We start from the raw sequence: 69,910 nt of genomic DNA, 5'->3' as shown, positions 1-69,910 counted from the left end.
TGCAGGTGAGGGGAGAGGTGACAAGAAGGAATAAAAGGAAAATAAAAGAAAGAAAATGACTTTGTTGTAGGCTTATATTCTCCTCCCCCACCCTGCCTCACTTCCTCCTTTAATAATAAACTCACTCAGGAATAAAAACAACTAATTCTTGCCTATATCTGTCCCCACAGATATTTTGCTTACAGCTGTGGGGCACTAACACACTAACACACCACTCAGATAGCTCTTTCTGCTCTGCCTCTTGATTCAGTGATGTATGTGGTGGCGTGAATGAAAATGTCCCGTATACACGTGCACTTGAACACTTGGTCCCCGGTTGGTGACTGTCTGGGCGTGCTTAGGCAGTGTGGCTTCGCTGTAGGAAGCCTGCCACCCTGTGCAGGCTGTGAAAGCTTAAGGCCTTGCCTGCCCTAGATGCAGTTTGCCCCCTCTGCTCCACGCTCAAGATGTGGGCCCTCAACTTCTGCTCCAGCCTCCATGCCTGCTGCCACGCTGCCCTGGCATGAAGGACTCCTATCCACACGGAACCGTGGCCGGCGCCCCCCCACCCCACCCCATAAACCCTTTCTCCTGTAAGTTGCCTTGGTCATGGCGCTTTCCCGAGGCAACAGAAAGGTAAGGAACGCATTGTGTCTGGGGCTCTGGCCTTGGCCCTCAGCTCCCCTGCCGGTGCCCACAATTACTATGGCTTCCTGCACTTTTATTTTCAGCCCCCATCGTCTTCTAAACAGCAAGAGTCATCGTGTGAGCCACCCTAGGCGGCTCCACCTGCCGTCTCCTTCCTCCACTGGACTCATCCAGCCCACTCCTCCTCCGCTGCTGGCCTTACTCAGGAACACAGCCCAACCAAGGCCGCCCATCTAAGCCCTTGCCTCCTGCTCGCCCTCATCCTCTATGTCCAGCCAATCACCGTCTGTCTGCGCTCGGGGTTGGCTGAGCTCCTGGGAGGTGAGTTTCATTATGTGGGAAGCAAATCTGTAATGACTTCTCCCCAGTTGACTCTTCTCCTCCTCCTCTCGTTCTGGGACCCCAATAATACGCAGACTGTAAGCTTAGGGCGATCTTGTTGCTCCTGAGCTTTCAGTTCCTCTTCCTCCCCCTCCTGTTGCTCTTCCTGGATTATTTTTCCCTCTTGCTTCATTTTGCATAATTTTATAATGAAAAGCTTAAGTCCAGGTGAGACGGTACACGCCTTTAAGCTCCAGCAATGAAGGGAAAGTTAGTTTGCAGAAGGAAACACTCAGCCAGGTGTGGTGGTGCATGCTTTAATCCCAGCACGCAGGATGCAGAGGCAGGTGGATTGCTGTGAGCTGGAGGCCAGCCTGGTCTACAAAGCGAGTCTAGGACAGCCAAGGCTACACAGAGAAACCCTGTCTTGAAAACCGAAAAAGAAAAGAAAAGAAAAAAAAAAAAGAAAAGAAAAAAAAAGAAAGAAGGAAGCACCCATGTTTGAAAGTGATGTTTAACTGAGTGGTAGAAAAAGTGACGAACCAGAGAAAGATTTGACAGAATAGGATCCGCACAACCCGCAGGAGAAGAGAGAGGTAAGGGAAGCTACTTAAGGAGCAACGCAGAGAGAGAGAGGAGGCAGTTTTACCGGGAGAGTTTGCAGAGAGGGTGAATGCAAAGACAAGCTAGACACAGGTGAAGACACGGAGAATGCAAAGCAGCCAGAAGATTAGGGCAGACGGCTGAGTTAGTTTGAGGCCAAGTGGAGCGATTCAGAGGCCGAGAGAAAAGCCAGATTAAAAAAGTCAGCTGGGGGGGCTGGAGAGATGGCTCAGCGGTTAAGAGCACTGACTGCTCTTCCAGAGGTCCTGAGTTCAATTCCCAGCAACCACATACAACTGAGTTGAGCCATCCAGCCCAGAGTTAAGAAAGAACAAGTAGGGTCAGTTTATTAAGCAGTAGGTCTCGGAGGCTGAAAACATTCGAGGCCTAGGTTAGATGGCACAGAGGCAAGAAGCTTCCAGGATGAGGCCTAGGTTAGCAGACACAGGCAGTAAGCCTCCCAGACAACAACTGAAGCAGGCAAATAAAAGTCCCTTTTACACTTATATGTTATGCTATGTCGTTAATCATACCCCGTATACTTTTTAATCTCAGACACTAACAGCTCTAAAGCTTGAATTTAGGGCTTGAGTGAGATGGCAAAGTGGGTAAGGTGCTTCCTGCGAAGACTGACACCCGAAGTCGGCTTTTAGGGTCCACGTGACAGAAGGAAAGGACTGACTACTACAAGTTGTCCTTTTGTTTTGTTTTTCCAGACAGGGTCCCTCTGTGTAGCCTTGGCTGTCCTGGCCTCACTCTGTTAGACCAGGCTGGTCTCGAACTCACAGAGATCCACCTGCCTCTGCCTGTGCTGGGATTAAAGACATGTGCCACCACCACTGGAGTTGTCCCCTGGGGGGGGGGGCTGTCTTGAAGTACAATTCTCCTCTCACCTCTTATTCTTTTTTTTCCAGAACATTCCCCCTCCTGCACTGCATACTTGTTTATGCCCCAGCTGAGACTGAGCCTGTAACCCTGTGTTCCACTACTGAGCTACACTTTTGCCATTATTATTATTTTTTTAATCCTGTCATTTACCACAGGTTGGCCTCAAAGTCAGGCCCCTCCTGCCCCTCTCCTGAGTGCTGGGATTGTGGCTGGCTGTGTGCAAACATAGTTAGGACTGTTATTTAAAAAAAATTTTTTTATGAGATGTCAGAGACTGCAAATTTTGGCTATTTTTGTGTCTGTGTCAACCTTCAACATTGTTCTGGAAAGCAGTTCCTTGGGAACCAATCTGTCCTTTTGAGTCTTGCTTTGTGATTTCCTGGGCAGGACTGCGAGGGCGCTCAGTCAGGACTAGCTCCTGAGCATCTCGGAAGCCACCCCTGCCCAGGGTCTGAAGAGCAGTCCTGTGGGCTGGTTGGTGGGAAGGCGTTACTCCCAGGCCCCTGTGAGCACTGTGCTCCAGGCCTTCTTTTATATATATATATATATTTTTTTTTTTTTTTATTTAATTTTTAATTTATGTCCATTGGTGTGTGAGTGTCAGATCTTGGATCTGGGAATTGAACCTGGGTCCTTTGGAAGACCAGACAGTGCTCTTAACCACTGAGCCATCGCTCCAGGCTTTCTGATGGCTCTTACTTTGGACTTTTAAAAACAGCTGTATCAGCCGGGCGTGGTGGTGCACGCCTTTAATCCCAGCACTTGGGAAGCCGAGGCAGGCGGTCGCTGTGAGTTCAAGGCCAGCCTGGTCTACAAATCGAGTCTAGGCTAGCCAAGGCTACACAGAGAAATTCTGTCTCGAAAAACAAACAAACAAACAAACAAACAAGAAACCCCAGCTGTATCAAGCCCACAAGATGACTCAGCTGAGCCAGGCACAGTGGTGGTGCACGCCTTTAATCCCAGCACTCAGGAGGCAGAGGCAGGCAGATATCTGCAAGTTCGAGGCCAGCCTGGTCTACAGAGTGAGTCCAGGACAGCCAAGGCCACAGCAACATTAAAATCACTGCATGGGGGTTGTTTGGAGGGAAAGCCTGCCGGCAGAGACAGGGGGATCCCAGTAGCCAACCAGCATCAAGCTGGCTGAGGTCTGGTGAGCAAGCGGGTCATGAAGAGTGATTGAGGAAGTCATCTGACCTTGACCTCTGGCCTCTACAGGCACCTGCATGCTTGCATGAGTACCCATGTGAACGTGGGTATACACCAACACAAACCCAGGGCCCCACACCACAGGCTGCCTCACATAGACGCTATGTAAATACTTTAATTCAATTAATTAAGGAAACCAGCACAACACCACGCACAGTCTATTCCTTTGTACCGGAAGTGAGCCACGCATGGCCTTTTGAATCTAACCTCTCCCCGAGCTCTCAGACAGTCGGACCTCTTGCTGGGCGATACCCACGGGCAGCCAGGGCTCCAGCTCAGGTGTTCAGTCTTCCGACCCCACCATCCGCCTCCCAGCTCTCAGCCCCTCTGTTCCTCATCTCCTTTGGCTTGACTTCAGACTCTTGGCGGGCTGAGCCAGCTTGTCATTCTCTCAGGGGCTGCTTCTCCTCAGCAGTCTGTGTCCACACAGACGCTCCTGCCCGGAGCTCTGCTCTTTTGCTTCCTGTCCAGTCTCAGCAAGGAGGCTGAGGCCCGGTCCTGTACCCCACCCCCACCCCCACCCCCGCTGGAGAGGGCCCCCATTTCACTCCTGCTCTTCATGCTGGGCCTGCTTAGTGATTGGCTGAAAGGAGTGATGCGGAGGCCAGACTCACAGAGGGATGAGGCAGGAGAGGAAACAGACGAGGCGGGGACCACAGATCAGGATGCTTGCCCTCCTCCAGTACTGCCAGACAACCAGGTCACTACCCCAGCCCACTTTGTTTGTTTGTTTGTTTGTTTTTGAGACAAGGTTTCTCTTGTGATAGACTTGGCTGCCGTCCTGGGCTCACCTTGTAGACCAGGCTGGCCTGGAACTTAAAGAGATCCTCCTGTCTCTGCCTCTGGAGTGCTGGGATTAAAGGTGTGCGCCAACCACTGCCAGGCTCCAGCCCAGTTTTATAAGACAAAGTGGTAACAAAGTCATTTGTGGCTCCAACTGGCACCTGCTCACCCATGCATACCTCAGCATGAGATGGATCCTGACCGTCTTTCAAACGACCTGCCTATGAGCGTTAGGGAACTGAGGCCCGGTGGTGGGGTGGCTGGAGGCAGGGGTTCCTGGAGGCTCAGTGCCAGCTCCTAGCCCTGCTCCCCTGGCTCAGCAAGGACTCTGCCTCCGAGTGCCCTGCAGGCTGGCCTTATGACGGGGTCCAGGGCTTCTCTGTGTCTTACGCATCCCCAGAGCTCAGGAAGGCTCACCGTGAAATGGTGACATGCTTTATCAGGAGAGGAAGCGGCCGGGAAGCAGGGAACCCAAGGTCACTCTGAGGTCAGACCCTGTCCAGCCTAATTATTCATTAACCCAACACGTCAGGGCACCGAGTTAATGGTCTGTGGAAAGCTGGGGGGGTGGGGGGGTGGGGAGAATTCTTCCTGGGAAGGCAAAAATACCCACAAGAGAGGGAAGCCTACATGTGAAGGATTTACCCCCCCACACACACACATACACCACTCTTTCTAACAATGAGCAGAGTACTTGAGGTCTGGCTGGTGGAAAACCGACAAATAATTTAGGGACCATCTAGAGAGATCCATCTGTGGCAGAGGGCTGCATGGGTGGGTCTAGTTGGTGACTGGGACTGGAGAGGTTGCAGATCCCCCCTCCTACCCCCCTCACTCAGCCCAGCACCTATGGCATCGTCTGTCTTTCCCGGCTGGCAGCAACAAGCCAGCCTCCATCCACACCAGACATTTCTGTCCAGTGCCGTTGGTCTCCCTCAGCCTCCCACCGATGGCACATGACAGTCCTTCAGAAGGGGACAAAGATGGGCAAGCCATGTGGGAACCCCGGGAAGGAGTGAGAGAGCCAGCCGGGGGGCCTTGTCCTGACCCCTGCATTGCAGTGGGGGGGGGGGAGGAAGGAGGCTGCGCTGCTTGGGCTGGGGGGGGGGGGAGTCTTGTGTGCTGGGATGGGGAGGAGGATGAAGAGAGGGGGTTGAAATTAAGTGAGTTCTGGGGGAGCATGTAGGTAGAAGAAAACAGAGTGATAGACTGGGTTCAGAACACAAGGCCCCCCCCCCATGAGATTGGGACCCCCCCCCCAAGGTGGGTGTGGGAATGAGGAAAGGGCTCCTTGGAAAGCTGGTGTGGCGGGGGTGCACTTTTAGAGGACACTATAGGAGGCTCAATTTGCAGGCCTCATGTGTGCAGCTCTGTGACGCGGCGTTCAGGTCACTATGTATATTGCTGTGAAGGTGGTCATAGGAAACGGGGTGGGGGTGGGGGTGGGGGTGTGTGTGTGTCTCCACTCAGGGTCTCTGGGGAAAGCTCTTCGGCTGGAAGCCTGTCTGTAAGAAGCTGCTGCAGCAGAGAAGCCAGAGTCTGGGAGTTGCTTTCCAACCCCCCACCCCCACCCCCGTGGCAGGTGTGGGGGGGTGGCATCTTATGGGGGGTGGGGCACAGCCTCCTCCCTGGACCGACCTACTGCGAACTGCCGGACAGACAGCATTAGACAAAGAAGGCTTTTATTGAAATGCAAACTTTCACAGCTTGGTCCAGCTCCTGGGGTTTGAGAGTAGAGTTCTACAGTGGGCACTCCTTCCCGGCCTCAGGCTTGGCCTGGTGGAGTAGGCTTGGTTGGGGGGGGGGGGGTGATAGGGTACCTGCCACTTCTCCAGTCTGCCTCAGGCTTGAGCTGGCTCTGACCCTTACTGGCGGGCCAGCGGTAAGAGTCCCTCTCAAGTCAGAACTTTGAGAAGGTGAAGAGAAGAGACCTGGGTCTTTTGCTTCCCCCTCCCGGCGGTCCAGGGGCCACAGGGGTCGCAGGATAGAGCAGTGGGGTGGCAGCTGTAGCCCCCTCCCTTCTTACCCCTACCCCCCACCTTGAGGACAGGCGAAACTTCAGCGGCAGCCTAGGGTGGGGGGAGGGGCCTGTTTGTTCCACACTGAGGGGGCGGAGGTGAGATTTCAAAGCGTTCACCGTTTGTTAGCCTTCCCTGGGCCCCGGCTGCATTCCAGACCTGAGGGGTCCTGCCCTCCCCCCCCCCGCCCCCCGAGAAGCCCCGGAGAGTCGAGTTACAGCCCAGCTGTGCAGCCCTGCCCCGCGGACAGTCTGGTTGCTGCTTCTGGAAACCGTCCACCCACCCCCCACCCCCCCTTACCCAGCAACTAACTGCCGGTGCTTGGTTGCTTAGGCTCCGGACTCAGGATGGAAGAAAAGGAGACGTACTCGGCTTTCCAGAGAACACCACTGGGATTCCCCCGACCCCCCAGGGCCTGGAGCTGTTGCCGAGGATCTTTGACTAGCCAAAGTTGGTCAGGCATTTGGAGGAAGGGGCTGGGCTGGGCTGACTTCTTTCCTGCACAGCTCAAACCATGCTTAATTTTCTTTGTTAACGCATTTACCTCTTGAGATAGGATCTCATGTAGCCCAGGCTGGCCTCCAAATGGTGGTAGTGAGGATGATCTTGAACTTCTGATCGCCCTGCCTTCACACTTCCCACCCTTCACAGCAATGGTGGCAACTGACATGTGACGTCCTTTCCCTCTGCTTCACTGACTGACAAGTGGTCAAGCAAATATTTGGGGGTGCATCTATACTGGGGAACCCTGCTGGGTTAAGGAGTGCAGCCTCCCCTCCCTTCCCCACCCCCACCCCTGCACTCCTAGGGGGCTTCTTGCGTGGAGACGCTCCGCCTGGAGACCAGGCATGCGCAGTAGGCACCAAGTGCACTCAAAGGAGAAGGGAGCCTAGGAGATCCAGACTTTTCCTGTCTCCTGGCAATCGCTAGCTAGCAGTGTTGTGTTCTGTGTTGACGAGACAGGACTTCGGTGTTGTAGCGCTGTCTTTAGTAGACAAGAAAACTTTCATTCCGGGCTCAAATTCCCAACACCCATATGGTAGCTCACAACGACCCGTAATTCCAGTTCCGGGGGATCTGAGGTCCTCTTTTGACCTTCTCGGACACCAGCCACAGACATGGCACACAGACATGCATGTAGGCCAGCTACCCATACCTGGGGACAGAATTAGGGAATTCATGGCAAGCACCCGTCTAGGTCCCGTAGCGCCACTCCCCTCACCCCCCCACCCCCCCACCCCCCCCACCCCCGCCACGCTGTGTTCGCTCGCTCGATGCCACCCTGACTGGGCAGCAGAATTGGGGCACAGTGAGTCAGGAGCCATGCTTGGGTTCCTGCTGGGTTTGTCTGTGCCAGCCTGGAAGCTCTCGGGTGTGTCTGAGTCAGCCACATTTTTGGCACATTCAAGAGCTGTCTGTTAGGGACAGTGTGGTCATTCGGGGACTCTGGGTGGCTAGGGTAGGCTGTGTTTGGTAGCTCACAGCTTAGGAGGAGCTACTGGCCAGTGCTGCTGCAGAAACTACAGATACCGTGGAAGAGAGTGCTAAATGGCAGAAGCAAGGAGGGGCCACTGTTTCCCCATTTCTTGGTCTTTGATCACTTGCTAACATCAAGAACCTTAATCCATCTGCTAAGCTTTTTAAAAAAGATTTATTTGTTTATTACATATACAGTGTTCTGCCTGCAAGTATGCCTGTCATCAGAAGAGGGCACCAGATCTCATTATAAATGGTTGTGAGCCACCATGTGGCTGCTGGGAATTGAACTCAGGACCTCTGGAAGAGCAGCCAATGCTCTTAACTGCTGAGCCATCTCTCCAGCCTGATTTTTAAAGATTTTTTAGAATATATATTGAAGTGTGTGTGTGTGTGTGTGTGTGTGTGTGTGTACATGCATGCAGTACCTACAGAGAACAGAAGAGGGCACCAACCAGATCCCCAGAGCTGGAGTTGCAGGCAGCGGTGAAGCTGTTTCACCAAGGATCTGGGAATAGATTAGAATTCTCAGCCAGAACAGCTGGTCCTTAGCCACCAATCTTTCCAGTCCCTGCCAACAACCTCCTCCTCCTCCGCCGCCGCCTTCTTCTTCTGCCACAGAACACACACAGGTTCCAGGGAGCCTGAATATGAGGGTTTGTTATTGTTTTAAATTTTGTACTGTAAGTGTGCTGGGATTGAACACAGGGCTTTAAGCATGTGCTCTACCGTGGAGCTACAGGCACAGCCTTTGGTTTTGTGAGACACGGTTTTATTGTGTAACTCAAACTGGCTTCAAGTTCCCGGTCTTCCTGCCTCAGATTCCAAAGTGTTGGGATTGTAGGTGTCCATCATCTGACATCTGGTGGCCAATTTTCTTAAGACTTGCCTGTGTATGGGACATGGGGTTATGCCCAGGATGTTCCTTCAATTGGCCATAGTAGCCTGCCTATGATTTTGGTGACTTCAGAGGAGAAGGTAGGATTCTGAGTTTGGAGCCAGCCTGGACTCACTTTGTAGACCAGGCTGGCCTTGAATTCACAGAGATCCACCTGCCTGTGCCTTCCAGGTGCTGGGATTAAACGTATATGCCACAGCTGCCTGCTTCCAAACTGGAATTTTGGTTTTGCTTTGGTTTTTTGTTTTTTTTTGTTTTTTTGTTTCTCTGTGTAGCCTTGGCTGTCCTTGATTTGCTTTGTAGACCAGGCTGGCCTGGAACTCACAGTGATCCTCCTGCCTCTGCCTCCCAAGTGCTGGGATTAAAGGTATACACCACCACTCCTGGGCCTGATTTTTTTTTTAAGCAAAAGAAAGGTTAGATGTGGTGAAACATGCCTTTAAAATTCCCCTTGGGGAGCTGGAGAGATGGTTCAGTGGTTAAGAGCACCGCTTGCTCTTCCAAAGGTCCTGAGTTCAAGTCCCAGCAACCACATGGTGGTTCACAACCATCTATAATGTAATCTAATGCCCTCTTCTGACCTGCAAGTATACATAATAATACATAAATGTATACATAATAATAAATAAATATTAAAAAAAGCCCCTTGTACGTGGGCATTGGAGGCAGTGGCACACGCCTTTAATCTTGCACTCAGGGAGGCAGAGGCAAGTGGATCTCTGTGAGTTCGAGGCCAGCCTGGTCTACAGAATGAGTTCCAGGACAGCCAGGGCTACACAGAGAAACCCTGTCTCCAAAATACAAAACAAACAAAGATTCTGGCTTGGGAGGCAAAGAAGTCTGAGGCCAGCCGGGTCAGCATAGTGAGACCCTGTCTCAAGCAAACACATCAAAAGCCTGGGTATACGGCTCTGTGGGTAGAGTGTTTGCTGAAAAGGAAAGTCCTGAGTTCAACCCCCACCCCCATCAATGAGGTGCAGTGTCACACATCTGCAATAGAAAAATCTACAGAAGGTTGAGCAGTGAAGTTGTGGCCCCTGGAGGCAACAGGGAACAGGGGCAGAATGCGGGCTTACGGGGGGGGGGTTTCCAATTGCAGCCGCGGTGGACACTTGGGGCTGGCGAGTGGGTGGAGGCCATTCTGAGCATGAAAGCGGCTTTCAGGCAGAGCCCGGGAAAGGTTACAGCAGTGCAGAGTCCCCAGAGGCCCGGGGTAGGGAGGGCAGTGATGTCTGGGGAGTGGAAAAATTCCTCCAAGCCAAAGGATCCTGCTGCAGGAGCAAGCCTGCACACTGGCCCGGACTTCCCGGGTGATCGCTCACCAGAAGGCCTGAGCCTCCAGGCCGGTCCTATCCCCTGCGGTGGTGGCCCAGTGAGTGGGTGGATTCTGACTTGGGAAGCAGGCTGCCCTGTGCATCTGTGCCCTCAGTCCCTAAGGAGTTTCGGTGCAAGAAGCCCGTGGCTCCTGCGCCTCTTATTCTGGGCCCACTATTACCCATTTGTGAGTCCCAGAGTCCAGTCTCTGAGCTGTTCCTGAACGAACACACACACACACACACACACACACACACACACAGACGTAGCTCTGGGGCCTTCGCTCTTGGCCCTGGAAGGCGCCTGGTATGAGCCAGGCTATTTTCCTTGCCCTAGGTGGAGCCCAGACCCCAGCATGGTAGAGCTGCCTCTACAGGGAGCCGGTAGAAGCGCTAAATTCTCCATTGGATTGAACTCTGCTTTTCTACTTCTTGGCTTGAACTTTTAGGCTGGTGATACCCAGAACCTCAGTTTGCTCAGCTGTCACATGGGAAAGAGAATAGCAGTAAGGGGGGCGGGGTTGAGGCAGGAGGATCTCTGATTGGAGCCCCGGCCTGGTCTATATGGGAAGACCCTGTCTGTGGATGTTGGTAGAGTGTTTGCCGAGCGTGCACACAGGCCTACTAAATCCAGTCCCCAGCAGCACGGGTGATCCTGGCACTCAGGACGAGAAGCCAGAAGAATCAGGAGTTCGGTGGTCACTCTCAGCTACACAGGGAACTGGGAGTCAGCTTGACCTTCGACAACAACGAAACAACAGAGGGCTGGAGGGGTGGCTCACCACCTGCTATTCCAGAGGACCTTAGTTCAAATCCCAGCACCCACACTGCGTGGCTCCAATAGCCTGTAACTCCAGCCAGGGAAATGCAACACCTCTGGCCTCTGAGTTCAAGGCCAGCCTGGTCTATATACCAGCTCCAGGCCAGCCAAGGCTACACAGTAAGACTTTGTCTCAAAAAAAAAAAAAAAAGCCCAAACCAGTAATAGTGATAATAATAAAATAGGGTGTTTTTGTTGTTGTTTGTTTGTTTGTTTTTTTAAACGCACAAAACAAAAACCTAGGGAGGCTGGGAAGATGTAAGGAGGTAAGTCTGGGAGGGAATGGCACCTCCCCCATGTGCTTGGTGGGGGAAAAGGGTTGGCTGTGACTTCTGGCTCTGCACAGCAAGAACCTCAACCAGAAACCCAAGCCCCACGTTCTCGGGGACAGATAACCAGGCCGGCAGGGTTGGTCGGGGTGCCTGGACACTCCAAATTTGCTGCAGCCCACAGCCTGACTTCCGTAAGGACACAGGGATCCATCAACACAAGGCCAAGACCGCAGCTCTCTCCTTTAACGGGCTGGGAGGCATGGCTGTGGAATCCTGCGAGGCACCGCCCTCCAGGGCTGGCTGGGACTGAGTGTTCCCACCCAACAGAGCAGGAGGCATTTGCTGGAGAGCTGGCCTTGTTGAACCCCAGGAAAGGCAGCCTAGGGCGAGGAGGGCTGTCTTACAGAGATGAATCAGGCCCCCCTTGGGCTCTTGGGCCTCTCAGAAGGCCTAGCAGCGCTCTGGAGAAAGCAGAGCAAGGGGTAGGAAGAGGCTGTTTCGACTCTGTCCTTTCTGCGCTTGCTCCCTGGGGCTGGTCCTGAATGAAAGGGGCTCTCACTGCCTCACACAGTGGCTCCTTTCCAGACCTGTCCAATGTAACAGTGGCAAGGGGAGCCCTGAGCCTGTGATATTCCAACAACCCCAGCATACAGAGCACACTCTCCACCCCGACCCCACCCCTCCATTTCTTTGTTGTTGTTGTTGTTGTTGTTGTTTTCGAGACAGGGTTTCTGGATTCACTCTGTAGACCTGGCTGGCCTCGAACTCACAGAGATCCTCCTGCCTCTGAGTGCTGGGATTACAGGTTTGTGTGCCACCACACCCAGCTTCTTTCTTTCTTTCTTCTTTGTTTTGTTTGTTTGTTTGTTGTTGTGGAAGTGTCTCAGGTATCCCAAGATAGCCTGGGGTTTCCTATGTAGTCAAGGATGGCCTTGAACTCCTGATTCTCCTTTGCAGATGAAATCAGGGGAAGGGGGCGCAGAGTGCACAGTCAGCCACGGTGTGGATGCAGGCCTGTCCTTTAGATCAGGGCTCTATGCCACTCACCCTGGAGGAGGAGACCAGAGGGTGTGGTGGCAGCAGCGGGGTTGATTGGGAGACCTTTGTTTTGTTTTCCGAGACAGTGAAGGCCTGGCTGCCCTAGACCTCGCTCTGTAGACCAGACCGGCCTTGAACTCAGAGATCTGCCTGTCTCTGACTCCCGAGTGCTGCAATAAAAAGTGTACACCACCAGACACGTGGCTAATTATTTTTATTATATATAATTTACTGTGTGTGTGTGTGTGTGTGTGTGTGTGTGTGTGTGTGTGTAGGCCGCAGGATGATTTACAGGAGTTGGTTTTTCTTACGCCATGTGGGTCTCAGACGTCACACTCAGGTCTGCAGTGCCTGGACCCGCTGAGCCGACTCTCAGGCCTTCACTGACTCTCTGTCTTTAACGGGTGGGCTTTGAACCTAGAGACATCTTCATGTTACATAAACTCCCGGCCGCCACTGAGCTATACACCCATCTGTTATACTTTTTATTTTTGAGACAGCGTCTCCCAAAGTTGCTTGCTTTGATCTCTTTCTGGAGCCTAAACTGGCTTTCACCTTTTGATCCTCCTGCCTCAGCCTTGTAAATACCTGGGATTACAGGAGTGTTCCTTCAGCCCAAAGAACTGATGGTCCCCAAGACAGATCTTTCTGCCGGGTAACGGGAGACCCCACACCAGTCTTGAGGACACCAAGATCTGAGGTCTGGCCTGGGGAACTCAATAACCAATAAGGATGTGTTTGGGATGCACGGGGTGGGGGTGGGGGCCTCCAGCTGCCACACTGCCTCTGAGGAGCTGTTTGCTTCTGAGTTTCTAAGAATTTTGTTTTGTGGACCTGCCCAGATGGTGGAACGCTCAAGAGTGGAGACACCTTAGCTGATCAGAACTAGAGTGGTTCGCAAGCTTGTATAGTCTGACTTTTCAGATGAAAACGGAGGCCAGAGAAGGCCAGGGGCCTGTGGATACCCCTAGAAAGCAGGTCTGAACAGCCTTGGGTACCTGGACCTGCACCCTATGGAAGCAAAGACTCTTTATTTTATTATTTTTTAAAAAGATTTATTTATTTATTTATTGTGTATATGGCATTTTATCTGCAGAAGAGGGCATCAGATCACATTACAGATGGTTGTGAGCCACCATGTGGTTGCTGGGAATTGAACTCAGGACCTCTGGAAGAGCAGGCAGCGCTCTAAACCACTGAGCCATCTCTCCAGGCCCCCCCATCCCGCAAAGACTCTTTAGAGAGGGACTTCCGGTGAGCTTTTGGGAAACCCGGGAAAGGGTTGGAGTGACCACAGGCTTTAGCCCGGTCCAGGAGAGCACTCTCTCACCCTGGGGGTAAGCAAAGGGCGGCCTAAGTGGGCCAGGTCACAGTCCGTTTGCTTTCTTCTGGGTCTTCCAGGGCACCTGAGCTGTCATGCCCTGCCTGGACTTGGGCCAGGCAAAAAGTCGAAAATGGCATAGGTCGGGGTGGGAGTGTCGTGGGGGTGGGGATATGGGACCTTTCGGATAGGGGCTTCAGTCGCCCTCCCAGATCGTAGTGTGTGTGTGTGGGGGTCCATTGATAACTGGACAGAAGAGACTTTTCTGGGCCTTCTTGTCCCCATCTCCTATACAGTGAGAGCCTGGAGGTAGCCCCCTTCCTGTTCAGCTCTGTGACCTCCATGCCAGGCCGTGTGTATCCCCTGGGCTAGGAGCTTTGTCAGTGGAGGAGGGGGCTGCAAACCTGGTAACGCTGATTCCCCACTCTTCACACAGCCGTTCTTCTGAATGTGAGGCCCCTGGTTGTGCTGGACACCCTTGGCACTGGGGTGTAGCCAAAAAGGAGGACCACCCCCTCCCAACCACGTGAAGTTCTGAGCCCCAAGGTCATTTCCTATCTCAACCTTCACACGATAGTTAGCTTTTTGGGTTTTGTTTTTTTTTTTCAGGCAGGATTTCTCTGTGTAGCCCAGGCTGTCCTGGAACTAGCTGTGTAGCCCAGGCTGGCCTCAAACTGATGAGAGATCTGCCCGCCTCTGCCTCCCGAGCATTGGGAGTCGTGGTGTGAGCTACCATAACCGAGTCGACAAGAATCGTGCACTTTGTCAGAGTGACACAAGCTTAGACTGTTATGGGAAGAGAGTCTCAGTGACAGGTTGGCCTATGAGCACGTCTGCAGCTGGAGCTGGGGAATGACAGTAGTTTAAATTAACTGATTCGGACCTGCCCAGACTGCTGTGGGCGGCACCATTCTCTCTTCTTGAGTCCAGAACTGCATAAAGGAGAAACTGAGCTAAGTGCAAGGGAACATGGGAGCAGGTGTGCGTTCATTCTGCCACCCCCACCCCTCACCCCCCACCTAGATTTTTTTTTTTTTGAGACAGAGTTTTTCTGTGTAGCCTTGGCTGTCCTGGATTCACTTTGTAGACCAGGCTGGCCTCGAACTCACAGCGATCCGCCTGCCTCTGCCTCCCGAGGGCTGGGATTAAAGGTGTGCGCCACCACACCCGGCCCCCAAAAGCCCCCTTTTGTTGAAGTTCTATGCACAGCCACAGAAACGAAGCCAGGGCATTTCATGACTCTGTCGTTCACGGCTCCTTCAGGCACGTGCTTCTGGGAGGCAGGAGAGGGGGGAGATGGGAAGAGGAGAGAGGCAGGTCACCGGAAGACAGTACTGGTCACTCCCAACAGCTTAAGTTTGAGGTCCGTCACACTGCTCATTCCAGCTGAGTTTAAATACCACTGGGAACAGAGCAACAGCACAAGACCCATCAGGGCTCAGCGGAGCATCTCAACCGAGCTGGGAACATTTGCAAAGTAAACTCCCATAGATTGCTGGGCAGTGGTGGCACACGCCTTTAATCCCAGCACTCGGGAGGCAGAGGCAGGCAGATCTCTGAGTTCAAGGCCAGCCTGCTCTACAGAGTGAGTTCTAGGACAGACAGCGCTATACAGAGAAACTCTGTCTCAGGAAGAAAAAAAAAAGTTACTTTAGACTGAAATAGCGTTTCTGAAGCATGGCCAGTCAAGTGCCTACAGGCTGTAGCCTAGCACCCGTGGGCTTGCAGCCTAGACCCTGAATTTTAATACCTGAAGGATTCAGGAGACCGCTCTGGTGTCTTCTCCGGTGAGGCCTGTGGCGCTGCCCGGCTTCTGTCTGCTGGAGGACATGGGTTCTGATGAGTCCAGATGGGCTTGGGTTGGGCTGGCCTCTGGGACGCACAGTGAGCTGCACCATTCAGACTCTCCCAGGAGAAGGATGACTGTCTCCGGGAGTGCAGGGTGGGGGTGAGGGGGGTGGGGGTGGGGAGAGCTCAGTGGGGGGGAGGACAGTTGTCTGAGAGCTCTGCTTCTTGCTCTCTGCCTGTCCCTAGGAGAGTGTCTCCTCCAGGAAGCTCTGCTGGGTCCATCGGATGGGGTCGACCTGGGGTGCCATGGGCTGAGCGAGCTGTGCGAATGTCACCCTGGGCTGAATGTCTTCTACTTAGTTGCCCCGACAGGTCAATGAGGAGAGAAATAACCAGGCCAACCGCACCTCACCATGGGGGTCCTTCTGCAGGACACTTGGGCCTGGGGTTGATGATGGCCACAGAGGCCTCTGGTCCCCTGGCCATGCCTCAGCAAGGAAAAACAAAACAGCAACAACAACAACAAAACAAGTGAGTGCCATTGGAAGCCAGGAAGTCCTGGGAGCTTTTGTGAAGAGGAAGGGGCATTTGAGTCACTTAGCGGAGCTAGTAAGCAAGCAAACAAACAGAAACCTAGTGTGTGTGTGTGTGTGTGTGTGTGTGTGGTCCCTTCTCTCCTTTCACTAGATGAGTTCCGAGGGTAGGGCCTCAGGCCAGCACACTTGTCCACAAGCCCCCTTCCTCACTGTGCCATCTTGCTGGTCCCTCATCCACTCTTAGTTTTAAATATTTCTAGTTTTGTTAGTTGTTCCCTTGTTTGATAGGTTAGCTGAGGTTGTTTGTTTGTTTTTATTGTTTGTTACAAAGAACCCGCTTTTGGCTTTGTTGATTTCTTTTCCAGTTATCTTAACTGTTGAACTTTTTTTTTTCTTTTTCTGCCATTTTAAAGCTTTACTTGGTATGTTTAATGCCTATGAGCAAATGCACTTAGCACTACATATTGCTGTGTGAATATTGGTTTTGCACCATTTTACATGCCTTCTTTTATGTTTATTTTATTTTTCTATACCATCAAATATTCCGCAAATCCTGTTGGAGTGTTGTTGAACTGTTTTTTAATCAGTTACTTAGTTATTGAGTGTATGTGGGCCACCACAGGAGTGTGGGGGTCAGAGGGCGCCTCTGTGGAATGTTTGCTCTCTGGACCTCTGTGTTGGCTCTGGGGACTGCACGTAGGCTTCCAGGCTTTCTCAGCAGGAAAAGTTCCTGCTGAGTCATTTATTGATTTATTTATTTTGGTTTTGTTGTTGCTGTTGTTGCTGTTGTTTGAGACAGGGTTTCTCTGTGTAGTCCTGGCTGTCCTGGACTTGCTCTGTAGACCAGGCTGGCCTCAAATTCACAGTGATCCACCTGCCTCTGCCTCAGTGCTGGGATTAAAGGTGTGTGCCACCATGTCTGGCAGAGCCATTTATTTTTATTTTTACTGTTTGCTTGGTTTTGTTTGTTTGGTTGTTTTTTTTTTTTTTTTTTTGCTTTTTCAAGACAAAGTCTCACTCTGAAGCCCTGACTGTTCTGGACTCATTATGTAGATCAGGATGGCCTCAAAATCACAGAGATCCTCCTGCCTCTGCATCCTGAAGGCTGGGATTAAAGCCATGTACCACTACACCCCACACCCTCCTCATCACTATCAACCCACCACCACCACCACCACCACCATCATCACCATCACTCCTGAGACAGGGTCTCACTATGTAACTCTGACTGGCCTGTAACTTGCTTTGTAGACCAGGCTGTTCACAAACTCAAGAGACTTGCCTGCTTCTGCCTCCCCGAGTGCTGGGATTAAAGGCGCGCGCCGTTCATCGCAACGAGTCATCAGTCTGGTTCGAGGCCTCTGGCTTCTGCTGTGCTATCAATACTGGATCACCACCTGGACTCCTCTCAGACAGTCTACGGTTGCCCTCTGTGTCGTGGAGGCGCTGCAGCTTTGGACCTGCAGGACTGGCCCTTTTGTGCGCTTCAGCCGATCAGAGCTGGTGCAGTTGTGGGGGCGGGCCAACTCAGACCTGGATCTGGGCCCCGGGAGGTGGCCCAGGTTAATCAGTCTGCCAGCTCTCCTGTGCCCACATCACCAGGGTGAGCTCTCCAGTACTGCCCCACTTAGCTTTCCCAGTGCCACAGCCGGCAAGGGGCAGGGGCAGCTCAGCTGCATGCCCATCACTAGGGTCAGTTCTATTATACTGCGCAGGCGAGGTGCAGAGCCCGCTCTCCTGCCCCGGTGAGGGGCTGGCTTCTTTCTTTCTTTCTTTCTTTCTTTCTTTCTTTCTTTCTTTCTTTCTTCCTTCCTTCCTTCCTTCCTTCCTTTCTTTCTGTCTTTTTTGGTTTTCCGAGACAGGGTTTCTCTGTGTAGCCCTGGCTGTCCTGGGCTCGCTTTGTAGACCAGGCTGGCCTTGAACTCACAGAGATCCACCTGCCTCTGCCTCCCGAGTGCAGCCACCATGCCTGGCTGCTGGCTTGTTTCTTAATCTTGAGGATGTGCCTGCCAGCCTCCTCTTCTGCTACCCCCACACCCCACCCCTGTAATAGATCATATATATATGGAGATTTTCTAGTTACCTGTTCTATATCCCAAATAAATGACATAGAGACTTATTAAATTTACGAATAAGCTTCAAGCTTAATAACTGGCCAGATACGCATTTATATCAACCTTCTATGCAAGTCCTGCTATTTCCCAGTCGCCAGCCCCGAGTCACTTGCCATATTTTTCCTGTCTGGGCTGTCTCTGCTCCATCAAGCCATGTCCTTTCTCTACCTACATTTTTTTTCTTTCTTCTCTCCTCCCCTTTCCCTACTGGTCCCTACCTGAGACCCGAGAGCAGGAATGGAGGCCCCACCCACCTGTCTCCTCTCCCCAGAATTGGCTGTTCAGCCTCTTTATTAACCAATCAGAGATAACTGGGAGCAAAGTTTATGCAACATAGACCGGTATAAGTAAGAATGCCCTTGTCCGGACTGCAACCAGATCTGGGGGTGGGGGTGGGGGCCAGAATTCAGCGTTTGTATACATAGAACACCAGACCGAGCTCCAGCATACCCCGCCCCCAATGTCGCTGGAGGCTGTGGGTGGAGTGACCAGTGAGAGGGAAGGGAAGCCATGCCCACAAAGAGAAAGGGTGCATTACAGGGCTCACCCCATTTTCTCATGTTCAACAATCTAGAGGGGCTGAGAGGTGGAGAACAGCATCCAGTCCCTCCATGTGGAAGGAAATAGCCAAACAAGTAAAAAAAAAAAATTCATATTTCTCTGGCTCCATTAATTCAATCTTGTTTTCTTCCTTCTTTTCTTCCTTCCTTTCTTTTTAAATAATTTGATTATTTTTATTTTTATGTGCATTGGTATTTTGCCTCCATGTATGTCTGTGTGCGGGTGTCAGATCTTGGAGTTATAGACAGTTGTGAGCTGCCACGTGGCTGCTGAGAGTTGAACCCTGGGTCCTCTGGAAGAACAGTCAGTGCTCTTAACTGCTGAGCCATTCCTTCAGCCCCCGATCTTACTGTGCTGGAGCACATCTTTGATCCCAGCACTCAGGAGGCAGAGGCAGGCGGATCTCTGTGAGATGAGCCTGGTCTACAGAGCGAGCTTCAGGACAGCCAGGGTTATATAGTGAGACCCTGCCTCAAAGCACAAAACAAATAAGCTACAACAAAAGAGTTGGGAGACTGGGAAGTTGGCTCAGGTTTAGGCCACTGTCTGTTCTCTCAGAGGACCTGGCACCTACATGGTGGCTCACAGCCACCTGTAACTCCAGTTCTAGGGGATCTGACACCCTCCTCTGGGCTCTAAGTGCTCCCACATGTGTGTACACATACATTCCTTCAGGCACGCACATGAATACCACCGTTAATCCCGGCACTCAGGAGGCAGAGGGAGGCACATCCCTATGAATTCAAGGCCAGCCTGGTCTACACAGAGAGGTGTAGGCCATCCAGGGCTACACAGAGAAACTCTGTGTATATATATATATAATCGCCCTGCCCAGCCTTAATTCCAGCACTTGGGAGGCAGAAGCAGGCAGATCTCTGAGTTCAAGGCCAGCCTGGCCTACAGAGAAAATTTCAAGATAGCCAAGGCTACACAGAGAAACTAAAAAAGACACAACACACACATAATACATACATATATTTTTATTTTTATCATTTTAAGTTATGTTTGTGTGTTTGTGTGGGTATGTGCATGTGGGTTCATGTGCCTTTGGAGGTCAGAGATATCAGCTCCTTACAGCATTGTGTGTGTGTGTGTGTGTGTGTGTGTGTGTGTGTGTGTGTCTTGGGGTCTCATGTAGCCCAGGCTGACCTCTGGCTTGCTATGTAGCCAAAGATGAGCTTCCCTTCCAATCCTCCTGCCTCCACAACCAAAGTGCCGGGATTGTAGGCCTTTGTCACCACTCACAGTTTTATGCAGTGCTGGAGACAGAGTGCTTTGTAAATGCCAGGCAAACACTCTACCAACTGAGCTCCAGCCCCAGATGGATCCTACTTTTTTTTTTTTTTTTACTGTCAATTGGTTGTGGCTGAGTTGCTGCTGGGCCCCAGTATCCATGCTCCCTCTGGCAAAGTCATAAAAGGTTTCCCTGGGGCATAGTGATCTTGATTAGGACTGTTTCCCAGCCTCCCATGGTCTTTGAGAAGTAGAAATGGCCACAGGGATCGGGATGAAACAACACCAGGAGCTTGTGTCTATGTCCCTGACACCTCACAACTCCAGCCATTACTTAGGAAGAAATAACATCCCTTACCCTCATTTTGGGTTTCTGTCAGCAGCTAAACCTGTATCCTAATATCACACCTTTGCTGAGATTCTTTTCCTTTGCCTTTTATGGTTCATGTTTCTTCTGGGTTGAGCATCTCTTAGGGGCTTCAGGGTTGAGCATCTCTTAGGGGCTTCTGGCAAGAAGAGTTTGTGCATGGAAAATGCTTGGCTTTTGTGTGTCTGAAAGTTTTCCCTCCTGCACCAACCATTCCGTGGTAGTTTAGCTGGGTATATTACTGGACCATGATGCTTCAATTTTCTTAGCATGCTAAAGTAATTGTTTTCTTGTGTGTGTGTGTAGATAAACAAAATCCTGCCATGGAGTTATTCTTCATTTCTTTGTTAGTTTTTACTCCCTCATGGCTAATTATAAGATTTTATCTTTGCTGTTCTGAGTTATGGCATATCTCTTTCTTTCTTTCTTTCTTTCTTTCTTTCTTCTTCTTCTTCTTCTTCTTCTTCTTCTTCTTCTTCTTCTTCTTCTTCTTCTTCTTCTTCTTTTTCTTCTTCTTAATCTTCATTTGTTTCTCTATGTTATCTTGGCCATCCTGGACTCGTTTTGTAGACCATGCTGGCCTCGAACTCACAGTGATCCACCTGCCTCTGCCTCTCGAGTGCTAGGATTAAAGGCGTGCACCACCACACCTGGATCCAGAATTTCTTTTTCTTTAAGTAAAAACTATTATTTTATGTGTAGGGGTGTTTGGTTGCATTAATGCCCGTGTGCCACATTTGTACCTGGTGCCTGAGGTGACCAGAAGAAGGTGTTAGGTCTCTTGGAACTGTAGTTACAGATGGTTGTTTGTTACCATGTGGGTGTTCAGTACCAAGTTTGGGTCCTCCAGAAGAGCTGACTCTCTCCCCCCCCCCCACCCCACCCCCACCCCCGTGTGTGTGTGTGTGTGTGTGTGTGTGTGTGTGTGTGTGTGTGTGTGTCTTGAGAGTATATGCCATGTGTTGGGAAGTGATGGTAGAGGCCCAAAGAGGGGATCAGATCTGTACCCCAGCCCACAGTTACAGTTACAGGCAGCATGTGGTGCTGGGAGTCAAACTCAAGCCCTCTGGAAGAGCAGCAGGTGCTCTTTCTTTCTGTTTGTTTGTTTGTTTGCTTTGTTTTGTTTTTTCAAGACAGGGTTTCTCTGTGCAGCCTTGGCTGTCCAGGTCTCACCTTAACAACTGGGTCATCTCTCCATCTCTCCTTCCTCCAACTTCTCTTATTCATTGGGACTCCGCTGGGTGTTCTTGTGTGTTTTGTGTGTGTGTTTTGTTTTGCTTTGTTTTTGGTTTTTGTTTGTTTGTTTGTTTTCTCTGTGTGCCTTGGCCATCTTGGGCTCACTTTGATTTTGTTTTTGGTTGTTTTTTTTTTTTTTTTTTTTTTTTTTTTTTTTTTTAGTTTTTTGAGACAGGGTTTCTCTGTGTAGCCTTGGCTGTCCTGGATTCACTTTGTAGACCAGGCTGGCTTCCAACTCACAGAGATCCTCCTGTCTCTGCCTCCCGAGCGCTGGGATTAAAGGTGTGCGCCACCACAGCTACATGTTCTTATTCTGAAAACTCAAGTCATTACTTACTTCCTTATAACTCCCCGTTAATATTTCTTCGAATCAATTTCTTGTCATTTCTTCTGTGTCATACTTCTGGAAGCCCAATTGTCATTTGTGCATTTGACCTTTTACTATTGTCTCCTCTTGCTCTTAACTTCTATTTTAGAGTTCTTATAATCCCATTTTTTTCCTTTTTTACTGTGTGTGTGTGTGTGTGTGTGTGTGTGTGTGTGTGTGTGTGTGTTGAGTATGTCTATGTGTGGGTTCATATGAGAGGGAGTATGTATGTGGCATGTGGTCTGTGCCCATGTGTGTGTACAAGTACAGGACATCGAGTGCCCTGCTTTGTCTGTTACTCTTTGCTTCATTCCCTTGAGACAGGACCTAGGCTGGCTTACAGTAAGCCCCACTGAGGATCCTAGTTCAAGTCCCAGCGCTCACAACCATCTGCATCTCTGTCTCTAGAGCACCTGCCACACACATGCGTGCACATACGTGCACACACAAATGAATCTTCATACTAACAAAATATGTATTCTGGGGGCTGGGGAGATGACTTGGGGGTGAGGGCCTGTTGTTGTAGTTGTTTTATGTCTTTAGCTATTTTTTTTTTAAAGATTTATTTATTATGTGTACATTATGCATCAGATCACATTATAGATGGTTGTGAGCCACCCTCTCTATCTATGATCTGTCCGTCCGTCTGTCTGTCTGTCTGCCACGGGTCTAACTCTGAAGCTCTAGGGATCTGATCCAGTGCATCCCAGGCAAGCTCGCTACCACTGAGGTCGGCTCCCTACCTCACTCACACCTCTCCTCTGGTCTCCAGCCCTTGGTTGTGCCATCTGAGGTTCCTGGAGCGCCCAGTCTTTGGGTGGCTTTGCAGCTGGGTCTTAGTCATGGCCTTCTTCATCCTGCAATTTTTTTTTTCTTTGTGTGCTCACCTGCGGGCTCTCTGGAACCTTGGCTGAAGCCCAGGCTTTGGTCTTCAGAGTGCCTGCGTTGTTTCTGCTCAGTGTCTAAGGACCCTTCTGTGCGTTAATTTCTTGCCTTGGGCATCTCCAGGGCAGGAGGAAGAGTAGAGTCTAAATTTAAAATCCAAACCCCTTGAGAACCAAGACTCTAGAAATCTCCAGGCCCTGGCAGTGGCCCCCCAACCGAAGGCGTTCTTTTACCTTCTCAGGGACACTGTGGCTCTGCAGGTCTGGCTCTAAGTGGGGGCTCACTGGCCACGTTTCTTGTCCCCACAGGGACTGTAAACTCCAGTCCTCAAGCTAGCCTGGCCAACGGCTGGCCCAGGCCCTCCCCCGCTGCAACAATACTGGCTCGGCATTCCTGCCTGGTTTTCAGCTTCTTTGTTGAGATCCCTAGGGAACTCCGTCCTTTCTAGCAAGCTCAGCCATGCATTTAAAAGGGTGTTTGTTATATTTTCCCCGCTACCATTCCCAACCAGCACTTGTAGCAAAGGGGTTTTCTAAGCTGTTGCCAGAGATGGAAGTCCTGGGTTTTTCTTATTGCTGTTAAACACACACACACACACACACACACACACACACACACACCAAACCTCGATATCTTTGTATCTCTGCATTTCCCGGTGGCGCAGAGGACCCAGAGAGGCCCTGTGAATTTGAGGGAAATAGAACTGAACTGCTTGGTAGTTTAGCCACAGTCCTGGTGTCTGAAGCAGCCCTGGCTCTGAGGATTTGTCTGGGCTCTTCTTTGAGGATGCTTAGATAGAGCCCAGGGCCACACTGGCCCCATGGACCAGCTGTAAACACACCAACCCGCAGCTACCATTTCTACACCTATACCCCACCTCTCTCTCTCTTTCCTTCCCCCCTGCCCGCCCTACCACCCCCGTACCCCCCTCCTTATTTTGAAACAAAGTCTCTCTATGTAATTCTGGCCGGCCTGAAACATGCTATGTAGGCCACGCTGACCTAAAACTCAAAGCAATCCATGAGCCTCTGCCTCCCGCATGCTAGGGTTAGCGGAGTGACATTTATTTCTTTATGTGTGTGCACTTGTCACAGGGAGTGTGTGACTGTCGAAAGGCAATCTGTGGGAGTTGCTTCTGTTGGTAAATGGAGAAGCGCCCACATTTTAGAACCAGGTGCTCCCCCAGCCCACCTTCAGTGGCCACGTCGTCACCAGCAGCCAAATGCGACACATTACCTCTGGGGCCCTATGCACCTGCAGCCGACCTACCTTTCTGCTCACCGATGGCTCAGCACTCTATCCCCTGGGGCAATTGGTAAGTTTGCCCTTTGGTTGGTATAAAAGCTTTGGTGAATCGCTGAGTCTGAGGGAGCGACCATTGAGCGTCTGGTACCCCTCTGGTATTCTAGGAGGCAGGGGTTCCCCCAGCCATGGTCTTTAGGGTTGATCCTTTTCCCTGACTCCACCTCTGACCCCACCTCTGACCCTTTCTCTTGGGTGAGGCTTCACTTTTGCCTTTTGGCTTCACTTAAGAGCCCTGTCTCCTTGGGCTGTTAGCTCTGACCCCCATTGAGGGTGGTGGTGACCCACTGAACAGCTTGTGTCTTCCCACTCGGTCCTCCCTGAGTTCTGGGAATGCCCTAGACATCACACTTAGAACCTCCCCCGATTCCTCACCCACGGGAGCTGCATCCTCCATACTTTTGGGCTCCCCTTCAGGATGCCTCTTAGCCTTCCACTCCTCCACCAGTGCCCCGCGTAAGGGCTTCTAGACATGGTTGGTCTCCTTTGCAGTTGAGTCTGGCCTCAGTGTCCCTTAGACAATCAATCAAAATGGCTGCCTACCAGCACCTTAGACATGGGACCTTTACAATTGCTGTCAGCGCTCAGGGATATGGAGAGATATTCCCTGTGCCCAAGCTTTCTCTCATCTTCAATCCAAGTCTTCCTTTTCTTCTTCCTGTTCCCACACTCAGCTCCTTCTAGCCATAAAGACACTTCCTCCACTACTCTTTTATTTATTTATTTATTTATTTATTTATTTTGGTTTTTCGAGACAAGGTTTCTCTGTGTAGCCTTGGCTGTCCTGGACTCGCTTTTGTAGACCAGGCTGGCCTCGAACTCACAGCGATCCGCTTGCTTGCCTCTGCCTCCTGAGTGCTGGGATTAAAGGCGTGCGCCACCACGCCCAGCTCCTCCACTACTCTTGATCCTGCTAATGAGTCCCCCCATCAGCCTCAGCTCACAGTTCCTTCTCTTCCTGCATCCCCTTCTGTCCCCCTTCTCCCTCTCCAGAGACAGCTGCTCTGACCCGACCCTCCCGGCACCCACTTTCACCCTACCAGCAGCCTTCCTCCATATGGGCTTCCCCACTATTTGCTTCAGCTTATCCGTGGGACCCCCCTCCCCCCGCCTCTACTTCTCCCTCTCTAACCTAACCCTGCCCACGTCTCCCTTTTTGGGAGGTTGCTGGGGTGCATGGCCTGGTCAAGATACATGTCCCCTTTTAATTAAGTGAGCCCTCTCAGATAGGAAACAACCAACCCCCTGGGGTCTTGTATATTTCAGACTCCTCTACTTTCATCAATTAGGTCATTCCAATACATTATCCAATCCCATAGTCTCGCCTTCCATGACATATATGTGGTTCTAAAACATACTGCCCGAAGAGCGCAGGTGAGTTTGGGAACAGAGCACGTGCACATGGAGTCCACCAAGTCCACCCAGCTGGGGCTGACGTGGTCCCCAAACAACTGGCCCAATTGAGCCGGGCGGTGGTGGCGCACGCCTTTAATCCCAGCACTCAGGAGGCAGAAGCAGGTGGATCTCTGTGAGTTCGAGGCCAGCCTGGTCTACAAAGTGAATCCAGGGCAGCCAAGGCTAACACAGAGAGACTCTGTCTCAAAAAACAAACACAAAACAAAACAAAAACAAACAAACAACTGGCCCAACCAACTGGGGTCTCCAATGGAACATACAACTTGCCTCTCTTGGTAAGACTGCCCTTAAGCCAGAAAACTAAGAGAAACAGCAAGGGGTCCCCTAAGACAAACATGAAAAGGGATCTCCATTCTGAGAAGCCCCACAAAGGCCAATGTAGACCCTGAAAACCCAAGGATAAGCAGCTCCTCATAACCTACTTTTCTTCCCAGAATTTTCCTGACATAAAGCACAAACTTAAGTGCTAACCGCACAGTCTTGGTGCTGGTCTTTAAGTGTACCATGGAAGAGAAGGAAAGGCCCATAAACAAAAATAGCAAATGCTGGCCAAGGCCGCTCAACCAATTTCTGCAACTACCTAGGCTCCCTCGCCTCCTGAGGCCTGAAGACCACCAGGCCCCTGCTTCAAATGTGGCCAGGAGGGTCACCGGGCCTGGGCTTGCTCTGACCCCCCACAGGGTACCCTGGCCATGAACAAAGTGCCATCATGAGGGACACTAGGCTGTTGATTGTCCCCTGTGTCCCTTAAGGTATGGGGACATCAGACCTAGATGACCCTCCAGCCAGCCTCAGGCCACAAATGATGACTGTAGGGGCTTGGGTTCCACCACTCGCATCTCCACAGGGAACCCCATAGTCATATGGTATCAGGGTGACGCATCTCCTTCCTCCTGGACACCAGCACCAATTACTGGGTACTGATGGAGTTTTGGGGATCCCCTTTCCCCATTCCTTATTGTTGGGGTAGGGGGACAATCTTATCAACCTCACCAGACCCCACTAGACAGTTACATTTTCAGGGGTGTTCTTTTGATGGTGACAATCTGTCCTGTCCCCATATTGGGAAGGGATCTTCTAGCCAAAAATGGTAGCCTCTATTTTCCTTGCTCCCCCCATTTGCCTGACCCCAAGCTCACCCCCAGCTTTTTTCCTCCTTCTCCTAGCCATCCAACCTACTGGTTCCAACATACCATTTCCCTTGACAGCCTCTCACATGGACTCCCCCAAATCTGGCATACCCAAACCCCTTCTGTTACCAAACACCATTGCCCTGTCACCATCCAGTCACAGGCTCCTGCCTAGGACTTCACCCAAGCTCAGTACCCACTCTCACTCCACAGCCTCAGGGGACTTAAGCCAGCCATTTCTGAACTCCTAAGAGCACCCACATCTTCCCTCTTTTGGTCTTGAACTCACGGCAATCCACCTGCCTCTGCCTCCCAAGTACATCTTCCCTCTTTAACACCCCAGTGCTTGCAGTTATAAAGGCCAGTGGGGCCCTCTTGCCTGGCTTAAGACCCCTGGCTCATCAGTTCTGCAGTGGTCTTGCTCGCTAACCCTTACACTCTCTCTTCCACTGTCTGCTCAGGGACCCCCCACTTCTTAGTCCTGGACTGACCCTGATACCCTCTTCTCTATGCAACTTACCTGGACTGTCCTACCCCAGGGGCTCTAGGACAACCCCCGGCAAAAATGTAGATGACCTTCTCCATTGCAGATTGTCCCTACACATTACCCAAATTGACACCTCTGCTCTTCCAAGTTTCTTTCTTTAAAAAAAAAAAATACTTATTTATTATACAGTGCTCTGCCTGCATGGACACGGCATGGCAGAAGAGGGCATTAGATCACATTATAGATGGCTGTGAGCCATCATGTGGTTGCTGGGAATTGAACTCAGGACCTTTGGAAGAACAGTCAGTGCTCTTAACCTCTGAGCCATCTCTTCAGCCCCTCTTCCAAGTTTCTTGTCCGGCAGGGGCTATAGAGTCTGGCCATCTAAGGTCCAAAGGTCTACCCATCAGGTCACTTCCTTGGGCCTATTACTCCAACCCACAAAACCATTACCTTGGAGAGAAATCACCTAACCCATCCCGTTTCCCTCTATGTAACAGATGAAGAGGGATACGCCGTAGGGGTCCTAGGTCCTAGGCTGCCCACTGGGACCTTCCTTTGCACCTGAGGTATGCCTGTAAAAGAAATTAGACCTTACAGACTGGAGAGATGGCTTAGTGGTTAAGAGCACTGATTGCTCTTCCAGAGGTCCTGAGTTTAATTCCCAGCAACCACATGCTGGCTCACAACCATCTATAATGAGATCTGGTGTCCTTTTTTGGCCTGCAAGCAGAATACTATATAAATAATAAATAAATAAATAAATAAATAAATAAATAAATAAATACTTAAAAAAAAAAAAAAGAAGCTAGACATTACCACCCAGGGATGGACACACTGCATACATACTTTAGCAGCTGCCAAGCTTTTCATACATGAACCCAAAAAAATTACCTTTCAGGTCACCTACCACTTTCATCCCTGCCCACAACCTGTCCCATCTCCTAATGTACAAAGGCTTACAAACTCTCTTTCCCTCCCTCCCTCCCTCCCTCTGCCCCTCCCTCTCCCCCCCCCCCAGGTTCTCTTTCCCAGTGGCACCAGTGGAAGATGCCACACTTGCTTTGCGGTGGCACTAGTGGAAGATGCCACACCTACTTTGTAATCATTTCCAACACCCAACACCCCAAATCTTCCCCATCACAGACCACTTCCGCATCTTGCTCTTGAATTGAAACCTTCGAGGAACTACTGCCCCCACCCCTCTCACATACAGGAGGCCACGCTGCCACAGGCCGTCTGGTACCTGGTCCACAGATGGCATCTCCTTTCTATAGAAGGGAGCAAAAGAGCAGGCTGTGCCATAGCGTCAAATACAGAAGTGGCTGAGGCACACGTCCTCCCTGCCCGACCACTAACCAACAGGATGCACCGATAGCTCTCACTGGTGCCTTCTATTTGGCACAAGGATGATGCCTGACCGTCTATACAGATCCCAAATATGCCTTTCACACCCTCCTGTCTCACGCTGCCATCTGGGAAGAGCCTGGGCTACTTACAACAAAAAGAGGATCACTAACCAAGGCAGACCAAATTACAGCCATGCTAAAAGCCTCTCCATGTCTCCAGAGCTTTAAGAATTGTTCACTGTCGGTCTTACCAGCTCCTTACCCTTAGAGCCATTGAATCTGAGGGAAACAACCGAGCCAATGACATGGCTAGAGCTGCGGCCCTTGGAGGCCCAGACCTGTCTCACCCACCACAGGGACAGCCTTGCATTGTCGCCCACATCCCTACGCTCACCCTCCGATGCTGCCACAAGTTCACAGACACCTGCACTCCATAGTGAGCTCCAGGACAATCTAGGCTGCCATGTGAGATCGTGTCTCAAAAAATAATAAAATAAAGCCAAGCATGCTGGTGTGCATGGCTTTAATCCCAGCACTCTGAGTTGGAGTTTGGTCTACATAGTGAGTTCCAGGATAGCCAAGGCTAAGCAGAGAGATCCTGTCTCAAGATCCATCCCCACAAAAAAACAAAACAAAACAAACAAACAAACAAAACACAACAAAATAAAATAAATACAATGGTTGAGAATGTCATTCTGTCTCACAAGAGGACCTTTTCAAGGCATAATTCACTAGAACTTGATGGTAAGTGTCTGGGAACAAAGTGTCAAAGGTCACAGGGTCAGGTGGCAAAACACCAAAGGTTCCAAAGGGGTTCAGCCCCTGCCTGGGTCACAGAGGACTTGGAAATGAACTCACCCTCATCCTGTGTCCTTGGATTGATCTCCTACAGCCCCAATGCCCGCACCCCACACCCTCCGCCCTTCTAGGGGAGAGCAGGGAGGCAGCTTCCTGGAGGTGGTGCAACTCAACACTCACTCAGAGACCTCCAGGCCCCAGATGTGAGCTTCTGGCACAGACCAGACCTGGCTGAACCTCATCACTGACTTGCTTGGCAAAGCGTGCTGGCAAACCCAGGTTTACTCTGGGTCATTTGCATCTCATTTGCATTGATCTGCATATGTGGCGGCACAGCCTGGTCTCTTATGCATTTAAATTGCGAGTTATTTGTCTCTCTTTGAAAGCTCTCATTTTTCCCCCAAGGGGATTTGGCCCCATTTCCTCTGGTCCCCCCTTTTAACAAAAATCTGTTGAGGTCACTCAGCTTAAGGGAAAGCCTTAGAGCTGGGGTGCAACGATGGGAGTTGGCTCTTTGGATTTCTAGAACCATTCTTTAAAAAAAAAAAAGTACTGATGGCTGGATTGGACACATGTCCCTTGTGCTACAGATGAGGAGACTGAGGAGTCAGTGGGATGTCCAGTCTTAGCTTGTTGGGAGCAGGAGTCAGGGGCCAGGGCTTCTGATGGCAGGCTGGGAAGGCCCTGAGAGGACATCTTTCTGTACTTGGAGGGAGGGGGTCCAGACAGGGACAAGGTCTCCTAGAAGGGTCACCTAGCTAGTCAAGGTATCTGCAGTGGCTTCCACAGCCCCATTCAAAGACAGTGGGTTCCAAGCTGGACATGGTGGCGCACGCCTTTAATCCCAGCATTGGGGAGGCAGAGGCAGGCCGATCTCTGTGAGCTCGAGGCCAGCCTGGTCTACAAAGTGAGTCCAGGACAGCCAAGGCTACACAGAGAAACCCTGTCTTGAAAAACCAAAACAAACAAACAAACAACAACAACAAAACAAAGACAGTGAGTCCCTCCACATGGTGCAGCTGTGGATGATATAGTCCAAATGAAAGGGTTCCCTACAAATACTGAGTGTTGTAATTTTTCTTTTTTCTTATTTAGGTTATTTGAAGCCAATCGAATGAGCATCACTATGCAGCCATGAACTGGGTAGGTGGCTTCCTCTTGCCCTCCCTCGGGGCACATCCTAGAAGGTGCTGGTCCCTTCCTGAGCTTATGTCTCTCCAGAAGTTACTCTCTCAGGCAATGGCGGTGTGTGTGCTCTGCAGGATCACCAGAGTTGCATGGGGGACTTCCTCAAAACCAGCACATTAAAAGAGCTGAGCACCACCCATCTCTCTGCCTCCTGAGGAGGGATGCCATGCGGGGACCAGCTACCTCACCCTCCTCCCTCCATGATGGAGGGAGGGGCGCTGTGCACTGCAGCAGGGGGGCTGCTCACTGCAGGGAGAGGCCTGGTCACTGCAAGGAGAGGCTGCTCACTGCAAGAGGGGGGCTGCTTGCTGTAGGAGGGGGCTACTGAGTGTAGGGAGGGGGCTGGCCATTGCAGGGAGGGGGCTGCACACTGCAGGAGAGGGCTACACACTGTAGGGAGGGGGCTGCTCACTGCAGGAGGGGGCTGCTCACTGCAGGAGGGGGCTGCTCACTGCAGGAGAGGGCTGCTCACTGCAGGAGAGGGCTGCTCACTGCAGGAGGGGGCTGCTCACTGCAGGAGGGGGCTGCTCACTGCAGGAGGGGGCTGCTCACTGCAGGAGGGGGCTGCTCACTGCAGGAGGGGGCTGCTCACTGCAGGAGGGGGCTGCTCACTGCAGGAGGGGGCTGCTCACTGCAGGAGGGGGCTGCTCACTGCAGGAGGGGGCTGCTCACTGCAGGAGGGGGCTGCTCACTGCAGGAGGGGGCTGCTCACTGCAGGAGGGGGCTGCTCAGTGCAGGAGGGGGCGGCTCGCTGCAAATGCTGCCTTTACTAAGCTTCTTGCTCTGTGCAGGCACCAACTCGGGCCTGTACTTGACTTGCTCTGCCTGCCCCACAGGGCTGTTCTCTCTTGCTGAGGTTTGGATAAAATGTACCCCTCCCCCATCCACCATCAAGGGTCCCTGTGTGAAAGGCATGGTTCCTATTTTGGTGCCACATGCCTTTAATCCCAGCACTCAGGAGGCAGAGGCAGGTGGATCGCTCTGGAGCTGAAGGATGCTGGCCAATGAGAGCATGTCCATGTATCTAGTGGGACCCTGACTTTCTCTCTGTCTCTGTGTTTCCTACCGGACAGGAGACAAAGTAGCCTCTTGCAAAAATGACTTTTCTCATTGCAGACGAGAAGCCACCTAAGGAAAGGAGAGCTCTTTTTGGCTTATAGTGTGGGGTGTAGTTCATCATGAAGGAGACGGCATGACTGCAGATATGTGAGGCAGCAGTCCTCACAGCCCAGGAGTACCTAAATTTCCCAGGGTCGCTACGACAAAATGCCACAGTCTGAGCCGCTTACTGCTGCACGAGAAGTCAGGGGTCTGCAGTGAAGGCACTGGCAGGTTGGTGAAGGCACTGGCAGGTTGGTGAAGGCACTGGCAGGTTGGTGAAGGCACTGGCAGGTTGGTGAAGGCACAGGCAGGTTGGTGAAGGCACCGGCAGGTTGGTGAAGGCACCGGCAGGTTGGTGAAGGCACAGGCAGGTTGGTGAAGGCACAGGCAGGTTGGTGAAGGCAGAGGCAGGTTGGTGAAGGCACAGGCAGGTTGGTGAAGGCAGAGGCAGGTTGGTGAAGGCACAGGCAGGTTGGTGAAGGCACAGGCAGGTTGGTGAAGGCAGAGGCAGGTTGGTGAAGGCACAGGCAGGTTGGTGAAGGCAGAGGCAGGTTGGTGAAGGCAGAGGCAGGTTGGTGAAGGCACAGGCAGGTTGGTGAAGGCACAGGCAGGTTGGTGAAGGCACAGGCAGGTTGGTGAAGGCACAGGCAGGTTGGTGAAGGCAGAGGCAGGTTGGTGAAGGCAGAGGCAGGTTGGTGAAGGCACAGGCAGGTTGGTGAAGGCAGAGGCAGGTTGGTGAAGGCACAGGCAGGTTGGTGAAGGCAGAGGCAGGTTGGTGAAGGCACAGGCAGGTTGGTGAAGGCAGAGGCAGGTTGGTGAAGGCACAGGCAGGTTGGTGAAGGCAGAGGCAGGTTGGGGAAGGCACAGGCAGGTTGGTGAAGGCACAGGCAGGTTGGTGAAGGCACAGGCAGGTTGGTGAAGGCACAGGCAGGTTGGTGAAGGCACAGGCAGGTTGGTGAAGGCACAGGCAGGTTGGTGAAGGCAGAGGCAGGTTGGGGAAGGCACAGGCAGGTTGGTGAAGGCACAGGCAGGTTGGTGAAGGCAGAGGCAGGTTGGTGAAGGCACAGGCAGGTTGGTGAAGGCACAGGCAGGTTGGTGAAGGCACAGGCAGGTTGGTGAAGGCACAGGCAGGTTGGTGAAGGCAGAGGCAGGTTGGTGAAGGCACAGGCAGGTTGGTGAAGGCACAGGCAGGTTGGTGAAGGCACAGGCAGGTTGGTGAAGGCACAGGCAGGTTGGTGAAGGCAGAGGCAGGTTGGTGAAGGCAGAGGCAGGTTGGTGAAGGCAGAGGCAGGTTGGTGAAGGCAGAGGCAGGTTGGTGAAGGCACAGGCAGGTTGGTGAAGGCACAGGCAGGTTGGTGAAGGCACATTTCCACTGTGGTCTCCTAGCTTCTCCTGACAGCTGCAGATGCTGTGCTGACTCTGGTGGTGCAGCCTGTGGAGGCTTCTTCTTCTTCTTTTCCATCTTTTCCTTCTGAGACAGAATTTCTCTGTAGCCCTGGCTGTCCTGGACTCACTTTGTAGACCAGGCTGGCCTCGAACTCACAGTGATCCTTCAGCCTCTCGAGTGCTGGAATTAAAGGTGTGCACCACCACCGCCCAGCTCCTTGGCTCCATTTTTACCTGCTGTCCTTCCTCTGGCTCCACCTCTTCCTACAAGGGCACAGACTAGAAAGTGTCTCCTTCGCTCTAGGACAGAATGACCTGTCACATTCCCAGGTAGTGGGTAGGAATTAGGATTTAGGCTTACATTAAGTGTGGGTGGTGGTGGTAGTGATAGAAACTTCTTTTTAAAATTGAAATAAAAATTCTAGGCCAGGTCTGTACCTTTAATTCCAGGATTTAAGAGGCAGAGGCAGCAGATCTCTATGAGTTCGAGACCAGCCTGACCTACCGAGCAAGCTCCAGGACAACCAGGGCTGCACAGAGAGACTGTGTCTCAAAAACAAAAACAAAATATAATAATAATAATAATAATAATAATAATAATAATAATAATAATAGAAATCAAATTCTAAACTGGAAAAATACAATACCTAAAGTTGGCCATTCGTTAGACAAGGTTTAAAGCACATTAGAAAATTGGGAGTCTGTCACCCCACCACTTGGGTAGTGGGGGCTGAAAGATCAAGAGTTCACAAGGTCCCCCTCGGCTGAGTGTCTGTCTCAAACAACACCAAAAAAAAAAATGTTTTACTCAGTTCAGAAAGGATCCCTATGGGTGGGAAAATGGCCGAGCAAGGAGTGCTTGCTGCCAAGGCTGACAGCCTCAGTCATATTAGCAGGGCCTACGTGACAGAGGAAGGGAACTGGTTCTCCACAGGCTGTCCCCTGACTTCTACGTGTGCACTGTGGCATGCATACCTGTGAGTGTACACTCTGGGTTCTCTCTCTCCCTCTGCCTTACACACATGCCCAACTGTGAGTACACACACACACACACACACACACACACACACGAGAAATAGGTAAATAAATATTTCTTCTTTTTTCTTTTTGTTTTTTGTTTGTTTGTTCGTTTTTTAGAGACAGGGTTTCCCTGTGTAGTCTTGGCTGTCCTGGACTCTCTCTGTAGCCCAGGCTGGCCTCGAACTCACAGAGATCAGCCTGCCTCTGCCTCCTTGTGTTGGTTTTTTAAAAAATATTTTTATTTATTTTATGTATATGAGGGTTCTGCCTGCATGTGCCCAGAAGAGGGCACAAAATCTCATTATAGATGGTTGTGAGCCACCTTGTGGTTGCTGGGAATTGAACTCAGGACCTCTGGAAGAGCAGATAGTGCTCTTAACCTCTCAGCCATCTGCTACCACACCCAGTTTAAATATTTATTAAAAAAAAAATAGACCAGTGAGTTTAAGGCAGGTCTAATTTTCTACAATGAAGCTCATAGAACAAAGGGTAGGGAGAAAAGAAACAAAGTGTCAATGACCCATGGGCTCAAGATAGCCCCAGACCTGGGATCTGTACCTCAGAGCAGGCAAGACCCAGAACCAGGAAGAAAGCCAATGTTTTATGGAATTGGCAGAAAATATTCCAAGTTTACCTGAAAAAAAGTTACCTGTGAGGAAGTTCAGTGACCGGAAAGGATGATTGTAAAGAAAATCCCATTAAGGGGGCTGGAAAGATGGCTCAGAGGTTAAGAACACTGTCTGCTCTTCCAAGGGTCATGAGTTCAATTCCCAGCAACCACATGGTGCCTCACAACCATCTACAATGAGGTCTGGTGCTCTCTTCTGGTGGGCATGTGTACATGCAGGCAGAGCACTGTATAAATAATAAATAAATAAATCTTATAAAGAAAGAAAGAGAGAAAATTCCATTAAGTACATGTGACCAGATGCCAAGAAGAAAGGAGTGAGTGCTTGGCTGTGTGGAGCACTGCTTAGGGCTCACAAGGGTTTTTGTTTGTTTTGTTTTGTTCTGGGAGGGGGGCTGTTGAGATAGGGTCTCTCTACATAGCCTTGTCTGCCCTGTTAAAAACACGTTTTAAGGGCTTGAGAGATGGCTCAGTGGTTAAGAGCACCATCTGCTCTTCCAGAGGTCCTTAGTTCAATTCCCAGCAACCACATGCTCAACCATCTATAATGTGATCTGGTGCCCTCTTCTGGTGTGCAGGTGTACATGCAGGCAGAGCACTGTGTACATAATAAATAAACAAATCTTAAAAAGAAAGAAAGAAAGAAAGAAAGCATTTTTAGAATGGAGAAAGCAGCGCATGGAGACGGCTCAGCTGATTAGGTCTGAGACTTGAGATTGTTCCCTGGGACCTGCATGGGAGAGAAAAACCATCTGTCTTCACAGAAGCAGCAGGGCAGGTGAGCACCACTCCACACAGTTAACAACTAGGAAGAATAACAAGAAAACAGAAAGTGTGCAGGTCTTTGAGGCCCATGGGATAATGCAGTGTTGGACTTATCACAATACAAAGTGTGGCCAAGCGGTGGTGGCGCACGCCTTTAATCCCAGCATTTAGGAGGCAGAGGCAGTCGGATCTCTGTGAGTTCAAGGCCAGCCTGATCTACAAAGTGAGTCCAGGACAGTCAAGGCCACACAGAGAAACCCTGTCTCAGAAAAACAACAAACAAACAAACAAAACAAAAAACCCCACAATGTGTGGCCGGGCAGTGGTAGTGCAAACTTCTAATCCTAGCACTTGGGAGGCAGAGGCAGGTGGATCTCTGTGAGTTTAAGGCCAGCCTGGTCTAGAGAGTGAGTTCTAGGACAGCCAAGGCGACACATATATAATCAAAGACAGAAAATCCAAAAACAAAAACAAAACCCAAACCACAGCTTGTGGCCACAGTTTCAGGCAGGAGGCCGTGGCATCCTCTCGTAAGGCTCCTACATGGTCATGATGTCATTGAGCCTTGCAGGTAAGCCGTGCTACTTTAAGAAGCATGAGCGAGGGCTGGATATGGCTCAGCAGCTAAGAACATTGACTATTCTTGCAGAGGACCTGGGTTCAATACCCAGGACCCACATGGTGGCTGACAACCATCTATAAATTCAATTCCAGAAGATTCAATGCCCTTTTCTTACATCTGAGGCGCACACACACACACACACACACACACACACACACACACACAGCACAGCCATATATGCAGACCTAATACCAATAATACATAAACTAAAATAAATAAACAAAAAAACATAAGGAAAAGAGACATTATAGAGCAGTTATTATAGTTGGGAATGGTGCACTCTCCTCCATGCGGTGCAGTGCTACTGGGAGGTGCTGGAGCCTTTCGAGGGTAGAACCCATTGTAACAACATGAGATCGCTGGGGTTATGTTCCTGAAATGGACATCGGGACCTCAGAGTCTCCATTACCTTTTCTTTCTCTGTTCCCTGGGAAGCCCTCTTCTGTTATGTCTCCTGCTGTTCTTCACAGGCCCAGGGCAGCAGAGTCAAGTGCCCCATACTTTCTTTCTTTTCAGCTAATTACCCCAGTTATTTTGTTATAGTCACAGGAACTTAACATAGTCAGATATAAAGAAGCACATGTATAAAATAACAATGGGAGCAGAGTGACATTTATGAAGGCTCATTATGTGGGGCAGGAAGGTACATTCTACTGGGGGAGGCTGAGTAGAAGGATCCTTACATTTATAACCTGCTGGAGATACAGAGTAAAAGCCTGTCTCAAAGTGAAAAGTAAAGAATAGGACTTGGGATATCACTAAATGGTAGATGCTTGCTTAGCATGCACGAGGGCCTGGGTTCAACCTCAATTATGAGTGTGTGTGTGTGTGTGTGTGTGTGTGTGTGTAATGAGAAAAACCACCTTATAACAATAAGTACTAAGAACACTACACTACACGTAAATGGACTAGTCACTCCACTTAAAGGCAGAGATCATCAGAGTGGATTCAAAGGGAGCCATGTCAGAACTTTTGCTCTGCAACTGGAAGAGTTAAACAAGACTGAACCAAAGCTCCAGCACAAGCCCAGTCCACAGAGGGTGTTTCCTAAAGGAACACTTTAAACTCGTTCTAACACGAGTACTGTTTTCCTTGATGCCTGCTGAAGCCCAAGATCCAGGTCAGAACTCAGCATTCAACCTACCATCTTGGTTAGAGTCAAGGGCTGCCTGTGCCCAGCCTCTGTGTGGGGGTCAGATGTCCAGTTTTCAGAAGTGGGAAATGACCTGTTCCAAGTCAAGGGCCAGGGCATGTCCAAGACACATACGGATGGATTCACAAATCCATAGTTGAGGTCTGCTGCTGATCTTCTGTGCTAGCTGTGGCGGGCGTGGCACCTCGTGTTTCCCTGATCCTGCTGCCAACCCAGGGAAGCTGCTGCCTGGACTTAATCCTTCTTCTCCAAGTTGCAAGTCACATTCTTCTCCTGGGGACACTTATGCTCTCTGGCCTGGAAAGTCAGTCCCTTTTCATCCCAGGGCTCCAGCTCCCTAGATCAAGCAAGAGCACTTAGATTTTAGGTGGCAGGTTATGGGTAGGGAGACAGTGTTCTCCAGGGTCTAGGCAGAGAAAGCTTGTATTTAGTCTCTGTCATGTCTGGTAGGCCAAGAATCTAAGTTACAACGTGGGCTGGATGGTCTGTGAGAGCAAGAAAGTGGGTCATGGAACCCCGAGCTGACCTCCCATCTCCGTCCAAACGTGACACAAAGAGGCTGTTGTCTTTGGAGCAGGGATCATTGCGTGACCCTGATGAAGCACCAGTGGAATTCCCAGTCCAGAACTTCTAGCAATAAACTCAGCTAACTCTTTCTCTCCTCCCCACCCCCAAGATGGGTTTCCCTGTGTAGCCTTGGCTGCCCTGGACTTGCTTTTGTAGGCCAGGCTGGCCTCAAACTCACAGAGATCCGCCTGCCTCTGCCTCCCGAGTGTTGGGATTAAAGGTGTGCACCACCACTATGTGGCAACATCAGTTTTTTTGTTTGTTTGTTTGTTTGTTTGTTTTGGCTTTTCAAAATAGGGTTTCTCTGTGTAGCCCTGGCTGTCCTGGACTTTGTAGACCAGGCTGGCCTGGAACTCAGAGGGATCTGCCTGCCTCTGCCTACCAAGTGCTGGCATTAAGGGCATGTGCCACCATACCCCGGCTCAACTAACTGTTAATGATGGAGTTGAAGATGATCCATTACAGCAGCCCAAACTGAGACACCCTGGCAGGTCAGGAATCTAGCATCTTCTATTGTAAAAATCTTTCATTTCAAAGTCCTTTCCCACTCCATTTTTTTTTCTATTAGATTGTAGGCTATTTCCTCTTTGTCTCCCCCCACCCCCACCCCCGGCCCGTGTGAGTGGGTGTGTGCCTGCATTTTCTTAATCAGTGACTCATGGGGGAGGGGCCAGGCTGTTGTAGGTGGGGTCATCTCTGGGATGGTCGTCATTGGTGCTATAAGTAAGGAGGCTGCACTCCCCCATGGCCTCTGTCTACATCAGCTCCTGCCTCCAGGTTCCTGCCTGGTTTGTATTCCTTCCTTGGCTTATTTCATTGCCCTGTGATTCAGGATAGTTAAGCCAAATACACCTGTTCCTCCTTGAGTTGCTTTTGGTAATAGTATTTCATTACAGTAATAGTAACCCAAAGACAAATACCACCATCAGGAGCACCTTGGGGAGGAAATAATTTATTTCATCTTAAGGTTTATAGTTATCATTAAGAGAAGTCAGGACAGGAACTCAAGCTGAAACCCGAGACAGGAACTGAAGCAGAGACCACAAAGACTGGGTGTCTCTGCAGTCTCAGTGTGGTGCTGGAGTCCTGGAGGGTTCAGTCTACTTGGGAATCCTGAAGATGCTGGATTTGATATCAGCTGCAGCAACAGGATAGATGAACTTGCCAGCAAGAGTGAACACAAGAAGGCAAAATGCAAAGCTTCCTTTTCCATGTCCTTTATCCGTGGCTGCCACCAGAAGGTGTGGCCTAGATTTAGGGTGGATAGTCCAGTTTCAAATAATCAGATTAAGAAAGTCCCTCTCAGGAGTGCCCAACAGTTTGACTGTAGTTAATTCCACATGTGGTCAAGTTGACAGCCAAGGTGGTAGCCACCACAGTGTCTGTGGTAGCTTGGCAAGGAGGCTCCGACTCTGGTCAGAGACACATCATCTGGCTGAGTTGTGCTATCTTTCTTTGCATAATCTCAGCCATTTTTTTTAAAAGATTTATTTTATTATTATGTATACAATGTTGTATGCTTGTTTACCTGCAGGCCAGAAGAGGAAACCAGGTTACATTACAGATAGTTGTGAGCCACCATATGGTTGCTGGGAATTGAACTCAGGACCTTTGGAAGAGCAGGCGGTGCTCTTAACCACTGAGTCATCTCTCCCGCCCTTAAAAGGATTTTTACTTTTTAAAAAGTTATGTGTGTGCCTGTGTGTAGGTTTGTGCTCATGAATGCAGATACCAGTGGAGACAGACAGACAGACAGACAGACAGAAACAAAGATAGACAGACAGACAGGAAAAAAGAAGAAAGACAGGAAGAAAGGCAGAAAGAAAGAAAGAAAAAAGGTGCTGGGTCCCCTGGAACTGGAGTTAGAGCCAGTTCTGGATGCTGGAACAGAACTCAGGCCGCCCACAAGCAGTCAGTGCTCTTAACCACTGAGAACAATCTCTTAGCCACATTTTTAAATCCACAACTGGAATTCTTTCCACCCAGAATGCAAGTTCTGTGAAGAAAGGAGCAGCTGGTTTTTCTCTCTTCACCCCTGCAACATTCCTACAAGTAAGTACTGGGGAGTGCGCAACATGGATGTTTGCTGAATGACTTATTGACTTCAGCTTATACAACCCCACACTGTGTCAACTGGAAGACGGGGAGAAGACCAGAGCTTGACTGGACTCCGGGGTTTGTTTTCTTCGAGATATGGTCTCCTTATGCAGCTCTGGCTGGCTTGGAACACACGGTGTAGACCAGGCTGACCTCCAGTTCAGAAAGATCTGCCCACCTCTGCCTCATGAATGTTGGGATTAAAATCCTGGGCCATCACACCTGGTTTCTTCAGGATCCTTGAGCCAAAGATTGCAGGAAGCGAGACCCTGGGCTGACAACATGCTTGAAAACTAAGGCAGGATTCAGTTGAATTCGTCCCTGCTTCCAACCAGGAGCCTGGGAACCAAGCGGTGGAGGGAGTGGGGCCTGTAAAAAGTCACCTGAGGTGCGACATGAGTTGATGTGGGCCCGTGCGTTCTTTCCCATAACCCTCCAGGTATAGGCATGCCTAGCTGTAAGAAGGGGCACAAAAGCCAGAGGTGGTGGCATTCACTGGTGATGCTGGCATCTGGGAGATAGAGGCAGGAGGGTCAGAAGTTCAAGGTCATCCTCAGATTCTTGGTGAATTCACAAAACACAAAAACAACAACAAAAATAAAATAAACAATACAGAAAGACTCAGAGCAGGGCCTCAGGGATTGGGTGTAGACAGCCCGCCAACTGGCCTCAGGTCTCTTGCTTTACTCACAGTTGTTATGTGATATATATATCTGTGTGTATGTTATGTGTGTGTATGTGTGTGTGTAACAGAGAGCTTTGTGAGGCTGGCTCTTTCCTTCTACCTCAGGTGCTCAGGTTTGACCATGAACACATTTATTTATTTATTTATTTATTTATTTATTTATTTTGGTTTTTCAAGACAGAATATCTCTGTGTCACCCTAGCTGTTCTGGACTGGCTTTGTAGACTGGTCTTGAACTCACAGAGATCTGCCTGTCTCTGCCTCCCAAGTGCTGGGATCAAAGGCGGGCTCCATCACCGCCTGGCTGCATGCGCACCTTTATTGGCTGCGCCATCTTGCTGGCCCCAGTTCTTTGCTATTCATCCCAGGCAAAATCTAGAATGTTCCCATCACTCTAAGGATTCTTGCTTTGCTCTCCTTTTTTTGTTTGTTTTCGAGACAGGGTTTCTCTGTGTAGCCCTGGCTGTCCTGGACTCGCTTTGTAGACCAGGCTGGCCTCAAACTCACAGTGATCCGCCTGCCTCTGCCTCGCGAGTGCTGGGATTAAAAGTGTGCGCCACCGCACCTGGCTTGCTCTTCTTTATAATTGCAACATTTCCCTACTTTTCCATTACTTCCAGTCACCCGGAGGGTCCTTCAGTGACCCTGAACCTTTCTTCCATTCTCCACATTTTGCTGAGTCCCTCAAATATATTGCAGTTCCAGCCTGTGTTGATCGGCCAGACGGGCTCTACCCTAGTAGGTGGCCCCTGCCCTTCCCATGCCACAGTGAACCAACAGGCCATCCAACGCCAGATCAGTGCTCTGGGTGACCAGGACTAGAGTATAATTTCAAGAAGACAAGGGTGCTGAGTAGGGAGGGGGCAGGGGCAGCTAGCATCAGGTGACTCAGGTTCTCTACCCACTGCGACCCGTCTGGGGTGGGGTTGCCTCTATTCCCTCCCACCTCAGCGGAAATGGTCAGAAGCAGTGATGGGTGGGGCGCTGCTTGGTCAGTGAGATGTTGTGTGACTCCTGCTGAGCCACTGTGTGGGAGCCCCGGGGTCGCCCTGGGTGAGTGGGGGAGGCTCACACCCCGCATCCATGAAGATGCAACGAGGCGACGTGCGAGGAGGAGCAGTCAGCGAAGTGCCAGGCGCAGAGAGGCCCGGCGCGAGCGCCCGCGGCTCCATTTGGCAATGAATTATGTATGGCCTGCTGGCTGCGCGGGCTGGCGGGCTTGGGGCTGAGCTCTCCAGCAGGGGCGCGGCTCCCGGGGCTGGGGCGCTCTTTGTCTCTCCTGAAGGGGCCAGCCAAGCTTCCCTGTTGGCGGACAGACCCCCCCAGAATGCCCGTTTCTCAGGCCGGACAACCAAGGGCGCCCAGGGGCTCCATGGCCACCGTGATGAACTGTCACAGCGGGAGCTTTTCCCAGCCTTCTCTGTGTGTCCCAAGGTTGACAAAGACTCTTGAACTCATCTGAAATTGTGTGCCCTGAAAGTGGCACGCAATGGAGGGTTAAATGGCCCTCAGATGATGGGGCCAGGGTACAGAGGACTTGGGCAGCCATAGCTTCCAACGAGGCTTCGGAGCAGAGCCCTGCAGGAATGAAGTGTATGTCGTCTCTGGCCAGCTCAAAGGAGTGGGGCCTGCATAAGGGCCTGTAGCAAATTTTCTCTATGCCAGATTGTATGAGGTGGCTAATGTGGTGGGAGGCCCTCCCTCCCTCCCTCCCTCCCTCCCTCCCTCACCTCCTTCCTTTCCTATCCACCCTCCCTACCCTCTAACACAGGTCTAGAGATGTCTAGAGATTGGGAAGAGGCTCCCGATGTTTCTGCCAGTGTTGGCCACAGAGCAGACATGGGGGATGCTAGACCTGGGCTGGAGCTGCTGGGGGGTGGGGGAGGGGTGGGGGGGGGTGGGGGGTGGGGAAATGGGCGGAGGAGTTGAATGGCAGCACCTTCTATTCACTTCAGCTAAGGTGGAGGGCTCCAGGTGGCTTGTGGCCAGAAAGCAGACCCTAAAATCAGAGAGCCCAGACAGGGATTGGGGGTTGGCTGAAGAAAGAAATGCCACAGACACTCCTGGTATTCTAGCCTCCCATTTGCCCCGCTGATCTCCGGGGCCTCCTCTAAGCTTGTGTCTGGGACCAGGAGGAACACAGCCCACAGGATGGCCCCAACACTAGAGACCAGGAGCGCTTCCTTGCCACAAACCGCAGACCCCTCCATGTTAGTCTTGCTTCTCAGAAGTCCCTTGTCCCTCACATGACAACACCCACCCCCTTGGCTGGAGCTGTTCCCCTTGGCAGCCTCCTCCAGGCCATGGTCTCAGAAGGAGTTTCATATTAGTCTTCTCAATGTGGGTTGATGGGGCATGTTGGTGAAAGCCCAGAGGAAGGGGCACGGGGGGTGGGGGTGGGGGTGGGGGTGGAGGAAGCAAGTAACACACACACACACACACACACACACACACACACACACACACCTGAGAGTGGATTTGCTATGCCTTTCTGGCCTGGGGTTCCATTACACACAACACACTGTTTCTCGACACGTGGGGTGGGGGATGGTGTGGTCCCACGAATTCGCCTCTGTTCTTCAGCACAGGGCATTGGACTCAGCCCCAGGCCCGTCGGACAGTTTTCATGTTTCTCTCATGAGTCAACTTTATTTTTCACGTGTTTTATTTTTGCATTGAGTTTTTGTTTTATTTTTGAAGCAGGCTGACCTAGGGCTTTTTCGTTTGTTTGTTTTGCTTTTAATTTGAGACAGGACCTCACTATGCCGACCTGGATGGTCTCGAACTCCTGATTTGCGGACCTCAGCCTCCCTGGTGCTGGGATGGCGGGTGTAGGGCCACCATGCCAAGCTTGTTTCGTATTTACAGCGTTGGGGAACGAACACACCGCTTTGTGTGCTCTAGATAGGCACTCTGCCACTGAGACAAAAACCCTAGCCCTTGCTTTCCTGAGATGCAGTCTTACTATGTAGCCTAGGCTGCCTTCAGACTCCCAAATCTCTTGTGTGTGCGGTCTGCACTCGGCTTCTGAGTCATTACCGGGCTCCTGACGCCAGCGTCTGGGGTTTCAGAGCTTGGCTTCTTTACTTCTGTCTGCGTGACTTTGAGCAAGCTCCTCTCTGCTCCGCTTCCTGACCTATAAAACGCATTCGCTAACCAGGGGGTGGGGGAGATGGCTCAGCTGTGCTTGCCATGAAAGGATGAAGATCTGAGTTTGATTCCCAACACCCACTTAAAAGCCAGCCACAGTGCTATCTATTACCCCAGGGCTGGGGAGGCACAGACAGGCAGCTCCCGGGAGCTTGCTGGCTAGCCTGCTGAATTAGTGAGAGACCCTCATGTCTTAAAAAACAAAACAAAACAAAACAAAAAAAAAACCACCCAAGGCTGAGAGTAATAGAGGAAGAAGACTGGCTGCTGCCTCCGCTTTCCACAGGCTTGCACCTGTGTACATGCACCCTCATACATGCAACCTCCCACACGAACATGTATGCGCTACTCCCTAACACACAAAAGACAAAAAAGAAATAAAAATTAAAATAAAAAAAAGGTGCTAATCAGAGGCTCATTTGGAGGTTTCCAGCTCCCCTTGTCTCCCAGGGCCCTCTCCTGGGGAGTGTTAAACACATTAAGATGCAAACGGAGTCTGCACAGTGCTGAGAACAGGCCAGGGCTGAGCAGACCTTGGTTGTTATTGTTACTGTTTGTGGCTCACCCTGAGTGCCTGCCCCAACACCCTCTAGGAGACTCTGGGGGAATTTTCCAGAGCTACAGGGCTGAGCTGGGCACAGATGGATCTCAGAACTCTTGACATTTGCTTCTTGCCCTCCCCCCCTCCCCCGGCCCCCCCACTCGCCCTCTGCTCTTGAAAGCACCTATCTACCGCTGCCTGCAGCAGCCTGGGAAATTTGAAGTCTTTCTTTATGCCGATTCCTGTGCGTTCTTGTTGGGCTTTGGGCTGGAAAAGTGATGAAGGACTTGGAAGAGAATTTTAGAATTGAGCCCAGAGATTCCAGGCTCAGCCCGGCAAGGGGAGCTGGCCCAGCCTCCTCTGCTGCCGCGCCCTCCGCGCCGCCCGCCCGCGCGCCCACCCCGCCAAGCATCTGTTGAGCTCTGGTTCTTTCCGAGGCCTCTGGCAGCACCCAGCGCTAGAGCTTGTTTCTGAACTTTAGGCCACGAAACGGAACAGAGTCGGGTGACTGGGAACCCAAGGGTACAAGGGTAGGAGAAGGACAGAGCTGTACTCCCAACTGAATCAGGAGGCAGACAGGGTGCGGGGGGGGGGGGGGGAGGGCTTGGCATCCACAGAGGGGCAGAGGTGTGGGAACCCTCCGAGGGTGCCGGACCAGGGGCTGTGGGCCAGGCCTCGGAGCCTCGGGGAGGCCGGCAGGCACAGAGAAGGAGGCCTCCTACCAGACACTGTCTAGACGCAGCAATTATTGCCAGCTCGGAACACCCAGGCTCTGCCTGTGCAGCTGAAAAGGAGCTTAACAAAGAGAGAGGGAGGCAGAAGAAAGCAGAGCAAAGCCGCTCAGAGCCTGCCCGCCCGCCGCCCGCCCGCGGCTCTTTCTCTGCCTGGCTCCCCCCCCCCCCTTTGTGTTCCACAGGCCCTGTTGAGGGGGACAGATCCCCGCAGCTCAGAGATGCCTGGTGGGGACGGAGCAGGAGGTGCAACTCTGGGGCCCTTGGCCAACTGTTCCGAGGAGCTTGGCTTCTCACAGTGGATGGTGGGGACGTCTGGGTCTTTTCCACCTTAGGGGGCTCTAGCCTGCACCCTTGTCATACTGATGGGGAGCCTCAGGCCACAGGGTGACAGCCTGACTTCCACCTTCCTCTGCTTCCGAGGACTCAGGCACCATTATTAAGCCCACTTTGCAGATGAAGTTGGGATTGGGGTGCAGAGCGCGCACAGTCAGCCTTGCTGTGGATGCTTGCCTGTCCTTTAGATCAGGAGGAGGAAACGAGAGGGTGGGGTGGCAGCAGCAGGGATGATCCGGGAGACCTTTGTTTTGTTTTTTGAGACAGTGAAGCCCTGGCTGTCCTAGACCTCGCTCTGTGAGACCAGGGTGGCCTCCAAATCAGAGATCTGCCTGCCTCTGCCTCTGAGTGCTGGGATTAAAGATGTGTGGAAGGCTGAGGTCAGCTACTGCAGGCCCATCAGAACTGGAGGATGACAGCTTTGGTTTTCGTGTGTGGCCTAGGACCTTCCTCCTACTCTCCATTGGGCATTCCTCAGACCCCTTGGCATTGGCAGCGGAGGGGAGGGGCGGACCCTCAAGGCCCTGGGCTTCTGCCCCTGTGAACATAGCTCATTAGCTGGAAAAGCTGAGCCACACCACCCCAGGACTCAGTCCCGAGTCACCGCCAACCTTTCCTCTTATGTTCCCTCTGCCCTGTTCCAGGGCATCTGGGACTCTGGGCTCTGTCTGCAGGCAGAACTGTAGCTCTAACTCTATACCCTAGCCTAGGCTCATGGGTGGGACGGGCCTGTGCTGACCTCTCCTCTCCAGAGTCGGCAAGGAGAGGTGGGGAGTGAACTGGTGAACAGGCTGCTCCTAATATGGGAGGCCGGGTGTGTGTGTGTGTGTGTGTGTGTGTGTGTGTGTGTGTGTGTGTGTGTGTGTAATTAGGGGCAGTCAAATATGGCTGCTGGGGAAGAGGCAGAAGCTGGCCAGGGCTCCAGAGTGACTGGGCAAGGGGTACCTGGGTCTCCCTCAATCCATCTCGAGTGGAGGACCGCCCCTCAGAACAAAACCCAAGCTTATCTGTCCCTCCAGCACACCCTAGGGCACTCGACCCTTGCCCAGTACCTTCCCAGGCTCCAAGCAGGGGTCCTGCTTGCCAGAGGCTCGGGTCCTGCTGGCCACACACTGTCCTGTGTGCTGTGCCTCACTGGGTTCAGCGCCCTCTGCACCCACACGTCTGTCGTTGCCAGTTAACAGGCTGGGATCCTTCTGCCTAAACTGCAGAGCCACCGGGATCAGACTTAGCCCACCAAGATCATAGCATATTCCACAGCACTGCGGAAGGTCGCTTCCTTCTACCTGGCACTGCCAGCTGCCCCCACCACACCCTCAAATATGCAGACCTGACCTCCCGTGAACTGCTCCTAAGAGCTGGCCCCTGCCTCCTGGACGGCACCAGCCCTCATTGTCAGAGCCCAGTCAGCTTCCTGATGGCTCCTTCACCCAACCTCCTGGCCTCCACACCACACACCAAGCTTGGGGACAGCGCCCAGAGGCAAGCTTCCTGGGGGAAGGGCACCCCAGCCTTTCCCTGTTGCTGGCAGAGTGGTTGAGTCCCTGTACCCACTCTCGCTTGCTTGTACCCCACAACACCAGGGAGCTTTGGAGGCTGGTTCTCTCTGCTCCTCCTAAAAGCCTTTCAGACTGTTAGACCACTTAGATCTGAGGCCTGAAGGCTGTCGCTTGGTCCCGTTGGCCTTGGCCCTGCGTTAGTGAATCAGTCATCCCAATCGGTCCTCGGGCACCCGTCTCTTTAGGGGACTTCTGACTCGTGCTGAGATCCATCTGCCCACCCCCACCCCCAAATCCTGGGACCACCCTGCCTAGGCCCCTGATACTTCAGCCTGCTCTCTTCTTGGGGGGGGGGCACCCTATGCATTTTTTAAATGACTTGCCCAGCCCAGCCTTCCCTGAAGAACTGGGAGTCCCGTGGTGGTGGGCCAGCTGTCTCTGTCTTGTCCTGCACTGTGAACCCTGCTCCGGCCTCAGAGGTGCCTTCTCACTCAGCCTGACACCACCTAGGGGAGGAGGAGAAGGTGACTTGGGGCCCTCCCGCAGGAACCCGTCGCTGCTGCGCAAACACCAAGACCTCCCCTTTGTCCTCTTTCCCAGGGGTGACCATGAGGGTCAGAAGGATTCGCCATTGTGCTGACCCGAGAGCCCGCCCAGGACAGAGCTGGGACTGTGTCTTGTGCGGGTTCCTCTCCCTCAGCCCCTGCTGCTGCTAGGCCAGGCCAGAAGGGCAGGAGAAAGGCGAGTCCAGCAGGGGTGGGCACGGCAGTGGCCCCACATCTATCCTTCCTCCAGGATCCGGCCAGAGCGCTCCCCAAACCCTTACTGGGGATTTCTCTGCTTTTCTTCTCTTCCTGCCCTGCTATTCCCCTCCGTGTCTCCCCTCTCCCTCTCCTCTCCTCTCCTCTCTTCTCTTTTCCTTTCCTCCTTTCTCTGAGTTCTCCCTGGGCCTCCTTCCTTTCTTCTTCCTGGGTTAAAAATAATCAACTTTCTGGGAAGCGGCAGTTCCCGCTGAGCCGCCCTCCCCACACTCGGGAGCCCCTGAGAATAGCTTTCTGCGGCTCTCCACTGAACCCCTCCCTCCCTCTCCCTCCTTCCCTCACTCCGCCCCCTCCCCGCCGGCTGACTAATAAGCCGGGCAGCCGGCTCTGCCAGCTCGCTGCAAGGGCGTTAACCGCTTCGTGCCCGGGCGGTCTGCAGTACAGGGCGGGCATTGGAGGGCTGTAGGGCGCCAGGCCACCCGGAGCTGGAGCTCTGAGCCTGTAGGAGACACTAAGCTAACCCAGCTCTCCTAAGCCGGGTGATTTGGTGAACTCTGCCCTCTAACTACCACTGCAAGCCTGCTGTGGCTAGCTCTTGGCTTAGTAGGAAGAGGGCAGGAAGACCGGTCAGGTGCGGGGGGGGGGGGGGTCGGGGGTGCCAAGGTCCGGGCCAGGTGGAGTGTGTGACTGGCCCGGTGGGAGCCACCGGCACAGAGCAGAGTTCAAGGGCAAGAAAAGGCTGCTTGCTGCTCTGGGATCAATGCAGATTCCCCGACTGGGAGGGCCTTTGAGAATTAAGAAATTGCAGCAAGGGAAACTGAGGCCAGGGGGTGTGACTCAGGCCAGGAAGCTTCTGGACACCTGCAGCAACGCTTGAGGCTCTGTGCTGCAGGGGGCTGGTGATCTCGGCCCCTCAAGGAGGGGAGAGGAGCAGGGATGTCAAGGTCAAAGGTGAGGGGTTGCTAAGGAGTGCAGAACGCCAGGAGCAGTGGGGTCCACTCAGGCCCCGCCCATTCCGTGCGCCCTGGCATTACCTCATCACCAAGCGCTCCTATTGGTTGGATCTCCGGGAGGCCGGCCCAATGCGGCGGAGCGCCTTAACCCGTTCCTCACTGCAGACTGTGTTCTACCCGCACTACCCACCTCTGCGGGCCCCCACGTGGCCTGCAGAGCCCGAGAGTTGAGAGGACCAGGGACAAGTAAAGGAGGTGCGCAGGCCTACGGCCGCATAGCCCCGTGGATGCTACCTATATGGGGCAACCCAGTATTGTTGGCGGCTGTGTGACCTTGGGCAGACTGCTGCACCTCGCTGAGCCTTGGCTTGTTTTTCTCAGCCGTAAAAAGAAGTGAATGATGTAACTCGCGAGCAGTGCCTAATCCCTGCCATGTGCTTGACAAATGCGGGGCACACGTGGGCTCAGAGTCCCACGGTGCGCCTGAGTGCAAGTGGTACAGTTGGGAAGACGGGGCTTCAGGAGAGCAAATGGCTCAAGGTTACACTCAGCCAGTCTCAGAGCCGTGTTTCTTACAACCTTCTGCTCTGCAGGGTGGCGCTGCTTTCTGCAGGAGAGGTGGAACTCAGACCCCAACAAGGCCCCTGTAGTTGACCAGTGACAGCAAAGACAGCCCCACCCTATGGTCTCCAGGGATACAAGCTCGGACTGAGCCCCTAATGGCAGAGGACCATGGGGGGGGGGGTGGCGGGCAGGCACAAAGAGAGGACTGGGAAGGTCTGAAGGTAACCTAGGGTCCCAGCGGGTGGAGCGTGGTCAAGGGTCAGCTACTGGCTGCTTCCCCGTGGGCGTGGGAGGGTGGAGCTCGGGGTATGCACAGAGGCCCACAAGCCCGCCTGGGTGTTTACAAGTTATAAATCAAGCTAGCAAACAGCTAAATCAAATTCCTCCCCTCCACCCTGACAATCCACCTTCCTTAGGGTGGATACAGTTTGTATTTCCAGCTCTCCTTTTCCTGGTGTCCAGAAGGGAATGCTTACCAGGTCTCTCCGCAGCTCTACCTGCTCTCATTGTCCTGTGTGGACCCGTGCGTCCTCAGGAGTGGGTGGGCACTGCAGTCCAAGCCACCCACCTACAGGCAGCCACCTGCTGCTCACCTGAGTGCTGAGGGTACCCACCCACATGACAATTTAGACAACCCTCAAGGCCCAAGAGGTGGCCTGGGTCCCCTGAGAAAGGAGCCCTAAGGTGTAGGGCTGCAGTCATGCTGGTCCCTCAACCATAATTTTTAAAGGAAGAGTTCCTGACAAGTGCCCCGAGCTGCCAGTGCAGCTGGGGTGGCCTTCACTGGACCCAGGGCTTTCTTTCTTGGAATTTCCTTCAGCCTTTTGCTTCCAGCCACACCCACCCTGGCTAGTGCCCTAAGCCACCCAAGGCTCTTCCGCTGACCCTACAAGCCCAAAGTTCCTCTTCCCAGGGCCTATACCTGCCTGCTCCTCTCCCACACTCCCTGCCCACCTGGTATCCCTCCCTAGGTCAGCCAGGCAAATCTTCCTGGAACTCAGGCCAAACCACTTCCTCCCTTGGCAACAGAAGAGCTGGCTTCCAAATTGAGTTCCCTGCCACATCGTGCCTCAGTGATGGCCAGCTCCCCAGATACCCCACCCCATCCCCTATGGTTCTGAGCTCCAGCCACTGGCCCCCAGCTCTCTGAATAGGTAGGACACAGTTCTGTTCTTCTCTATGCTGGGTTTTTTGCACTCTCCACTTGATTGGCTTGGAGCCATTTGTTCTGCAGTTCACCTGGGAGGGGGGCACACATGGGGGAGGGGACACTTCCCTGACCCTCACCCCAACCATGAGCCCAGCAGAAACCACACAGCGAGAGCTGATAATCTGTTGGGACATCCCGCAGCAGGCAACTTGCTTTCCTCCTGGCCAGTGTGCACCAGGAAGACAGGCTCAGCAGCCAAGCTAGCAGCTGCTCCTTGGGGGTGGGGGTGGGGGCTCAGCAGACCACTGTGTTTCAGAGTCACAGAGAGAGCGAGCGGGCAGGATGTTCCACGTGCTGTCTGCTCTTCCTCTTTGAAACATCCTTTCTGCATCCTCACTGACTCCTCACAGCCCCCTTTGTGAAGGGACCTTATGTTCACGCTCCTTGCCACAAGGACACTGGCTAGGCACGGACATTTTGCGAGTGACACAAAAAGCCCAGAGCAGAACCCAGGACGTCCATTTCTCTCCTGGCCACATACAGAGGGGGCAGTATCTTGCTGTGGGTCTTTGGGCAAATGTCTCTACCTCTCTGAGCTGAAGCTTTTCTTTGAACGGAGTAGGACTGGCCAGAGGGATTACCGATCTCTTGATTTCTCTCAGTTCTTTTTTTTTTTTTTTTTTTTTTTTCGAGACAGAGTCTCTCTGTATAACCTTGGCTGTCCTGGACTCACTTTGTAGACCAGGCTGGCCTCGAACTCACAGTGATCCACCCGCCTCTGCCTCCCGAGTGCTGGGATTAAAGGCGTGCGCCACCACGCCCGGCAATTTCTCTCAGTTCTAACACTGGGGAGGGGGTGGCTGTGACCTTCAGACAGTTCCTCTGATGACCTGACCCGCCGTTGGTGCCTGCCTCACACCACTCTCCCAGGCTTCTCAAGGTGCAGAGGCAGGGCAGCCTGGTAGTTAGAACCCGAGCTTCAGTGTGGGCCGAGTGCAGATCCTACCAGCTCCTTGGAACAGCAGCAGTGTGGCTTCCCAGGGTCACCATCCACCAGCCTGTGTCTTCACCTGTCATGCTTCCTTGAGCTCTGGGTGCTTCCTGGGCTGTGAGGACAACTCCAGCACCGGGCTGTCATATCCGAATGGGGACACTTGGGCTTCGGTCCGTCCATCTGACTGTGTTCTCAGTTTATCAGTCAAGCTAACTGCATGGTTATAGAACACCATCTCCATCCAGATACCCTCCCCAAACCCAACCGAGACGCTGGACCTGACTACCTACCTGGTCAGACCCCCAATTGTTCTGTCACTCTGTCACAGGCCCAGCCTGTGCTATTTGCTATTGTCACTCTGCCACAGACCTAGCCTGGGCTAGTGTCACTCTGCCACAGGTCTAGCCTGTGCTATTATCACTCTGCCACAGGTCCAGCCTGTGTTAGCACTGGACTACCACTTCCAGGAATGGCTTTGAGCTATCAGGTCCTGGGGTTCAGAAACACAAAGCTCGAGGTTTGGGGAGGGGGCTAAAGACAGATATTCTGGGATGAGGTGGGCAGGAATTGGGGCAGGGTCTTTGGATTCCCATGGTACAAGATTTACACATGTCACCTAAAACACCCCTAATAACAACCTTAGGACACCACTTGGGTGCTCAATAGGGGATGGAGATTTGTCTAAGACCACACAAAAAGGAGGAACCCCCCCAAGTTTACTCTGTTAAAAAAAAAAAAACCAACATGCAAGGTATGTGTGTGTGTGTGTGTGTGTGTGTGTGTGTGTGTGTATGTGTGTGTGTGTCAGAGAGGGGGGGAGCACACATGCATACAGGTACCTGCAGAGACCAGAAGTGTAGCATCCCCTGGAGCTAGTGTTATGGATGGTTGCCAGCTGCCTGCCGAGGATGCTGGGAACGGAACTCAGAACCTCAGGAAGAGCAACTCTCTTAACTACTGAGCCATCTCTCCTGCTCTCCCCCCACCCGCAAGTCTCTAGTTTGCTCTTAAGCAGAACATATTTAGAGATAGAGAATGGTCCTGATAAAGAAAAATTTGGGGTTCACATGGGCCCATACCTAACTGTTTAAGAGCTTTTTCTTCCCCCCACCTTTTGTTTCAGTGTGTGTGTGTGTGTGTGTGTGTGTGTGTGTGTGTGTGTGTGTGTGTTTGGTCCAGACTCTCATATAGCCTAGGCTAGCTTTAAACTTGCTATGCAGTCAAGGATAACCTTGGATTCCTGGTCTTTCACTTCCATGCCCCGAGTGCTGCAAACCTAGATTTTGCAAACTGGTTTGATGCCGTGCTGTGGACAGAATCCAGAACTGAACCTCGTGCGTGCCAGACAAGTACTCTGCTAATGAAGTCACCGTTCCTAGACACGCTTGCGAGTGAGCCCTGGGCCTCTCCTCCCAGCCGCTCTCCTTCCCACTTCTTCATTAAATTGTTGTCTGTCTGCGCTCAACTCTGGCTATACTGAGGGTAACCGCTGCCCTGTCACACACCGCTCCACACATAGTTTAGATCCCAGGGAGGGCCAACGCTGATCTTCCCAACATCCAGTGCCCACTCTTTTAGGGTCTTGGTTTCCCCATGTCTGAGTGTGAAAGGATGTACACCACTCTGAGCATAGGTGCTGTGTTCCTGCTGGGCCAAGGGAGCCTTAACACTCAAAGGAACAGGGGGAGAGGGGTGGCCCCTCTGCAGTCATCTTGTCTGGTTGCATCTATCTCTTCCATAAGCTCACCCACCTTTTTGGCCACAAAAAAAGATTCCAGCCAGGACATTGGTGAGGTTTTTGTTTGTCTGTTTATTTTAGTTCAGTTGTTTTTCAAGGCAGACGTTTCTCTGTGTGGCCCTGGCTGTCCTGGACTCACTTTGTAGACCAGGCTGGCCCCAAACTCACAGAGCTCTGCCTCTGCCTCTCTGACATTGGTGAGTTTTTACACTCAAGACAGAGGTCACCTTAGGGCTGTAACTCTGAGCTGCAGTAGGGGTCAGAGGAGTGACAGAGAGAGGACGAATGCCGGGCCTACAGGAAGAACAGTCCCAGAGGAATGGAACATGGGGCTGGGACAGTGGTGACTGTGAGGCTGAGGGGGTAGAGGCTAGCCTCTGAGCAAGGCTTGGCACTGGGTTTTGTCACTGGACCAGAGAAGCCTACATCACGGTTCTGCCCCTCAGAGGAGGTCCATGTCACCAGGGAACAAGGCTGGAGGCCATGAGGGGCCTAGCTGACTTGAGGAGAGGCAGTGTCAGGGGCCTGTGTTGTGCAGAATGGGCTGTGTGATGGGGGGAGGGGTGAGTCTTGTTCTGTGCCGTGTGTGTGTGTGTGTGTGTGTGTGTGTGTGTGTGTGTGTGTGTGTGTTGTGGGGTGGTGCTAAACTGGGACACTCCCCAAGGGAAGAGCTAAGGAGAGAGAGATGGAGTCAGAGGAGTTAACTGGAAAAGCAGGGTGAGGCAAGGAGTGTTCCAGAAGTGAAAACAGCACCAGCACATGTGCAAAGGCCTGGAGGCCTGAGGAGGAGTTCTGCGGAAGGAGCACCAGAGGACTTGGAAGAGCTCCAGCAAGGCTGAGGCAGGGAGGGGAGGATTGGTTCCACAGAGTGGGCGGGGCTTTGCCAGTTCAGGGAAGGATGCTAAGCAGAGGTGAGGGACAGCAGCTGGTGGGGACTCTCCCCAACCTCACGCACCAGCCTTGGAGAAGGACAGCTCAGCTTAGTCTCAGTTTTCCCTTTGTACACCGGGTCCTGACAGGCCGAGCCGGCAAACTGGAGGTGCCGGGACCACACCGACTTTGCCGTGGACAAGAGCTGCTTTGCTTTGGATTTTGCTAGCATGTCTTCCCATTTCCGGCTGGAGGGCAGAGGAGTGGGACAGGAGCTGACACTGTGATTTGAATGCAGACCTAATACCAATAGGGCCCCTAATCATAGCCGCCCCCTAGTAGCTGGCGGGGGGGGGGGGGGGAGGGGGCACGGGACTAGACTCTTCCTCTTCCCAGCTTACCTAGCTTGCACAATTAGCTCCACAAGTGTGCAAGTCTGCAGGTCCAGTCTCTCTCTCCCTCCCTCTCTCTCTCTCTCTCTCCCTCCCTCCCTCCCTCCCTCTCTCTCTCTCTCTCCCTCCCTCCCTCCCTCCCTCTCGGTGTGTGTGTGTGTGTGTGTGTGTGTGTGTGTGTGTGTCCCAGCTCCCTCTGAAATTCGTGACCTCTTCTTTAGCCATCATTGATACACAACATGCTGAGTCCAGTTAGTGTCTCCTATGCATTTGTATTTATGGATGACTATTGAGGACAGGACAGGGCCTCGCCCCTGCAGAATCTCCCTCTCTCAGCCACCATTGACTGCCTTAGCTCTTCATCTACCGGTGGGACCTTGTGAGACAGGCCCCCCTACCCCTACCCCTACCCCCGGACTGTTGGCTTGTCCACTGGTGACGTGAAGGTATGTTTAAGCGACCATATTGTTGAGACTTCGTGAGTGTAGCTCCCTTGTCCTATATAGAAGCCAGAGTCTCACAGCAGATGTGCTGGTCACTGTCTGCCCTTTCTTCCTCAGTTTCCCCTGACTGTTAGATTATAGGAGTCCTGTTGTAGATGGATCAACTGAAGTTGGGCCACTTATTCTCTAGATTTTGACTGGTTTTTGGTTATTGTTGTTGTTTGTTTTTTTGTTTTTTTGCTTGTTTGTCTGTTTCTGTTTTTGTGTTGAGACAGACTCACTGTGCAGCCCTGGCTGGCTTGGAGCTTTGCTAAACAAACCAGGCTAGCCTTGAACATACAACGATCCTCCAGCCTCCAGAGAACTGAAGTTAAAAGAGCTCCCAAGCTGGGTGTGGCGGCCCTCACCTGTGATCCCAGCTCTCGGGAGGCAGAGGCAAGTGGATCTCTGTGAGTTCGAGGCCAGCCTGGTCTACAAAGCAAGTTCAGGACAGCCAAGGCTACACAGAGAAAATCTCGAAAGAAAAACCAACAAAAAAAATTGCTTCCACTTCCACTAGCTTTATTCCCTCCCCTCTCCTTTCCTTCCTGCCTTCCCTCCTCCCCTTTCTTTTTTGAAGACAAGGCTTCACCCTGCAGCCCAGGCTGGATTGAACACCCAGCAATGCTCCTGCCTCAGTCTCAGGAGTACTGGGTGGGGTCACAGGCGGGAGCCAACGCACATCACAAGGCTGTGCACATTTGTGGAGCATCTGCTAAGAAGCAGATGAGGGAGTCAGAGTTCCCCGGGGACTGAAAGGCTCTGCCCAAGGTCAGGCAGCCAGCGTCGCATTTGAACCTAGAACCGCAGGTGCGCGCCCTCCTCTAGGCCCCCCGGGGTGGCATCGTCCCAGCTGTGCGGCCTGGCGGCCGGGCCCTGACGTCAGGCGGGGCCAGCGGAGCCTGGTTCTGCACAAACACGTCGCGGGCCAGGGCTCCGGGGGCGGCGATGACTCAGGGCCCGAGGCCGCCGGGCGGGAAGCGGAAAGTTTTGAGCCTCTGACATCAGCGGCCGCGCAGGAAGGCGGCTCCGGGAAGGCGGCCTGGCGCACCGCCCGCCCGAGGGCGCGGAGGCGGAGGGGACCGGGACGCAGGTGTCCCCGGTCCCGGCGTCGGCCGCGGAGCCGCTCCACCCGCCCGCGCCGCACAGCGCTCCGGAGGCACCGCATCCATCCTGCTGCGTCCCTGCATTTTAATTACCGCCGCATTAATATTCATGAGCCGGGACTCGAGGGGGACCGCAGGCTGTCATCTCCTCGCCCGCCCGCGCACCCCCTCGCCCCTCTTCCTCGCTGAGTCGTGGGCTTCATTCCCCCCCCCCCACCTCCCCCCTTGCGCGCCAACAGTTGGCGCTCAGCGGAGCAAGGGTGTGAGTGTGAGCGGGAGTGTGAGCTGCAGAGTGTGGGTGTGCCTGTGTGCTGCAGGCAAATGTGCCTGGATCTGTGCAGCCTGGGTGTGGTATGCAGACGTGTCTGTGTGCACCAGCACCTGGACTGTGGGAGTGTGTCCCTATGCAGGGATCAGGGTGCTGGGCAGTGTGTCCAAAAGAGGGGGTAAGGCACTAGAGCAGTTGTCCATACACAAGGAACAGAGTGAATTGTTCTGTGGGCACACATGTGCCTGTGCATGTCTGAATATGCTGTCAGAGCATACCCCTGTGCAGTTATTGTGTGTGTTGTGGACATGTGTCTACGTTCATATGTGTGTGTGTCAATGTACACGAATTTGTGTACTGTGGGCATGTTCTGTGTAGGTGGATCTGTGTGTTGTGGGCATGGTTCTGTGTACATCAGTGTATGCTGCAGGGCGTGGCCGTGTGTACAGTCAGAGCATGTGTTTCTGGGTCATTCTAACATCTGTAGGCTCTTGCAGAAGGGCCAAAGCTGCCCAGTTCAGGAGAGCTTGCCTGTGCGTGCAGAACTGAGGCCTGCAGCGAAGCTGAGCCTTGTCCAAAGCCACCTGGCCCGGCAAGTCAGTGGCACAGTGGGGTGAGAGCCAACAGTTGACCAGGCCACTTCCTGGCCACGTCTGTGCAGAAGCAACTGGTCCAGGAATTAAGGGGGTGCAGCAGAAATGTCTGAGCTCTAATCCTATCTTTAACAGTCTCCTCACAGTACCACCTTATTGCCACAAGTGTCCTCATCTCTTAGTTCCAGGTGTAAGTGGAAGCTCCTTGGGGGTGTCCAGAATCTCAATGGGGAGTTTCCCTCTTTAGGAAGCCTTACATGTCAAAGCCTTGTCTAGCTGTCATTTGTCCCCTCTCCTTGTTTCCCCAGCCCTAAGCCTGACTGCTGGAAGCCAACTATGTACCAGGCCTGACAGAGTGCATAGGTCAGGCCAGGGGTCAGTTACTCACTCACCTGCCCTCCCCTCAATCCCACCCACCTACCATCCATCTAGCCTTCTTCCCAGCTCTCAGCCTTGCATGTCCTTTTAGTGCCTTCTCTGTTTTGTTCTCTCTTTGTTTCTCAAGACAGGGTTTCTCTGTGTAGCCCTGACTGTCCTGGACTCGCTCTGTAGACCAGGCTGGCCTCGAACTCGCAGAGATCCGCCTGCCTCTGCCTCCCTGTGTGCTGGGATTACAGGTGTGTGTCACCTCGCCTGTCTGTTCATCTCACTCAAACTGCGTTCAAGAGAGTACTAAGGATTCAGGTGGCCACATGGCACTTCAGTGCTTCCTTCCCTCAGGTAAAGGAGGGGCACAGGCAGGCAGAGCGGGGGAAGGGGAGTGGGGTGGGGCAGAGAGGCTAGGTCTTGTGAGCAGAGCCAAGTTCTGCCTGTGTGCCAAGAACCCTCAATTCGAAGTGTTTTTTAGGATGAGGATATAACTGGAAGGTCTCGGTGACCAAGGGACTGACAGGACATGCCCCTGGGAGGCCATGCGGCCCCCAACAAGTGGGCCAGTCCACTAGGGCAAACAGCCTTCTCCCAGACAGCCGGCGGTGCTGGGCGCTTCTGGGCAGATCTTGCAGCCTCTTCCCCGCTGTTGTTCTAGCCTCTTTGTCATCGATGGACTCCCAGGGGAAGGGCCAACAGAAAGGACAAGCTTTCACTGGCTACAGAGGACAACAGCCTTTGTCCCAGCTGCTTGGGGGTTGGAAGTCAGCTTTTGGAACATGGGGGAGATCCCCCCCCTCCACCTCAGCCCCACCAAGCCTGCCCAGCTATACCTCTGAGGCTCACCCAAGCAAGCCTTTCCAACTATGCCAAGGAGACTGGAAATTTCTGCTCAGCAGCTTAGTCTGGCTTGATTTCCACCCTGCTTGGCAGGGGACGGGGGAGGGGCTCGGCTGCTCAGCCCAAGAAACAGGCTCTGCATTCTTGAAGTTGCCGTTAAGGGTCACTGGGAGTTGGGGCTTGTGGGGCCTGCTAAGTCTCTCAGTAAAAAGGAACCAGTGGTTCCCCAGGCCGAAGGCTTGTCTCTAGTTAGGCCCTGTGCTGTCTGGACTAGCTGGGCATCTAGAAAGGTTCTATCAGAAGGCCAGGCCTGTTAGTAACCTATTTCAGACTAGCTGCAAGGCTCTAAGAGAGCCTGCCTGCAGGACAGAGCCCCAAGGCTCTAAAGAGAAAAGCCACATGGCTCTCTACAGAGCTGGGTCTGGCTTGTGACAGGCCAGAAAGTACTGCTCAGTTACTGGGCTGGAGGTGGGGGGTGGTCTTGGGGTCTGGCTGGGCACCCGAAAGGAGAGGAGGGGCCTGGGGCTTGGGGGCTTGATGGGGATGCCCAGCCCTGACTCCTGCTGGCATTCAGGAGATACTTGTTAAAAAGAACCTATCCAGAGTTCCAAAGGCCTGCTGGCCTGCGGAGGGACCTCTCTGGAAATCAGAAGTCTACCGGCTCAGGCTAGGTCTTGGCTATACAGCCCTGTGGGTTGGATTCAGCTAGTGGCCCAGTCACTGCGTTCTGTACTCCCTGTACTGTCACCAGGCCCAAAGACAATGGAGAAAAGAAAAAAAGGACTGTTTGGGAAGTGTCCATTGGCCAGGGTCCCCAGCCACCAACAGAAGGAAGGGCTCTTCGGGCCATTCAAGGGTTTTACCTGCCTGCGGGAGGAAGCAGTACCGCTAAAGGGAAGGACCAGCCAGGGACTGGAGGAACAGGCAGGGACAGAAAGAAACCACACTGAGGTGAGGGAGGGGGTCCAACTGGTGGGGGAGATCGCCACAGGGCATGGAGGGGACAAGTTAGGAAAGAAGGGTAGTGGATGTAGGGAGGGGGGGATCCAGTCTCAGGGAAGGAACCCGAAGGGGGCTGGGGGTGGGAGGAACCAGACAGGGACAAAAGACCACACCGGGGTGGGAGGGACCACCAGCCAGGGGTGAAGGGGACCCGCAGGGAACCTAAGAACCTGCCGTGGGTGGAGGGGGCCGGCCCTGCCCCCGCTCGGCAGGCTGCTTGCCCCGGGCGCTCCGAGCAGGGCAGAGCTTCAGCGGAAAGGAATGCCTAGCTCGGCGGGGGCGGCCGCGCCCGGGGCCGGCTTGGTTCGCGCGGCTCTCGGGGCCGCTGGCGCCGCCGCCCGGGCTCGCGCCGGATCGGGGCGCGCCTCGCAGCGGGGGTGCGCGCCGCCCCTCCCCCATAACTCAAAAGCTTGTCAGGCCGGTTCCAGACTCCTGGCGCCGGGCTCCGCTCCAGGAAAAAAAAAAAAAAAAAGGAACGAGAAAAAAAAGAAAAAGCAAGCGAGGGAGCGAGCAAGGCCCTCAGCACGGAACGGGCGACCCACGCGCACAGTCCGCGTGCCCACCCTGGGGACAGTGCGCGCGACACTCTTCCATCTCTGTACGGTCCCATCAATCGTGCAGTGACCCCGGCGGGGACGGGGCGCCGTGCAGCCCACCGATCCGCGCGCACTCCCTTCCGTGCCTCGTAGGTTGGAAAGGCTCCCCGCGCCCGGGGTCCTGATGGATGTTTAGAAAGCTGCTTCGGGGAGGGCTCTGGCAGCTCCGCGGGGGTAGCTCCGCAAGAGGGAGAGGCGGCTGCGGACCTCCCAGCTCGACCGCGGAGGGGACGGGGGTGACCGGGGCGTGGGAAGACCCCGCCCGGTGCCTTTCCTTTCTTCCCTCCTCTTAACGTCCTTCAGCGTGCAACTGCGCCGACTAGGAAGGGGTTAAGAGCAGCAATTTAGAGAGAAAGCTGAGTCCAAATCCCGGTTAGAGTCCTATTCTCCCCTGCTGTGTGGCCTTAGGCCAGGGGCTTGCCCTTTCCACTTCCTCTGGAGGAAGGAGGGGTTTGCCTAGAGCTCGACTCCGCACACTGTGGAGTCCTGTCTTCGTTGGGGTTCCCATTTTTCCTCTCGACCCTCAACTGTGCTTCCCAAATAAGCCCAACCATCTGAGGGTCATTCTCAAAGCCAAGACAACCTTGGGAGCCCTCACTGTTGGCTGGTCCCTTCAGAGCACCATGCACTGGGGTAGTCGGGGGTTATGCACAGGCCAGCTAAAGTCTCCTGCTCCAGGCCCCACTGTGCACCACTGTCTGCCTCCAAGTCTGTCTCCCTCCCCATTTTCCCCCCCTGTCTGGGTCCTAGAGTTAAGGCGGCCATATGGCTCAGACATTTGAGACAGTGGCTTAGCTGGTTCTCTGGGGATATGTTTGGCCTGCCCAGGAGGGGTTTCTAGCCACAAAGCTAAAAGTTCAGAAGGGTCCTGCTGTAGACTGCATAAAGTTGGCCTGTGCTTTAGAAGACTGTCCGGCAGACCCAGGTTTGTGGGGCCTGGAGCTCCAGTTCTAGGAGACCTACAGGTCTGTCAGGGATTCTGCAGGGCCTTTGGGATAGGTGGGTGACACACTGTCACCTCACCTTTTCCCAGAGACTGGTAGCCCAGCTTAAAGAAATTCACCAGCCCCAGGTCCCTTAGAGGGAAGGGACAACGCTGACATTCAAGCCCACCTCAAGCGCTATGCAAGCCAAGGAGGCCTTTTGTTTGTGACCACACTGTTTCAGAGTTGCTTTTTTTGTTTGTTTGTTTGTTTTTGTTTTCAAGACAGGGTTTCTCTGTGTGGCCCTGGCTGGCTGTCCTGAACTCACTTTGTAGACCAGGCTAGCCTCAAACTCACAGAGATCTACCTGCCTCTGCCTCTGCCTCTGCCTCCCGAGTGCTGGGATTAAAGACGTGGGTCACCATGCCTGGCTTCCTTTTTTTTTTTTTCTTTTAAATCAGTTTTATTTTTGTGTATGTGTGTGTGGTTGTATGCCATGGCATGTATGTGGAGGTCACAGGACAACTTAGGGAGGCTATTCTTTTCTCCTACCATGTGGGTGCCTGGAATCCAACTTTGGTTATCTGGTTCGGCGGCAAGTACCCCTACGCTCGGAGCCATCTTGCCCCACCCCTCCCCCATCAGCCTTTCTCAGCTTTGGTGCCCACTATAGGAGCCTGCATAGTCTGAAAACACCAGCTCCAGTTGGCCAAGGGGCATGTGCATGTGAGGTGGTGGTCCTTGGAAACCCAGGTCTCTGTTTTCCTGTGTTTGATGAGCCTAGCCCCTCATGCGCACAGCGCTAAACAGGCTTTCAGAGGACTGGGCCGGGATCAGCATCACACAGGAGCTCCTTGGGTGCCTGTCGAGCAGAGGAAAACTTGAGATGTGGTGAACCAGGTCACAGAAAGGGCTCTGTGTGTCTGGACCCTCCTCCAAAGGGCTCCCTAAATTGACCCACCTAGCTGACGTCTACACTGCTTACTAAAGGACATGGTGAGACCATCCTGAACTAAAAGCGACCACCCCAGGCCAGCACTGTGTTAAACCAGCCAGGGTGGCACCTGTCTGGAAGGGAGAGGTCCAAGGTCCACAGAGGGAAGAAGGGGAGAGTGCCCATCCTCCTGCCCTTCCCGAGCAGCTCTCTCCCATGCTGCTGGGTGGTAGTCTCCACTACTCTAAGGTACCTGATTGACCAGACATCATTAGGCATTGTCCTTTCCTTCAGTGCTGGTCCTGTGGCTGGTTCAGAAGAGGCCGTTGGACCTCAGCACGCCTGTCCACAGGATGCCTGGCTTGGCACGGGAGGCCCTGCACACGCACTGCTGCTGGTTTGGTTGTTGCTAGGGAGATAATCACGGGCTTGGGAGTGTTGGCAACAGGCAGAGGGGAGGCCCACTTAATTATTTAATGTGGGGAGGTGCCGCTCAGTGGTTAGAGACCAACATACACGAGGCCCAGGGTTTATCAAGTAGCACCAAATAAACCAGGCATGGTGGCACACACCTGTAAGTCAAGCACCTGGGGAGGGCGGAGACCGGAGGGTCAGGGGTCCAAGATCATTGGACGTACACAAGAATCTCAAAATAAATAGACAGATAACTAGCCAACCCTGGAGGACAAGCTGAAAGGAGGACTGTTGATCTGTTTTTCAGATGGGGACACGGAGGCCTGAGGAAGCAAAGTAACTGAACAAGGCAGGCCCATCATGGAGGGAGAAGCAGGCCAGTGAGAATACACTGCAGAGCCATGGTATCTCTTCCCTCGGTGTCTTGGCTAGAATCAGGGGGAGGGGGTGGGGGCACTGCCCCACCCTAATTGCCTCTAGTGATCACCAGAGGCAAGCGTTTCTAACCCAGCCTCAAGAAGCATAGCTTTCACGGTGCTGGAAGTTCCAAAGTAGGCAGCAGGGGGAGAAAAGCCAGCGCGAGTTCACGCCTGCCACAGTATCAACTTCCCAAGCAAGGGGTGCTGGCTGCGGCAGCCGTGGCATGCCCGGTAAGGAGGTAACCAACTGCTCTTTGTTTGGCTCTGAAGCCCAGTTTGCAGGGTACTCTGGACCTAGTCAAAGGTCCATGGTTGGGGAGATCACAAGCCCTTAGGGGTAAACTTATTGCTTTTGTTGTGCTAAATGAACATGTTATCAAACTGCCTCCTAAATATTTGTATTTGTACTGGCAGAGTAGTGCAGCCGTGATCAAAGAAGCTCCTCTCTGCAGTGGACAGCAGTCAGTGCAGAGACTCATGGCTGCAAGATGCTGGACGAAGGCTCAGGCTCAGGGAACATTCTTTTCCACTGAGAGGGGTGGGAAGACTGGAAGATGATGGGGAGGAAGGTCTTCTCTTCCTTCCTTCTTTCTTTCTTTTTTTTTTTTTTGTTGTTGTTGGTGGTTTTGTTGTTTGTTTTTCAAGACAGGGTCTCTCTGTGTAGCCTTGGCTGTCCTGGACTCCATTTGTAGATCAGGCTGGCCTCGAACTCACAGAGATCTGCCTGCCTCTGCCTCCCAAGTGTTGGGATCACATAGGCCTGCACCACCATGCCAGGCTGGAAGGTCTTAAAATACTTTTTGTTTGTTTGCTTGTTTGTTTGTTTTGAGCTGTCCTAGGACTCACTATGTAGACCAGGCTGGCTTCGAATTCACAGAGATCACCACTGGGCCTGGCATTTGAAACACTATTTTAGGGACACTATAAAGCCAGAGAATTTATGAATCTGTGGCCACTCCAGTTGCTTGCATAGGGTCAGGGTTAACACTGGGCCTGACCAGGTAATGATGATACATGCCTTTAACTCCAGAACTCAGGAGGCAGAGGCAGAGGCAGGCAGATCTGATGGGGGGTTGGTCTGGGTGCTACACACATGAGCAGACTCACGTACCCCAAAACGTTTGTAACCTTGCCTGAAAACTTATTCCTGTTTGACCAATAAAAAGCCGACACACCAGAGCAGGACTAATGGGATGGGTGTGGCTAAAGATTGCAGGCTTGTGGGACAGAAAGGATCTAGGGAGCTCAAGCAGTCAGGGACCAGAAGAGGATCTTGGTAAGGGGAAGAGAGGGAAGAGGGGAAGGAAGGAGCCCTCCATGGGTTAGGTGGGGGAAGAAGCACGTGGCCAGCGTGGATGGAGGATTTGGTCCAGACGAACACTAGCAAGTCTTTGGGATTATGGATTACAGGTAGCTCTGTAGAAACTGTCAGAAGCAGATGGCATGGGATTGAGGCAGGGAGATATGGGAGGTAGTTTAGGGGATTAATATCTGCCCTGCCCCAGGTGAACCAAGGCTATTTTAAAATATCACGGGTGTCTGTGTTTTTATTGATAGCGGGTTAGAAAATACTACTGTCGTAATTAGCCTAATAATAAACATTTATTAGGCCATGCTTCTAAATTAACACCAACACAGATCTCTGTGAGTTCGAGGCCAGCTGGACAGCTGTCCAGGACAGCTGGAACTACACAGAGAAACCCTGTCTCGAACGAACAAACAAACAACAACAACAACAACAAAAACAAGAACAAAAAAAAAACGACTGAGCCTGAAGCATCCAGTCAGATGTGGGAGGCACTCAGGGGGCCAAGGACTGAGCCACTGAAGAGTCATGGTCCCCATGTCACATGGGTAGCCCTGCTTAAACCTGCTGGGTCACAAAGTGAAAACAAAGACATACAAAGTAGGGACTAGAGAGGTGGCCCTGTGGTTAAGGGCACTGGTTGCTCTTCCAGAGGCCCCCAGGCTTGGTTCCCAGCACTCACCTGCTGGCTCACAATTGTCTGTGACTCCGGTCTAGGGCTTCCAATCAATGGCCTTTTCAAGCCTCTGTGGGCGGTGCCCAGACATACATGGAGGCAGAACGCAAATACACATCAAATAAAAATAAATAAATCTTCAGAAACAAAAAACTGGGTTGCTTGTTTGAAAACTGAGAGATGGGGCGGGGGGACTTGGTGGGAAGGCGGGGGGGGGGGGGGGTCAGGGGATTGCAGGGAAATAAGAGAGTCCGGGCACGAGTATACATGTATAAAATTGTCAAAAATTAGGAAAAAGAAAAAAAAAAAAATCAGACACAAGGCTCTCTGTGCAGGCTCCGCACAAGTTTAGGCAAGAGGCTCCACAGCAGCCTGTATCCAAGTTTCTCCTCCCAGGGTCTCTGGAGCCCTGGTCTAGGGGGAGACGTGTTTGTGAAAGGACTTGATGTGTTTGCTTTAGGCAAATCTTTGCCTTTCTCAGCTGCTGTTCTGGTGAGAAGTCTTCCAGGCCAGGCAGCAGGAGGGGAAAGCAGAGCTGGAGCCTGGCTGCTGGGCTTATCTGCTCCCTTACCAGCCCCCCCCCCCCCAGAGCCTGCACCCTGCACTCTGCCAGGAGGGGGGCAGTTGGTTAGGGATCTGGGAAGGGTCCCAGTAGAGAGAAATTGACTTAATGGTTATTGCTCTCGAGAGCTATCTGGTCTGGAAGGTCTGAGAAGTGGAAGTAGAGACGATAGAGTTAAAAACAAAAGGTGGGGGCAGCCTTGTATGCAGTGAGTGCCAGATCAAAATCAAAGGCAAGGTAGGGTGGGAGGTGGTGTGTGTGTGTGTGTGTGTGTGTGTGTGCGCGCGTGTGCACGTGTGTAGTACAGAGCTGTCTCTCAGAAAAAAAAAAAGAACCAAGAACCAGCAGAAAGACCTTGAAGTTTTGTTTTTAATCTTACTTTAAAAAAATTTTAAATTATATGTATATATGTGTCTGTGTGTGGCTATGCATATGAGTGCAGGTGCCCTCAGTGCCCAAAATAGGGGATTGGATCGCCTGCTGCGGGTTATTATAGGCTGTTGTGAGGTGCCTGATGTGGTGCTGGGAAATATAGGCAGGTCCTCTGCAAAATAAGTGTGTGCTCTTTCCCAATGGAGCTATCTCAGACTGAGACCGGTTAAGTTTCTCTTTTGCAGTGCTGGGGGTGGACACTGGGGCCCCCATGTATGCTGGTGACTTCCATGCCAAGCCTGGGGTTTTCTTCAGCGTTGAGAATCCTAATACACAGTGGCTAAGGCCTAGGCCCCGGGAAGCCTGCAGAGGCACACTGGGGGACCAGTTCAAGCCCCAGCACTTTCTACCACCACCACCACCACCACCAAAGATGTTCATAACCACATGCATTCCTTTCTCTTGTAGTTGGTTGGAAATGACTGTTCACCCTCATTATAATATTAATATTAGCAGCATTGATACTTGACAACCTGGCCTGGAGTTAACGCGTAGCACATCTGGATCAGGCTGTATTTAAGCTCTGTTGGTAGGTGTGTCACTACATTCAAGCCTATGAGGAAGAGCTACATTTTACCTGTGTCCCCCTGGGGCAAAGCAGATATGAAGCCAAGAGAGCCCCCCATTAGCCTCTGGGACCCTTCAATCTCTGTCACCCAGCTCTGAAGCATCCCACTAGGCTTAAGGGTCCCTCACTGTCTATGCGGTTTGAGGTCTTAGATAAAGCCGGGAAGGGCACTGGGACATGGAGGTGGGGACAGGATCAAGGAGAAACATGTGGCTCAGTTCCTATTACAAGTCTGCTCCAGAGGGCTATAGAGCAGCAGAACCCAGAAAAGGTACAGTGAGGAAGTGGCCTCATTCGTACCAGGAGAGCAGGCGGCTGCAAGAGGCATAGCTAGGTCACTGGCAAGTCCAGCAGCAGTAGAGTCCTCCTCCCGTGTCTCCTTTAGTTAAGGTTTCTGTTGCTGATTAAACACCGCAACAATAGGAACCCTGGGGGGGGGGGCAGGGAGAAAGGCTTTGTTTCACAGGCACAGATAATGAGTCATCACGGAAGGAGGGCAGGACAGGAACTCAAGACAGGACACTGCAAGAGAAACCACAGAAACATGGCTGCGTATAGGCTTGTCCTTGGGGGCTTGCTCAACCTGTTTCCTTCTACCATCGGGGACCACCTGCCCAGCGGTACCACCCATAGTGAGCTGGATGCTCCCCCCACCAGTCATCAATCAAGAAAATGCTCTACAGACCTGCCCACACGCCAAGCCCATGGAGATATTTTCTCAATCAAGATTCCCAGATGACCCTAGCTTGTGTCAAGTTGGCACAAAAACTAGTCAGGACACACCCCTGCCATGCGCCTCCAAACATATATGTATGTATTCAAAATAGTATGTATTCAAAATAGAAAGCTCTGTTTTAAGGGATACAAAGGCCTAGCGTGTGGGAGCCACTGGCCAGGGGATGTGGTCCTCAAGGGTTTTCTCACCTGTAAACAGGACAATAGGCTGGCTTCTCTGCTGACTTCCAGGAAAAGGGTCAGGGTTAAAGGTGACAGTGGACTGGGGTGGCATTCTATCAACAGGAAGGCATGTGTTAGCACAGTTATCTTGTAATTCTGACCTCAGACATTAAAAGAGGGACTTCCTCACAGCAGGGACACACCTAATGACTCAAGAGTCAGCAGCTCTTCCAGCCTAAGACCCTCCCTGGGACAGCTCCAGACCAGTGGCTGAAATCACATCCTCAGTACCTTCTGCAAGGTGTCTCACCCGCAGTGGGCAGCGACACTCCTCATTCAGGCCTTGACATGTGTGCATACGTCTGTCTGTCTGTTTGTCTGTGGTGTCATGCAGCTCAGACTGGCCTTGAATTCTTTGTAGCTAAGGCTGGCCTAGACTCCTTGTCCTTCTGCCTCTACTTTAGAAGAGCCTGGGCCCTATGGGTTTTTGTTTGCTTGTTTGTTTGGTTTTGGTTTTTCGAGACAGGGTTTCTCTGTGTAGCCTTGGCTGTCCTGGACTCGCTTTGTAGACCAGGCTGGCCTCGAACTCACAGCAGTCCACCTGCCTCTGCCTCCCTGAGTGCTGGGATTAAAGGCATGCGCCACCACCGCCCGGCTTGGCCCTGTGGTTTTGAGCACCAGTTCTGCACTATGGCATCCTTGGTCTCCCCACTTGCCTGCTATCCTATCCGAGCCTTGGGGTCTGAGTTTGGAGGCTGGCCATCACCCTCAGCAGAACCCAAGTGACAGTGGCCCCAGGAGAGGGCTGATTTTTGCCTTTCAGGATCTGGGGTTCCTTCTTTATATACCATCCCGCAACGCACAAGGTCAGAGGGTTAGCACCTCTCTTCTATTCTTTCCTATGCATGGGGGATGGGGGTGGGGTGGGGTGGGGTGGTGCCAAGCAGGGCTTCAAGTCCCCTAAAGTCACCAGTGACTCCATTTCCTTTTAAAGGCAAGCTAGAGAGGGCTGAAGTCATCACTTGTGTCCCATTGGCCAGACCTGATCACATGACTACCCCTAGCTACAAGGGAGGCTGGGACATGTAGTACTTAGCCTGGCAAGCAGGCACCTCATTGAAACTGGGGATGGGGAGCACTATTCTGTATTAGCAAAGGTGAAATACTGGAAAGCATACTGGGCAGAAGGCACACAAGCTCAGGGGACACCGCACGGTATATGGATGCATAGGCTAAGGTCACTGGCTTTACAGCTGAGCCCCTCATGTTGTTTTAGGGGACACAGAGAAATCCTCAACCCTCCAATCTCCTTCCTGAAGCCCAGACGGGTGTTCTTTGTTGACTCCCTCCTAAGGCCACTCCTGACCCGCAGAGAAGAGGCAGGCAGCAGGAAGGAAGGACAGAGCCTCCAGTGTCTCAACAGAGCTGGCTCACTCGGCCATGGAGTGAGTGGCTCTCTACACTGTTGACACTAGACTCAAGGTCAGGAGCCGAGTCCCCACACCAGATGGACCCTCCCTCTTCACAGCATGGGAGCCTGCTCTCTGGTTAGTAGTGGAATGACAGTGGCCCCCAGTTTAGTGTGAGTCTCTATCCACTGGGGGCATCAGTAAAATGCCCAAACCAAGAGCTCCTGGACAGAACCACCTGCCTTCTCCAGACAGGCTGATGATAAGGTGTGTGTGTGTGTGTGTGTGTGTGTGTGTGTGTGTGTGTGTGTGTTTTCTCTTATTCCTTCCTCCTCTGCCTTCTGGACACACCTCCATGCTGGCTCACACTGAGCCTTTTCTGGTCCTCCTGTAGCCACCAGGCTCCCACGGTCTTCTGCACCCCAGCATGTCCCTGCCAGCCACGCCTGAGTGGCATTCTGATGGACGGGAATGACCACTCCTTCCTTCCCTGCTGCAGACACAATGCCCAGGCCTGGGGCACAGCACTCTGAGGACTCCTGGCAGGCGCTGGGAGAATGAATGAGGGACTGGCAGGCGAGTGAACGAATGAACTCAGCTGTCAGTCTAGGAACTTGACTGCTTATGAACTTGAATGGAAATGGGATCCCACCTCTGTGGTTTGCTGCCTGGGTCACCAAGGTGACACTGTCTTCTTGAGCTTCTGCTTCCTGCTCTGGTTAGCAGCACCTCATCCGAGACAGTGAGATTTTAGGGTGTGGAGCGGACCCTGACACCCCACACCTGTAATACTGGCTTTCCTGGAGCCACATGGGGGCCGTGGGGGGCCGGAAGGGGGGGCACTCATTCTATAATCCAATGTCAAAATCCTCCGGCCTGGCTACTCTTAAGGGTGGGACTCGCTGACACAAGTTTTTACTGGGCTGGTGAGATGGCTCAGCAGGTAAAGGTGCTTGCTGCCAAGCCCGAAAGCCCGAGTTCTGTCCCTGGGACTCACATTATGGGAGGCTAACTCCTGCAAGGCGTCCTCTGATTTCCACCTGTTTTACACACACACACACACACACACACACACACACACACACACACACACACGCTAAATAAGTAAATAAATAAAATGTGAAAGTTTCCATCCACTCATTATTGATTCACTCATTGATTCATTCATGCTCAGAAGGAGTCACCAAATATTTTCTGTATGTTCTCGGTGCCCGCCCTGGCTGGATGCTGGAGGAGGCAGACGCAGAAGCCAGCATGGCTAACCTTTGTGCGACGGGACCTCCTATGCCACAGACCTGTGGCTCACCTGGCCTCCTGTCCACCACCCTAGAAGGGGTCCTGCCCCACCCTGCTGTGACCCGGCAGCCAGGCCTTGCGCTGGCTGTTTCCTTCCATCCTATTGCAAGTCTTGGGATTCTCTGAACCATTGGCCACCTCAGCTGTGGGGTGACTCTTACCTGACAGGGTCTGGGGTAAACCCAACTTCTCCTCGATATGAGAGGTATGGGAATGCTGGGGAAAACTTCCGGCTGCAGTAGAGCTTGCTGGAAGGTTTTGCAAGAAAGAGCATAAAGAAGGGGCTCAGCTCATAGCAGACTCTTGGCCAACAGAGTAACACTCGCCCAGTGTGTGTGTGTGTGTATGTGTGTGTGTGTGTGTGTGTGTGTGTGTAGCGATATACAGTGTATTACAGCCTGTGTGTGGAGGCCAGAGGTCAGCTTTCAGGAGTTGATTCTGTCTTGGCAGTAATTGCCTTAACTGGCTGAGCCATCTTGCTGGCCCAGCACTAACCTGTTCTGAGGGCACAGCACCCACAACTCTGCCCTGTCTGGAAGACCTTGCCTCTCAGCTAGTGGCACTGGGATGCTAATACTTAACCTTGGGGACACATCGGAGCAATGTCTTTAGAGCCTCTTGACCATGCCGCCACGATACCACCTTTACTGTAGAATCCAGCACAGGTGCACTCTTCGCTGGCGCCACAGCACCAGCAGCTTTTGTCCATTGTTTTCAGGCTGCGTGGCATCCTTGTCAATCCCAAGAGCATCTCTAGGTCTGCCTCACACT

The 69,910-nt window shown here is 52.5% G+C and overlaps 1 protein-coding gene and 2 long non-coding RNA genes across 10 annotated transcripts in view; 1 reads left to right on the top strand and 2 right to left on the bottom strand.

The window, feature by feature from the left end:
• Positions 1–39,245: 39,245 nt before the first annotated feature.
• On the bottom strand, positions 39,246–49,794 carry LOC311607865. Its single transcript, XR_014782772.1, has 2 exons — positions 49,380–49,794; positions 39,246–40,194 (listed from the first exon to the last, which is right to left on the bottom strand). It is a non-coding gene; the product is annotated as an uncharacterized lncRNA (long non-coding RNA).
• A 4,513-nt stretch (positions 49,795–54,307) lies between these two features.
• Positions 54,308–64,096, top strand: LOC311606353. Of its 5 annotated transcripts, none has more exons than XR_014782306.1 (3): positions 54,308–54,493; positions 61,882–62,224; positions 62,408–64,096. It is a non-coding gene; the product is annotated as an uncharacterized lncRNA (long non-coding RNA). The 5 variants fall into 5 exon arrangements; XR_014782307.1 differs by lacking the exon at positions 54,308–54,493 and adding an exon at positions 55,619–57,216; XR_014782308.1 differs by lacking the exon at positions 54,308–54,493 and adding an exon at positions 58,300–58,656 and having other exon boundaries at positions 61,882–61,978.
• LOC311606352 (uncharacterized protein) overlaps positions 59,384–69,910 on the bottom strand; it is a 15,794-nt gene continuing 5,267 nt past the window's right edge. Inside the window, exons 6-8 of one of the 4 annotated variants that reach the window (XM_084797653.1) lie at positions 69,722–69,910; positions 66,462–66,547; positions 59,384–61,088 (exon numbers count right to left, since the gene is read on the bottom strand). The exon at positions 69,722–69,910 is cut by the window's right edge and continues 180 nt beyond it. In XM_084797653.1, coding sequence (XP_084653779.1) covers positions 61,041–61,088; positions 66,462–66,547; positions 69,722–69,910 — 323 coding nt within the window. In that variant the 3' untranslated portion in view covers positions 59,384–61,040. Of the gene's footprint in view, positions 61,089–64,806; positions 66,060–66,461; positions 66,548–68,194; positions 68,968–69,721 lie in introns of those variants that run through there. The other 3 variants (XR_014782304.1, XR_014782305.1, XR_014782303.1) reach the window with 3 other exon arrangements.

The sequence above is a fragment of the Acomys minous genome, assembly GCF_964271855.1.
Source record: "Acomys minous genome assembly, chromosome: 10".
Classification (NCBI taxonomy): domain Eukaryota; kingdom Metazoa; phylum Chordata; class Mammalia; order Rodentia; family Muridae; genus Acomys; species Acomys minous.
Note: the sequence above shows the minus strand (reverse complement) of the source record. Positions and strands in the feature narration are given on the sequence as shown.